Consider the following 72,089-nt stretch of genomic DNA (forward strand, 5'->3'; position numbering starts at 1 on the left):
CGAATGGCACAGAGACTCAAGGAAGTGTTGTTTCACTGTGTTATTACTTTATATTGGGGTTGGAATGCAGGACATAGCTTTCTGGCACCAGATCCCAGGCTGCAAAACACAATTTGTTAGCACACTCTACTGTCTATTAGCCCACACTACACGACTGTTGTTCAATAAAACAACATCACTACTGTAAATTACTCGTATCATTAGTCTGTGTGTGCAGTGTGTTCCTCAGACAGGGCTAGTCTCTTCTAGGGTCACTGTCCTGATAGAGATGTGTCTGGCCCTCCATCGCCCTCTAGTGTTGGCCCTCTGCTCTTACAGACACAGCAGAACAGGGACTAACATCACAATAGCACACAAAAACACGGTGCTCAAACTCACTCTGAAGAGTTCCAAACCATCAGGTCACACACTCCTAAACTCTTCTTAACACGCTCACACACACAGACGGCAGTGTCTCACACACACAGACGGCAGTGTCTCACACACACAGACGGCAGTGTTTCTAACACCCAGACGGCAGTGTTTCTAACACCCAGACGGCAGTGTCTCAAACACACAGACGGCAGTGTCTCAAACACACAGACGGCAGTGTCTCTAACACACAGACGGCAGTGTCTCTAACACACAGACGGCAGTGTCTCTAACACACAGACGGCAGTGTTTCTAACACCCAGACGGCAGTGTCTCACACACACAGACGGCAGTGTCTCAAACACACAGACGGCAGTGTCTCACACACACAGACGGCAGTGTTTCTAATACCCAGACGGCAGTGTCTCAAACACACAGACGGCAGTGTCTCACACACACAGACGGCAGTGTCTCAAACACACAGACGGCAGTGTTTCTAACACACAGACGGCAGTGTCTCTAACACACAGACGGCAGTGTCTCTAACACACAGACGGCAGTGTTTCTAACACACATACGGCAGTGTTTCTAACACACAGACGGCAGTGTCTCAAACACACAGACGGCAGTGTCTCTAACACAAAGACGGCAGTGTCTCAAACACACAGACGGCAGTGTCTCTAACACACAGACGGCAGTGTCTCAAACACACAGACGGCAGTGTCTCTAACACACAGACGGCAGTGTTTCTAACACACAGACGGCAGTGTCTCAAACACACAGACGGCAGTGTCTCAAACACACAGACGGCAGTGTTTCTTACACACAGACGGCAGAGTTTCTCTGCAGAAAAGTGCCCATTATTTTATCCGCTGGCATTTGACCAATAAAGTCGCAGGTGCAGAGTTTGAGGGGACAGAAAGGGCCTGGGGTTAGGGTGAGAGGGGGGTACAGAGGTGTCCATGTGGTAACATTAACATTTAGGATACCAGCCTTTGTGCCTGTGTGTATGTCCCGAGAGGAACATTTCACTCACAGGCGTCACTCTGAAGTGTTACTAAACACAAGTGACCTTCTTTACGCACTGATGGCCATTGGCCACTCACACACACGTACGTATGAGAGAGATGGAGAGAAAGAGAGCGAGTGACAGAGAATGGCTTAGAGCTTCATCAGAAATGAACTACTACAGGACTAACTACTTTATGCATTAAGACCTCATATTTTCCATATACTGCTCGCTGGCCTAGACATTATCCTCCTCACCTAGACACCATTATCCTCATCACCTAGACGTCATTATCTTCCTCCTCACCTAGACATTATCCTCCTCCTCACCTAGACATGATTAACTCCTCCTCTCCTAGACATCATTATCCTCCTCCTCTCCTAGACATCATTATCCTCCTCTCCTAGACATCATTATCTCCTCCTCAACCTTCCTTGTCCTCCATCAGTCAGTCCTGTTTAACTGCTACCTTTAAAAAGCCTCTTCCTTCCAGTTGGATACTTTATCACTTCTGGGATGTCAGTCTTTAAAGGCTGAAAACTCATGTCAACACAGCTGACATTTGTGATGCTCTAAGGCCCTTTACTGTGTTAATGTGGCCTTTACTGTGGCTCACACCTTTCCCCACCATGGTACAGAGCTCAGGAGGCATGTCCCCAGGCGGGGTGGTCTGGGTTAGCGTTGGGTCACAGGTTTCAGCACTGGACGTGTGAAAGACTTCACTTAACACAGCCTCTGGCAGGGCCGGCCAGGGTGGACGGTCTGGGGTCACTTCATCTCACCTCTAGGAGCGAGGTAGGAATAAGAGAAGAGGAGAGAGAAGCGGAGAGGAGAGAAGAGGAGGAGATACAATAGGAGAGAGAAAAATAGTATTTCTGTCTGTCTTTTTCTCACACCATCTGTTAAGTTCTTTGTGTTGCTTGTATCCAGCGCACCAGTGACACTATCAGATCACAGGATGACAAGCAGTTACTATTATAACAGGACTGAGTGGGTCATACACTCACTTCACATCAAAAGTACTGGCCAAAACTAGATTAGTTTCAAATCAGACAACTTTACAACAGAACTAAAAAGCTTTTGTCTTATTTAATGCACTTGCTTACAAGTAAAAAAACAACAACACCATTATGATCAGGTAGGTGAGTGGACACCAGGTACGAGGTAGAAGGCAGTCCATTACATCTGAAATACTGTACCACAGGAATTAATCAGAGAAAACAGTAACCAGAAGAGCAAAATACATGAAATTGAATTAGAAATAGCAGACGTTAGCATTTAACCATTCTCTTTCTGGAATGACAGTACTGTAAAATGCTAAAAGAGCATATACAGAAATCAAAGATGCCTTAACTTAAAAACAAACATTATCCTGTCTCTAAAATGTTTGACCAGCCAGTCAACCATGATGAACTCAACACACACAGATAGACACACACTCTCTGGATTCAAATACATGTGTACTTGAGCATTTGTTATTTAAAACTTTTTTTCTGTGTATTTCAGTATTTTCAAATACAGCCCAAAACAGGTACTTTTATTTGAGTATTTGTAAAAAAAACAAATAGTCGACCAAATTGTATTTTAAAAGTATATTTAAATACTTATTTCAAATACTATTTTCAAATACCTGGGTTAAATGTATGGGAGTGTATTTGAGTATTTTCAAATACTTTCCAAGTGTATGTCCAAATACATTCCAATATTCAACTACTTGTTTTTTTCAAATAAAGGTTATCTGAATACATGTTTCAAATGTATTGAACATTAAAATGTTTGAACCGATGTCTGACACACACACGCACACAAAGCAGATATTGATGTTTGTGATTTATAACAGGAGTCTATGTAAAGAATCAGAAACATGACAGGTTAAGTTTAAAGAGAAGGGAAAAGCACACCTGGACCTGGGTCGGTGAGGTGCAGGCAGGCAAAACACAACATGTGACATGACACATTACCATAGTAGATCATTTGCATTTGAGCAAGAGAATCCCATTTGTGGAAGAACATGCAGAAATACGCTAAAAGCGTATATACAAAATGTGCTGCTGATGTAGCGATTTGACGCAATTGGATGAAGTCTAACAAGGGAACAGGACTGTCTACCGACAGGCAGAGCCACGGACACTAACATGTTCCATGACCAGGTTATTGATGGAATGGGACCCTTGGGTTCGGTCCCAATTGGCAGTGGCACCATATTCATTATATAGTGTACTACTTTTGACCAGGACCCATAGTGGGTGCCAATTGGGACATAACCTTGGTTAATACAAGCAAAAGACCAGCTGACTTATACTAGTGGAGGGTGTTCGGTAGACAGACCAGGCTCCACCACAGCATCCACCTTCCTTCATCTCAGTACCTGGGTGGACTACATTCAAGTTTAAAGAGGAAATCGTACAATAAAATATAACATATCCTTCACATTCCACCAGACACTCTAATACTGATAACCCCTCCCAGTCTGCCCAACACTGCTCTCTCTGAGTCACCCTCTATACAAAAAGCCCACAGCCACTACTGACACACCCCTCAGTGAGAGAACGCATCCAGGAACCCCAGTTTACATCACTACCCTCCCCCACCAGGGCTACTTCAGCAAGCAGACCCACAGCAGACGTAGCTTCAGCAGCAGGCCTGTGAAACTCTTAGAGCAGAGGAGAAGGGGGTGGGGGAGGGAGGTTCAGTCTTTCAACGGTAGAAAGCACTCAAACAAGTGTCATTGTTTGTCTACACATTGGTTCTAGATGGTGGTTCTATATATTGTTGGATGCAGAGTTTTGTTGATTCTAGAAGTGGTTGATTTTAGACGTGGTTGGTTCTAGACGTCGGTGGTGCGGATACCATCATCGTCCAGGCTGAAAGGGAAGCTGCGGTCTTTGGGGGGCTGAGGCTGAGAGCGGTGTCTCCTCCGGCTGCTGGAGGGGTCTGGAGCTATGGGGCCAGGGCAGGCTGGGACCCCCACACCACTGGCTAGGGCTGGAGCTGGGACCCCCTGTGGGATGAGAGTGGGAGTGGAGGGGGAGGATGAAGATGAGGAGGTGGAGGAAGAGGTGGAGCGAGAGGAAAGACTGGAGGGCAGATTGCTAAAGGGACTGTCCTTGTCCAGTGTGCCCAGAGCGGGAGCCTCTCTTTGGGGTACAGGGGTCCAGGGCTGCCACCCCGGGGCCACGGAACACGACTTCACTAGTGGGGGTCTCCTGTCATCTCCCTGGCGACCACGGAACACAGAGGGTGGGTGGGAGGAGTTACCATGGCGATACAGAGAGGAGGCAAACGTAAATGCAGAACCCTGAGAGAGAGAGAGAGAGAGAGAGAGAGAGAGAGAGTGTGAGAGAGAGAGAGAGATTCCATTTTTCCAATTCCCCCACTGAATCAAGCTTGCATTTGGGCATGCCATAAGGACCACTAATAGTACTGGTCTGAATTGCTAGTCGGCCTGTCGGGTCATGTGGGGCAAATTCTGAGGAGTTGTGATATGAGGCTTTCGTATGTATCTGAATCTACCTTTACCTTGGCAGGGCCTCTGAAGTCCTGTATCTTCAACTCAATGTCTCTGATCCAGCCCTGCATGTCCTCTGGAGTGTCTGTCTGCAACAAAACCAGCACATGCTTACACATCACGCTTAAACAACTCAGTAAGCACACACACACCTCTCTGTGATCTGAGGCCCCTGCCCCTAGTCAGCTGTTCTCCCATGGGGGGACAAGGGATGTTATTGTTCTTACAGTTAAGTGTTGGGAAAGTTCTCCTCCAATTCACAAAAAACATCCTGTCCATTTCTCCAAAAACAGAAGTAAGGCCACACATGAGCAACAGAGCATCAAGCCAGAGAGGAGTCAACACAGATGGAAGCCCAACTGACAACACACACACACCCCCCCCCCCCTCCTACCTGGACGTAGAAGACCCTGGAGCTGGTGATGATCTCAAACAGGTTATCTCTCATCAGCAGGTCCCTGACAGAGAGGAGTGGGTAAGACATTGAGCTTCTGTGTTTGTGTGTGTTTGGGTCTGGTGTCGAGAGAAAGAGAGGTGTGTGACTCTCACCCAGATTTCACCAGACACTCATGGACCTTCTGAATGTCTCTCAGAGGAACAGCTCTCAGAGGCTCCTTATCCTGAAATACATATCAAATGTAGGTTACACGCACGCGCACCACTTTACTCTATTCCACTGACATATCTGTCACACAGAACACTAAACACACAAAAGCAGAACCAAAGACTTAAACGTGGAGGACACATGTATTTTCCTACAATGTATTGGCTTGGTTTGTATTTCCTATCCCAAATCCATTTGAGGACATCTGTAATTACACCCCACTGAGGTCTAAACAGCAACAGCGTTACCACCCAGAGCCACACACAGAGGAGAGAAGAGGGACAGGATATGACCTCACCATCTCACACTTGTAGTAACTGACAGCGTTGTGGTCCAGTGTGAAGAAACGTCTCTTCCAGCTTTTCCTCTGAAACACACAACAGATTAGTTCAAAAGTGTGTGTGTGTGTACGAGCTTGTGTGTGTGTGTGTGTGTGTGTGTGTGTACTCACCACGTTACCCTGTTTGACACAATAGCCACACCTCAGTACACCTGGTCTACTGCCTACAGAGGAGACCCTCCTGTCCCCTACCTCCATTTCCTCCCCCTCATTCTGCAACACACACACAATCATCATCATCATCACGTCATCATTACCGCCATCTTCATTGTCATCATGGCAATAGTGTATTTGGTCTAGACCATAGTACCTGGTAGATGGGTGTGTGCACCACCACTCCCCCGATGATCTCAGTCTTGTAGGCCAGCCTCTTACCCCCTGCCTCACCGGTTACTGTAGAAACCTCTGATCTGCGCTGAAGAGGCCCTGCTTTAGGGACCTACAGAAAACAACAGTTTGAGCAATAAGTCAAACATACAGCTAGCAGTTGGCATTTAGCCAACAACACATTACCATTCAGGTTTACTTATTGATATCCTATGAAACTATACATGCATTATAACATATTTATGGAGTGATAAACAAGAAATGTGAGATAAACAAGGCCCATAAGGCATACAGGGTTTCTTCAACGGGAATACAGGGCAGTTAAAGAGGAAGTGGAAGAGCGAGAGTTGTGTGAGGGCAGGTGACAATAGAGAAGAAACAGAGCAGCACCACACTTCAACCTCACAGAGCCACAGACAGTGGTGACCTTTCTGACACAGGTTCCAATAATCTCTCCTTCCTCCCGAAGTGTGACACTTCCCTTCATGGATTGGAAAGAAAATGACTGCTACAGTGCCCTTACGAAAGTATTCGCACCCATTGACTTTTTCCACATTTTGTTGTGTTACAGCCTGAATATAAATTTGATTAAATTGAAATTTTGTGTCACTGGCCTACACATAATATCCCATAATGTCAAAGTGGAATGATGTTTTCAGACATTTTTACAAATTCGTTTTAAAAAATTGAGTCAATAAATATTCAAACCCTTTGTTATGGCAAGCCTAAATAAGATCAGGAGTAAAAATTTGCTTAACAAGTCACATAAGAAGTTGCATGGACTCACTGTGTGAAATAATAATGTTTAACATGATTTTTTAATGACTACCTCACCCACCACATACAATTATCATCTGTAAGGTCCCTCAGTCGAGCAGTGAATTTCAAACACAGATTCAACCACAAAGACCAGGTAGGTTTTCCAATGCCTCACAAAGAAGGGCACCTATTTGTAGGTGGATAAAAAAAAAAGCAGGCATTGAATATCCCTTTGAGCATGGTTAAGTTATTAATTCGACTTTGGATGGTGTATCAATACACCCAGTCACTACAAAGATGCAGGAGTCCTTCCTAACTCAGTTGCTGGAGAGGAAAGAAGCCGCTCAGGGATTTCACCATGAGGCCAACGGTGATTTCACAGAGTAAAATGGCTGTGATAGAAGAAAACTGAGGATGGATCAACAACAGTGTAGTTACTCCACAATACTAATCTAAATGACAGAGTGAAAAGAAGCAAGCCTGTACAGAACAAAAATATTCTAAAACATGCATTCTGTTTGCAATAAGGCACTAAAGTAAAAAAGAAAATACATTGACTTTATGTCCTGAATACAAAACGTTACGATTGAGGCAAATTCAACACATCACTGAGTACCACACTATAGATTTAAAAGCATGGTGGTGGCTACATCATGTTATGAGTATGCTTGTCATCAGCAAGGACTCTGGAGTTTTTTAGAATAAAAATAAACGGAATAGAGCTAAGCACAGGCAAAATCCGAGAGGAAAACCTGGTGTTCAGTCTGCTTTCCAAAAAACACCGTGAGACAAATTCACCTGTCAGCAGGACAATAACCTAAAACAAGGCCAAATATACTGTTTACATATCTGGCATTGCTCATCTCATGTGTATATACTGTTTTCTATACTATTCTACGGTATCTCGTTGACTTAATAATGCTTACATACTGTATCTTGCATTACTCATCTCATATGTACAGTGGGGAGAACAAGAATTTGATACACTGCCGATTTTGCAGGTTTTCCTACTTACAAAGCACGTAGAGGTCTGTAATTGTTATCATAGGTATACTTCAACTGTGAGAGATGGAATCTAAAACAAAAATCCAGAAAATCACATTGTATGATTTTTAAGTAATTAATTTGCATTTTATTGCATGACATAAGTATTTGATCACCTACCAACCAGTAAGAATTCCGGCTCTCACAGACCTGTTAGTTTTTCTTTAAGAAGCCCTCCTGTTCTCCACTCATTACCTGTATTACCTGCACCTGTTTGAACTCGTTACCTGTATAAAAGACACCTGTCCACACATTCAATCAAACAGACTCCAACCTCTCCACAATGGCCAAGACCAGAGAGCTGTGTAAGGACATCAGGGATAGAATTGTAGACCTGCACAAGGCTGGGATGGGCTACAGGACAATAGGCAAGCAGCTTGGTGAGAAGGCAACAACTGTTGGCGCAATTATTAGAAAATGGAAGAAGTTCAAGATGACGGTCAATCACCCTCAGTCTGGGGCTCCATGCAAGATCTCACCTCGTGGGGCATCAATGATCATGAGGAAGGTGAGGGATCAGCCCAGATCTACACGGCAGGACCTGGTCAATGACCTGAAGAGAGCTGGGACCACGGTCTCAAAGAAAACCATTAGTAACACACTACGCCGTCATGGATTAAAATCCTGCAGTGCACGCAAGGTCCCCCTGCTCAAGCCAGCGCATGTCCAGGCCCGTCTGAAGTTTGCCAATGACCATCTGGATGATCCAGAGGAGGAATGGGAGAAGGTCATGTGGTCTGATGAGACAAAAATAGAGCTTTTTGGTCTAAACTCCACTCGCCGTGTTTGGAGGAAGAAGAAGGATGAGTACAACCCCAAGAACACCATCCCAACCGTGAAGCATGGAGGTGGAAACATCATTCTTTGGGGATGCTTTTCTGCAAAGGGGACAGGACGACTGCACCGTATTGAGGGGAGGATGGATGGGGCCATGTATCGCGAGATCTTCCCTCAGTAAGAGCATTGAAGATGGGTCGTGGCTGGGTCTTCCAGCATGACAACGACCCAAAACACACATCCAGGGCAACTAAGGAGTGGCTCCGTAAGACGCATCTCAAGGTCCTGGAGTGGCCTAGCCAGTCTCCATACCTGAACCCAATAGAAAATCTTTGGAGGGAGCTGAAAGTCCGTATTGCCCAGCGACAGCCCCGAAACCTGAAGGATCTGGAGAAGGTCTGTATGGAGGAGTGAGCCAAAATCCCCGCTGCAGTGTATGCAAACCTGGTCAAGAACTACAGGAAACGTATGATCTCTGTAATTGCAAACAAAGGTTTCTGTACCAAATATTAAGTTCTGCTTTTCTGATGTATCAAATACTTATGTCATGCAATAAAATGCAAATGAATTACTTAAAAATCATACAATGTGATTTTCTGGATTTTTGTTTTAGATTCCATCTCTCACAGTTGAAGTATACCTATGATAAAAATTACAGACCTCTACGTGCTTTGTAAGTAGGAAAACCTGCAAAATCGGCAGTGTATCAAATACTTCTTCTCCCCACTGTATATACTGTTGTTTCTATACTATTCTACTGTATCTTAGTCCGTTCCGCTGACGTCGCTTGTCCATATGTATAGAGTCTTAATTAATTTCTACTTAGATTTGTTGGGAACTGGGTATATGTTGTGTAATTTGTTAGATATTACTTGTTAGATATTACTGCACTGTCGGAGCTAGAAGCACAAGCATTTCAATACCCCTGCAATAACATCTGCTAATCACGTGTATGTGATATACACCGGAGTAGCTTACCAAGACGACATGAATGTTCCTGAGTGGCCTAGTTATAGTTTTTAATTAAAATCAGCTCGAAAATCTATGGCAGGATTTGAAAATGGCTGTCTAGCAATGATAAACAACCAACTTGACAGAGCTTGAAGATTCTAACATGTATTGACTCAGGGGTGTGAATATTTAAGTAAATGAGATATTTCCGAATTTAATTTTCAATACATTTGCAAACATTTCTAAAAACATGTTTTCACTTTGTCATTATGCGGTATTGTGTGTAGATACGTGAGAAAAAAAAAACTAAATTCAGGCTGTAACACAGCAAAATGTGGAATAAGTCAAGGGGTATGAATACTTTCTCAAGGCACTGTATATGGAAACTCCCTCTAGGCCTACACCAATCCAATGTTTTCAAATTTATGTGGAGTGGTGAACGAGTGCACACTTCAGGAGAAAAAAGACAGATAAAATAAAGATTATTGGGACATAACCACTAACTGCTGCTCTCAGCCTTCTGTAGAAGTGTGGAGGGAGGAGTTACAGGCCTTCAGCATTAAACTCTCTGGTCAAGAAGTGTGTGTGTGTGTCAGATCTTTACTGCAGCTCCACAGCACAAACAGCAGATGTGTGTGGTCCTGGTAGAGCATGGCACTTGCAACCAGAGGCCTTCACGGGTCCAAAAAGTTGGACCCGTTCCGAAATGGACCTGAGGCATTCCCATCCGGAACAGATATGCATGAATTCACTTTTTTAATATAGAGACCCGTTCCAAATGGACACAAGGACAACTAGACCAGTTCCGTATAGACCTGGTCAGATCCAGACCCGGTCCGATCCGAGTGAGGGAAGCAGCAGAAAAGTATATTTTTAAGGTAATTTATTAACCGGAGCTGATAAAGCGTGAGGGGGAGGTGACGCTCTAGCAGGGGCCGTGCTGTGTGTGTGAGTGTGTGACACGGGAACAGGGAGGGAGAGACCGCAACCAAACAAGCCGACTCGCACTATAGTAGACTAATAGCTGCCATACTGTAGCTAGGTTATTTATCATCCAATATGATCACGTAGTACCAGTCTTGACTGCATCAAACCAGGAGAACCTGGTTAACTAACCATCTAGGCTAATAGAAGCTGCATGCGCTTTCTCATCCTACAGTTACAAACAACAACAACTCCATTCAGAATATAAAGTAGCAGCCTAGCTGTTGGCTCTTGGTGGTTGTAGCCCGTCCTTCTCCTTTAACTTTCCTTCATTTTAATTCCATCTTCCATTGATTAGATATGTCCTAACTTTTGCCACACACGGAGGCTCTGACTGTTGCCTATTGCCGCTTTGATGACTTATGATTGGCCAACAACAAGCTTCACGTGCCACTCTTGTGAAAAGTAAAGAGCAGCAGCATAAATTATACGATTTCTCTCTCGCTCTACTGCAGCAGTCGCGTTCTGATCTGTATGGGTCCTTCTGGACAAGTCAGTTGAAACTACACATACCTGAGACCCGTGAAAATCCAATCAGATCCGGCCCAGACACGTGACATTATTTAGAATTCTGGATCCGGACTTGCTCACGTCCCGGATCGGGTCTCGGGTATTCAGGTACAAGTGGCTCCGTGAAGACCTCTACTTGCAAAGCCAAGATAGGGTTTGATTCCCGGGACCACATGTACATAAAATGTATGCACACATGAATGTAAGTCACTTTGGATAAAAGCATCTGCTAAATGGTATATACAGTATTATATTATAAACAGTGTATGTGTGGAAAGCCCCCCCCACAGGCTGAATATAGGATTCAACACACACTGTGCTGGAATGTGCTCTGTGAAACCTCAAAACACAAATCATGCTGTTCTGTTTCACCATTTCCTCATATTCTAGATGAGAGATTGTGAGAGTATGTGCGCGTGCCAAACCAAAAGCATAATTAGCGGTGTGTGTGTGGGGTGGGGGGGGGGGGGTCCAATCGTAAAATGAGGAAAGGAGTAGCACTGTGTTGTGTCAAGACACAGAAACCAAGTAGCTGCCTGGCGTTTTATGGTGGGAATTTATTTCCCCTATCAATCAAATTTGTACATTTTGTAATTCACCTCAGTTGAGAACAAGTTCTCATTTACAACTGCGACCTCCCTATCAATCAAATTTGTACATTTTGTAATTCACCTCAGTTGAGAACAAGTTCTCATTTACAACTGCGACCTGGCCAAGATAATGCAAAGCAGTGCGACAAAAACAACACAGAGTTACACATGGGATAAACAAATGTACAGTCAATAACACAATAGAAATATCTATATACAGTGTGTGCAAATGTAGTAAGATTAGGGAGGTAAGGCAATAAATAGGCCATAGTGGCGAAATAATAAAACATTGGAGTGATAGATGTGCAGATGATGATGTGCAAGTAGAGATACTGGGGTGCAAAAGAGCAAAAATAAATAACAATATGGGGAGGTAGTTGGGTGGGCTATTTACAGATGGGCTGTGTACAGGTGCAGTGATCGGTAAGCTGCTCTGACAGCTGATGCTTAAAGTTAGAGAGGGAGATATAAGTCTCCAGCTTCAGTGATTTTTGCAATTCGTTCCAGTCATTGGCAGCAGAGAACTGGAAGGAAAAGCGGCCAAAGAAGGAGTTGGCTTTGGGGATGACCAGTGAAATATACCTGCTGGAGCATGTGCAATGGGTGGGTGTTGCTATGGTGACTAGTGATCTGAGATAAGGCGGAGCTTTACCTAGCAAAGACTTATAGATGACCTGGAGCCAGTGGGTTTGGCGACGAATATGAAGCGAGGGCCTGGCATACAGGTCGCAGTGGTGGGTAGTATATGGGGCTTTGGTGACAAAACGGATGGCACTGTGATAGACTGCATCCAATTTGCTGAGTAGTGTTGGAGGCTATTTTGTAAATGACATCGCCAAAGTCAAGGATCGGTAGGATAGTCAGTTTTACGATGGTATTTTTAGCAGCATGAGTGAAGGAGGCTTTGTTTGCGAAATAGGACGCCGATTCTAGATGTAATTTGGATTGCAGATGCTTAATGTGAGTCTGGAAGGAGAGTTTACAGTCTAACCAGAACCCTAGGTATTTGTAGTTGTCCACATATTCTAAGTCAGAACCGTCCAGAGTAGTGATGCGAGTCAGGCGGGTGGGTGCGGGCAGCGATCGGTTGAAGAGCATGCATTTGGTTTTACTAGCATTTAAGAGCAGTTGGAGGCCACAGAAGGAGTGTTGTATGGCATTGAAGCTCGTCTGGAGGTAAGTTAACACAGTGCTCAAAGGGCCAGAAGTATACAGAATGGTGTCATCTGCGTAGAGGTGGATCAGAGAATCACCAGCAGCAAGAGCGACATCATTGATATATACAGAGAAAAGAGTCGGCCCGAGAATTGAACCCTGTGGCACCCCCATAGAGACTGCCAGAGGTCCGGACAACAGTCCCTCCGATTTGACACACTGAATATCTGAGAAGTAGTTGGTGAACCAGGCGAGGCAGTTATTTGAGAAACCAAGGCTGTTAATTAATTTTTACAAGGGCAAATTGACCTGTCTCTCATATGGGGTGGGGGGGGGGTCATGACCGCAAGTTACACACCTGGTTATACGTGTAATGATTAGATGAATCATATGTTATGTTAATGTTACCATATGTTAATGGTAACGTTAGCTACAGGAGTTGGGGTACTCACAGTGATCTTGGTAGCTTTGTTCAGAGCAAGGACCCAGTCTTTCAGGTCAGAAGCATCGTTGGCATGGAGGAAATAACGCCGAGACACTGCATTGATCACTGCAGACATAGTGATATACAGAAATACAGAACAGAAATACAGAGGTTATAATAGCACTGATCACTGCAAGGAGGACAGAACAGGTATGGGTTGTTCCATCTCAAAAAGCACCAGAAAGAGGGTTGACACCCACCATCTTAGATTGTTCTTAGCAACCGATACGATTAGCATTTCTGAAACATTATTTTGTTGAAATATCATTTAATCCATGAGAAATTAAGCTAACTGATTGCACCCAAATTGGCCATTTTAATGTATAGGATTCTGATAATATTCAATTAATATAGTACCCAACATCCGATTCGGACCAAACGTCTTCCTACCAATTAGTAAGACATGAGGAATTGTGTATATATATATATATATATATATATATATATATATATATATATATATATATATATATACACAGTATATATATATATATTTTTAAAGCCACCCACGGAAGCCTCACACTCCATGCCAATCCCACCCCAACAACCAGTATACAGTATCAGTTTTCTATTTTTGACAAGTAGTATGAAGCTGTGGCTTGCTTCTCCATACCATGTAATGTATTCCATGTGAATCTGGTCATGTTTCTTTTCCCCTGTTCAAAGAAATTTGTCATTGAAGTAGCTTGCATTATTTACCATAAAGTAGTGTCAATGGTTTATAGAGAGGGTCTTCTAAGTGGGAGCGGACCAATGGGTGGGCGTCCCTGTGGTTCCTGCTTTTTATTTTACATCCATGGGCTAATCAACATTAAAGATAACAATTACATTTTAGTAAAACAATGACAACACTAGCTATTCTCTTGTGGAATTTGAAAGGCCTTAATAGTTCTATCAAACAGTCCAACTATCTTGATAGTCTAAAACCACATTGATAGAGCAATGCTCCGAGGAACACACATGAAATTGTATTGAACAAATTCATAATTATTAACAAAAATTCAGTTGATGATTCTCTGATTTTATGGGACAAAGGTTTTATTAAAAACAATGCAACTACATTTGCATCTGGGCTGAATAAATCACATTTTTAAAAAGATATCAGAATTGGAAAAGTTGTTAACAAAGTTAGAGCGTTCTCAACAAATACTTTTTTCAGTGCAACTACTCTCTCCAACGTCAAGACAGAACTAAATCTATTGATAAGAGAGAGAGCAGAATATTCCATCCATCGAGATAAACTTAAGCATTAGTTTCATGGTAATCGACACAGTTGTCTTCTGGCTAACAAGCTTCGCAGTAATTAGCGGATATTGTAACCATTGAAACTGAATCAGGTGAATTACTATCAGAATCCAAATTATATCAACTAAAGTGTAACGATGTGCGCTGAGAGTCGGGAAGCAAGTTCAGGGAGTCAGTGTTTTAATAAATAAACACGACATAATACAAAATTAGAAACACGAACAACGCATAGACATGACACAGGAACAGAAACTATAATGCCTGGGGAAGGAACCAAAGGGAGTGACATATATAGGGAAGGTAAATCAGGGAAGTGATGGACTCCAGGTGAGTCTGAAGATGCGCAGGTGCGCGTAACGATGGTAACAGGTGTGCACCATAACGAGCAGCCTGGTGACCTAGAGGCCAGAGAGGGAGCACACATGACATAAAGATTCCCCCGTTTCTATAAAGAATTGTACCCCTCTGATTGTAAATCCACTCCAAGCCAGACAGAGTCCTTTTTAAAGGTGTAAGAACTCTTCTTCTCTCAACTGAGGAAGCCAGCTTGATGGGAGACCAAATCTCTCTCCATGAACTTAAAAAGTGCATTGGATAACATGAATAAAGACAAATGACCTGGTTGGGACAGCATTCCTTCTGAGGTCTTTTTAATATTTTGGAACCAATTAAGTCAACTATTACTCGAAATGACTAACACAGCCAATCACAAAGGGTCATTTGGAAGGGACGTAAATAAAAGATTTGGCATGGGTTGGCGCCCCCCTTGGGTTGTGCCGTGGCGGAGATCTTTGTGGGCTATACTCTGCCTTGTCTCGGGATGGTCAGTTGGTGGTTGGAGATATCTCTCTAGTGGTGTGGGGGCTGTGCTTTGGCAAAGTGGGTGGGGTTAAATCCTGCCTGTTTGGCCCTGTCCGGGGGTATCGTCGGATGGGGCCACAGTGTCTCCCGACCCCTCCTGTCTCAGCCTCCAGTATTTATGCTGCAGTAGTTTGTGTGTCAGGGGGCTAGGGTCAGTCTGTTATATCTGGAATATTTCTCCTGTCTTATCCGGTGTCCTGTGTGAATTTAAGTATGCTCCCTCTAATTCTCTCTCTCTCTTCTCTCCTTCTCGGAGGACCTGAGCCCTAGGACCATGCCTCAGGACTACCTGGCCTGATGACTCCTTGCTGTCCCCAGTCCACCTGGCCGTGCTGCTGCTCCAGTTTCAACTGTTCTGCCTGCGGCTATGGAACCCTGACCTGTTCACCGGATGTGCTACCTGTCCCAGACCTGCTGTTTTCAACTCTCTAGAGACAGCAGGAGCGGTAGAGATACTCTGAATGATCGGCTATGAAAAGCCAACTGACATTTACTCCTGAGGTGCGGACCTGTCGCACCCTTGACAACTACTGTGATTATTATTATTTGACCCTGCTGGTCATTTATGAACATTTGAACATCTTGGCCATGTTCTGTTATAATCTCCACCCGGCACAGCCAGAAGAGACTGGCCACCCCTCATAGCCTGGTTCCTCTCTAGGTTTCTTCCTAGGTTCTGGCCTTTCTAGGGAGTTTTTCCTAGCCACCGTGCTTCTACACTTGCATTGCTTGCTGTTTGGGGTTTTAGGCTGGGTTTCTGTACAGCACTTTGTGACATCAGCTGATGTAAGAAGGGCTTTATAAATACATTTGTTTGATTGATTGATGGGTCCTTAGATCCTCAAAAGGTTTTACAGCTCCCCAACGAGAGCATCCTGACTGGTTGCATCACTGCCTGGTATGGCAACTGCTCAGCCTCCGACCGCAAGGCACTACAGAGGGTAGTGCGTACGGCCCAGTACATCACCGGGGCCAAGCTTCCTGCCATCCAGGACCTCTATACCAGGCGGAGTCAGAGGAAGGCCCTAAAAATTGTCAAAGACTCCTGCCACCCTAGTCATAGACTGTTCTCTTTGCTACCGCATGGCAAGCAGTACCGGAGCGCCATGTCTAGGTCCAAGAGGTTTCCAAACAGCTTCTACCCCCAAGCCATAAGACTCCCGGAACAGCTAATGACTACCCAGACTATTTGCAACCCCCCATTATGCTGCTGCTACTCTGTTATTACCACTTTTATAAGCCTATCTGCATGTACATAATTACCTCAATTACCTCGACACCGGTGCCCCTGCACATTGACACATTGACTCTGTACCGGTACACCCTGTATATAGCCCCGCTATTGTTATTTACTGCTGCTCCTTAAGTATTTGTTTTTCTTATCTCTTACTATTTTTTAAAAGGTATTTTCTTAACTGCATTGTTGGTTAAGGGCTTATAAGTAAGGTCTGTAAGGTCTACACCTGTTGTATTCGGCGCATGTAAAATTTGATTTGAAATAAGGCACTAATTTTGGTTTTATTCAATAAAAGGTAAAGATGCCACACAGTGCTCTCACCATCTTTGATAAACACAGATATACAGCTATTTTCAAACATTCTGTCATTCCATCTCAAAACTTACTTAACCAAAATGGTACATCTAGACCAAAGCGGGTTTGTTAAATTATTATCCTCAGATAACCTTTGTCGTCTATTACATATCTTACATCAGGAACTCTTTTTTAGTTTTTATAATTTTATTGTTGGACATAAGACTAAAAAAAAACAGAAAATCAGCACCAACTGATATTAATTTTGGAAATCTGTTCCAAAGTATTTCCACATATAATAGAGAGATATACACTGTGTATACAAAACGTTTCAAACATCTGCTCCTTCCATGATATAGGCTGACCAGGTGAAAGCTATGATCCCTTGTTGATGTCACTTGTTAAATCCACTTCAAATCAGTGTAGATGAAGGGGAGGAGACAGGTTAAAGAAGGATTTTTAAACCTTGAGACAATTGAGACATGGATTGTGTATGTGTGCCATTCAGAGGGTGAATGGGAAAGACAAAATATTTAAGTGCCTCTGAACAGGGTATAGTAGTTTGTGTCAAGAACTGCAACAATGCTGTTTTTTCACATTCAACAGTTTCCCGTGTGTATCGAAGAATGGTCCACCACCCAAAGGACATCCAGCCAACTTGACACAACTGTGGGAAGCATTGGAGTCCACATGGGCCAGCATCCCTGTGGAACACTTGACACCTTGTAGAGTCCATGACCCGACCAATTGAGGCTGTTCTGAGGGCAAAAGGGAAGAAGGGGCATGGGGGGTGTAACTCAATATTAGGAAGATGTTCTTAATGTTTTGTATACTCAGTGTACGTGATCGCTGTTTTCTGCATAGAAAAGTATTGGGTGGGCCGCCTGATTGTTTTTTCGGGATGTCTATGTCCCCAAAAATGATTTGTTGGAAATCATTTTCAGGTTGGAAAAACATTTTCAGTGTAAACGACTAAAACCAGATATAAAGTATGTAGAAAAGGGACCTATATATTTTTTAAAAAGATCGTGTTTGAGAACTAACAATCAAGAAAAATAAAAGCTAGATAGTCAAGAGAGAATCTAAAAAAAAAAATATTGATGCATTCAGGAGTATTTGTGCCATGGCATGGGCCCCCCATTGATTTTGCTATAATGTCACTTATATAGCATAAATGTGTAGAATTGCAGAAAATGTGCTTTAAAACTGCTAATTTCTCTCTCAGCCTCATAGCAGAATGTGTAGAATTGCAGGAAATTAGCTTTAAAATCGCAACATTTTATCTATGCCACCTGGCAAAATGTGCAGAATTGCAAGAAATTAGCTTTAAAACAGCAAAATGTTGTCACTGCGGCCAACTCGAGGGATTTTTAAATTTTCAGTTGGCGACAGCACCGTTGGCCACACCACCACCACGCCCACCACCGAAGCCCTATTTTGATCCAGAAAAAAACCTGCAAATGTAAACAAGGGTTGAAATTCTGCTTCTTGCAGTCAATTGCAGTCTACAAAAGATTTGTAATTATGTTCCAGCCCCCTGACCATCCACTTAAGAAGAAAATTGTCCCGATGCTGAATTTAGTTGATGATCCCCGTCTTACATGCTTCATCAGAAACCAAAGCTGCTTGTGCAGTTCTCTCACTCTCTCGACACAAAAAAACTTTTGATAGACTAAAATGGTCATATCGTTGGTCGGTTTTGGAACATATGGGACTTGGCACCAATTTCATTAATATGACTAAAATACTGAAAATGGCTTACCAAGAAAAACTTGCAAAACGACTAATTTGAGGTAAAAAGAAGTTGGAGCACTCAACAAAAATAGACAGAGATGGATTATATTGAGCAATAAGAAATCAATTGTACAGGATGCGAACAGGTGACTTGACGTTTTGACGTCAAGCTGACGTCTTCCTCAGAGTGACCTGACCATTGCACATAGCTTCTATTTATAGCCTAGTAGCCAATTGAGACACATGAATGTAAAAATAAATAAATAAAAAAATCTAGGTAAATGGTAAATTATAGCATAACATAATAAAGATAGATATTGTGTCTCGTTAATCAATAAGCCATGTCAAAATATACATAAGTGATATTTGGGTGTCTGGGAATCCAGAGACACAGAGACCAAAATAATCAAGCCAAGTTTTTCTTAGTAAGCCATTCATGATTTTTGTCATTGTTGTTGAGCACCCCTGTTCCTTTGTTTGCTGAAGCGCGAAGGCCCACCTTAACACATGATTAAAATACTATATACCAATCCCTCAGCCATAGTAATAACAGGCAATACCTGCTCTGCTCCGTTCAGAATAACCAGAAGTAGCAGGCAAGGTGATCCCATCTCACCTCTGCTATTTTCATTGTCTACAGATGGGTTAGCTGATATCGTCACAAAAACGATGTGCGCGGTTCCAGTGTTGTTGTGTGTCTGGATGGCCAGATTGCTAGCAAGAATGACAAGAAACTGTCATGTGGGGAATCGTAAGTGGCTCATTTCATCTTGTTCTTGATACCATGTCTTGTTTTGAGGTGTTTTGACTGATTTCATGTCATTGCTAATATGGCAAAACATGTTCTTGCTAGCTAACCAACAACTGTAATGATGTATTTGAGAGACAACAAGTGCTCATTGTGCAAATGCATTTATTTATTCAATAAACATTGGAGATGAAATATCGCTTACATGGGTCCCATATGGCTCAGTTGATAGAGGATGGCGCTTGCAACACAAGGGTTGTGGGTTCAATTCCCATGGGGGACCAGTAAGAAAAAAGACTCACTACTGTAAGTCGCTCTGGATAAGATACATATACAGTTGAAGTCGGAAGTTTACATACACTTAGGTTGGAGTCATTAAAACTCATCACAAATTTCTTGTTAACAAACTATAGTTTTGGCAAGTCGGTTAGGACATCTACTTTTTCCAACAAATGTTTACAGATTATTTAACTGTATCACAATTCGAGTGGGTCAGAATTTTACATACACTAAGTTGACTGTGCCTTTAAATAGCTTGGAAAATTCCATAAAATGATGACATAGCCTATCAGAAGCTTCTAAAGCCAATTGACATAATTTGAGTCAATTGGAGGTGTACCTGTGGATGTATTTCAAGGCCTACCTTCAAACTCAGTGCCTCTTTGCTTGACATCATGGTAAAATCAAAAGAAATCAGCCAAGACCTCAGAAAAAAAAATTGTAGACCTCCACAAGTCTGGTTCATCCTTGGGAGCAATTTCCAAACGCCTGAAGGTACCACATTCATCTGTACAAACAATAGTACGCAAGTATAAACACCATGGGACCGCTCAGGAAGGAGACGTGTTCTGTCTCCTAGAGATGAACGTACTTTGGTGCGAAAAGTGCAAATCAATCCCAGAACAACAGCAAAGGACCTTGTGAAGATGCTGGAGGAAACAGGTACAAAAGTATCTACACTGCTCAAAAAAATAAAGGGAACACTTAAACAACACAATGTAACTCCAAGTCAATCACACAGGAAGCAACACTGATTGACAATACATTTCATATGCTTTTGTGCAAATGGAATAGACAACAGGTGGAAATTATAGGCAATTAGCAAGACACCCCCAATAAAGGAGTGGTTCTGCAGGTGGTGACCACAGACCACTTCTCAGTTCCTATGCTTCCTGGCTGATGTTTTGGTCACTTTTGAATGCTGGCGGTGCTTTCACTCTAGTGGTAGCATGAGACGGAGTCTACAACCCACACAAGTGGCTCAGGTAGTGCAGCTCATCCAAGATGGCACATCAATGCGAGCTGTGGCAAGAAGGTTTGCTGTGTCTGTCAGCGTAGTGTCCAGAGCATGGAGGCGCTACCAGGAGACAGGCCAGTACATCAGGAGACGTGGAGGAGGCCGTAAGAGGGCAACAACCCAGCAGCAGGACCGCTACCTCCGTCTTTGTGCAAGGAGGAGCAGGAGGAGCACTGCCAGAGCCCTGCAAAATTACCTCCAGCAGGCCACAAATGTGCATGTGTCTGCTCAAACGGTCAGAAACAGACTCCATGAGGGTGGTATAAGGGCCCGACGTCCACAGGTGGGGGTTGTGCTTACAGCCCAACACCGTGCAGGACGTTTGGGATTTGCCAGAGAACACCAAGATTGGCAAATTCGCCACTGGCGCCCTGTGCTCTTCACAGATGAAAGCAGGTTCACACTGAGCACATGTGACAGACGTGACAGAGTCTGGAGACGCCGTGGAGAACGTTCTGCTGCCTGCAACATCCTCCAGCATGACCGGTTTGGCGGTGGATCAGTCATGGTGTGGGGTGGCATTTCTTTGGGGGGCCGCACAGCCCTCCATGTGCTCGCCAGTGGTAGCCTGACTGCCATTAGGTACCGAGATGAGATCCTCAGACCCCTTGTGAGACCATATGCTGGTGCGGTTGGCCCTGGGTTCCTCCTAATGCAAGACAATGCTAGACCTCATGTGGCTGGAGTGTGTCAGCAGTTCCTGCAAGAGGAAGGCATTGATGCTATGGACTGGCCCGCCCGTTCCCCAGACCTGAATCCAATTGAGCACATCTGGGACATCATGTCTCGCTCCATCCACCAACGCCACGTTGCACCACAGACTGTCCAGGAGTTGGCGGATGCTTTAGTCCAGGTCTGGGAGGAGATCCCTCAGGAGACCATCCGCCACCTCATCAGGAGCATGCCCAGGCATTGTAGGGAGGTCATACAGGCACGTGGAGGCCACACACACTACTGAGCCTCATTTTGACTTGTTTTAAGGACATTACATCAAAGTTGGATCAGCCTGTAGTGTGGTTTTCCACTTTTCCACAGTGTGACTCCAAATCCAGACCTCCATGGGTTGATAAATTTGATTTCCATTGATAATTTGTGTGATTTTGTTGTCAGCACATTCAACTATGTAAAGAAAAAAGTATTTAATAAGAATATTTCATTCATTCAGATCTAGGATGTGTTATTTTAGTGTTCCCTTTATTTTTTTGAGCAGTGTATATCCACAGTAAAACAAGTCCGATATCGACATAACCTGAAAGGCTTCTCAGCAAGGAAGAACCCACTGCTCCAAAAGCGCCATAAAAAAATCCAGACTACGGTTTGCAACTGCACATGGGGACAAAGATCGTACTTTTTGGAGAATTATCCTCTGGTCTGATGAAACAAAAATAGAACTGTTTGGCCATAATGACCATTGTTATGTTTGGAGGAAAAATGGGGATGCTTGCAAGCCGAAGAACACCATCCCAACTGTGAAGCACGGGGGTGGCAGCATCATGTTTTGGGGGTGCTTTGCTGCAGGAGGGACTGGTGCACTTCACAAAATAGATGGCATCATGAGGCAGGAAAATGATGAGATGTTGCTTCAATATATCCACAAGACATCAGTCAGGAAGTTAAAGCTTGGTCGCAAATGGGTCTTCCAAACGGACAATGACCCCAAGCATACTTCCAAAGTTGTGGCAAAATAGATTAAGGACAACAAAGTCAAGGTATTGGAGTGGCCATCACAAAGCCCTGACATAAATCCCATTGAAAATTTGGAAGCTTGTGGAAGGCTACCCAAAACATTTGCCCCAAGTTAAACAATTTAAAGGCAATGCTACCAAATACTAATTGAGTGCATGTAAACTTCTGACCCACTGAGAATGTGATGAAATAAATAAAAGCTGAAATAAATCATTCTCTACTATTATTCTGACATTTCACATTATTAAAATAAAGTGGTGATCCTAACGGACCTAAGACAGGGAATTTTTACTAGGAATAAATGTCTGGAATTGTGAAAAACGGAGTTTAAATGTATTTGGCTAAGGTGTATGTAATCTTCCGACTTCAACTGTATATTGTCAACAATCGAAACGAACCCTGTCTGTTTTGCCCCATAGTTGCACACACATCGGTTTTGTTGCTAAACAACCAACCTGTCTATGGAGCCACTGGCCCAGGCAGTTCGGCAATCAAAATAAATTACACCAATCTCTCTCAATTCTACGGAAAACATCATATCATTATACGCTGACAATATCTTACTTTATCTAGACAATGTATCTCAATCTCTCCCAAACACTTTGAAGAATGCCGATGTTTCAAACTACAGAAACAATTTCAGAACAATCTGAGATGGTGGGTGTCATGGCTTGTTGAAAATGACATGGAACGATTCATATGTCACACAACTGAACCCATTTTACTGTACGTGTTTCACCAGGGCCATGAGAAGACCTTACACTCTCATACTCAAGCAAACAAAAGCACTCAAACAAACACTTTGACTCACCAAAGCAGAACTCAGTCTTGGACTTCTGTTTCCCCGTGGCCTCGCTCACCTAACCCCCGAACAGAGGAGCAGATGAGATGAGAGAGAAGATGAGAGTCTGGAATCAGTCAAAAACATTGCCCTTACTAAGTAGTCTGTTTACGGGTGTTGTTACCTTGGAGATGTATGTCAGCTGCAGAATCCCAACTGCGTTCGCTCCACTAGGCAGGTTCTAGAGGCAGACATACAGTGTAATAAACACAGTAACACAACTGCGTTCGCTCCACTAGGCAGGTTCTAGAGGCAGACATACAGTGTAATAAACACAGAATCCCAACTGCGTTCGCTCCACTAGGCAGGTTCTAGAGGCAGACATACAGTGTAATAAACACAGAATCCCAACTGCGTTCGCTCCACTAGGCAGGTTCTAGAGGCAGACATACAGTGTAATAAACACAGAATCCCAACTGCGTTCGCTCCACTAGGCAGGTTCTAGAGGCAGACATACAGTGTAATAAACACAGAATCCCAACTGCGTTCGCTCCACTAGGCAGGTTCTAGAGGCAGACATACAGTGTAATAAACACAGTAACACAACAAGTAGGGTGGGGCGGCAACCAGATTTTCATACCGTCAAACTGTTTCTGTACCATACCAGGGTATACGGTATTACCGAATGTGCACACAAGGGCTGCTATAAATAATAAAATAAAAATATATACCTGTGTATATACTTTTTTTGAGGGGACGCAGAACAATTTAGGCAACAGGGATCTTGATCCAGGAGGGGATTGAATGTCTCTGATGTAACCAAGAAGCTTGACCTTCATATCTAGCCACTTAGCTAGCAAGTTACCAAAGCAAATGCATAGCTGTAGCCCTGAGCTGGATATATATATTTATTATAGTTATACATAACTTAGTTAGTTATAAGCAGTTATAAGCAGTTATAATAAGCCACCCTTTGCCTTGATGACAGCTTTGCACACTATTGGCATTCTGCTTTTCCTTCACTTTGCAGTCCAACTCATCCCAAACCATCTCAATTGGGTTGCGGCCAGGTGATTGTGGAGGCCAGGTTATCTGATACAGCACTCCATCACTCTCTGCATTGGTCGAATAGCCCTTACACAGCCTGGAGGTGTGTTTTGGGTAATTTTCCTGTTGAAAAACAAATGATAGTCCCACTAAGCGTAAACCAGATGGGATGGCGTATTACTGCAAAATGCTCTGTTAGCCATGCTGGTTAAGTGTGCCTTGAATTTTTATTAAATCATCAAAAGTGTCACTAGCAAAGCAACCCCACACCTCCTCCTCCAAGCCACAAATTCGGAAATTATCCGTTCACCTATTCTGCGTCTCACAAAGAGGCGGCGGTTGGAACCAAAAATCAAAAATTTGGACTCCAGACCAAAGGGCAGATTTCCACCAGTCTAATCTCCATTTCTCGTGTTTCTTGGCCCAAGCAAGTCTCTTCTAATTATTAGTGTCCTGTAGTAGTGGTTTCTTTGCAGCAATTCAACCATGAAGGCCTGATTCACACAGTCTCCTCTGAACTGTTGATGTTGAGATGTGTCTGTTACTTGAACTCCGAAGCATTTATTTGGGATGCATTTTCTGAGGTTGGTAACTCTAATGAACTTATCCTCTGCAGCAGAGGGAACTCTGGGTCTTCCTTTTATGTGGCGGTCCTCATGAGAGCCAGTTTCATCATAGCACTTGATGGTTTTTGCGACTGCACTTGAAGTTCTTGAAATTTTCCGGATTGACTGACCTTCATGTCTTAAAGTGAAGGAAAAGCAGCCAACAAGTGCTCAGCACATGTGGGAACTCCTTCAAGACTGTTGGAAAAGCATTCCAGGTGAAGCTGATTGAGAAAATGCCAAGAGCGTGCAAAGCTGTCATCAAGGCAAAGGGTGGCTACTTTGAAGAATCTCAAATATATTTTGATTAGTTTAACACTTTTTTGATTACTACATGATTCCATATGTGTTATTTCAAATATTTGGTGTCTTCAATACTATTATACAATGTAGAAAACAGTAAAACTAAGGAAAACCCTTGAATGAGTAGGTGTCCAAACTTTTGACTGGTACAGTATATCACACACACGGAACGTTTTCAGACCCCTTTACATTTTGTTACGCTACAGCCTTATTTTAAAATTGGTTAAATAGTTGTCCCCCCCTCATCGATCTACACACAATACCCATAATGACAAAGCAAATAGAGGTTTAGAAATGTTTGCAAATTTATAAAAAATAAAAATGGAAAAATCACATTTACATAAGTATTCAGACCCTATACTCAGTACTTTGTTGAAGCACCTTTGGCAGCGATTACAGCCTCGAGTCTTCTTGGGCATGACGCTACAGACTTGGCACACCTGTATTTGGGGAGTTTCTCCCATTCTTCTCTGCAGATGCTCTCAAACTCTGTCAGGTTGGATGGGGAGCGTCGCTGCAAAGCTTTTTTCAGGTCTCTCCAGAGATGTTCGACTGGGTTCAAGTCCGGGCTCTGGCTGGGCCACTCAAGGACATTCAGAGACTTGTCCTGAAGCCACTCCTGCGTTGTCTTGGCTATGTGCTTAGGGTTGTTGTCCTGTTAGAAGGTGAACCTTTGCCCCATTCTGAGGTCCTGAGCGCTCTGGAGCAGGTTTTCATCAAGGATCTCTCTGTACTTTGCTCCGTTCATCTTTCCCTCGATCATGACTAGTCCCTGCCGCTGAAAAACCTCCCAACAGCATGATGCTGCCGCCACCATGCTTCACCATAGAGATGGTGCCAGGTTTCTTCCAGACGCGACAGTTGGCATTCAGGCCAAAGAGTTTAATCTTGTATTCATCAGACCATAGAACCTTGTATCCCATGGTCTGAGAGTCCTTTATGTGCCTTTTGGCAAACTCCAAGCGGGCTGTCATGTGCCTTTTACTGAGGAGTGGCTTCCGTCTGGCGACTCTACCATAAAGGAATGATTGGTGTAGTGCTGCAGAGATGGTTTCCCTTCTGGAAGTTTCTCCCATCCCCACAGAGAAACTCTGGAGCTCTGTCAGAGTGACCTTCGGGTTCTTGGTCACCTCCCTGACCAAGGCCCTTCTCCCCTGATTGCTCAGTATGGCCGGGCGGACAGCTCTAGGAAGGGTGATGGAGGAGGCAACTGTGTTCTTGGTGACCTTCAATGCTGCAGACAATTTTTGGTACCCTTCCCCAGATCTGTGCCGACACAATCCTGTCTCTGAGCTCTACGGACAATTCCTTCGACCTCATGGCTTTGTTTTTGTTCGGACATGCACTGTCAACTGTGGGACCTTATATAGACAGGTGTTTGCCTTTCCAAATCATGTCCAATCAATTGAATTTACCACAGGTGTACTCCAAACAAGTTGTAGAAACAGCTGCTCAAGGCTGATCAATGAAAACAGGATGCACCCAAGCTCAATTTCAAGTCTCATAGCAAAGGGTGTGAATACTTATATAAATAAGGTATTTCTGTTTTTAATTTATTTGCAAACATTTCTAAAAACCTGTTTTCGCTTTGTCATTACAGGGTATTGTGTGTAGATTGATGAGGGAAAAAATGTAATTTAATACATTTTAGAATAAGTCTGTAATGTAACAAAATGTGGAAAAAGTCAAGGGGTCTGAATACTTTCTGAATGCACCGTATATATTTATTTATTTAAACAGTATTGAAAATCATACCATCGCTATTTCGAAATATACCGTTTATACCGTATACCGGGGTATCGCCCAAGCCTAACAACAAGCACTTATGCAGGCAGAGAGAGAGATAAAAACCTTCAACTCCCAGTCTCACTTCCTCTACCCTGCTAGCGGCGGAACACACACACTATTTGAACACACTCTGCCTCAGACACATCAGAGGTCATGTGTGTTTGTACAGGTACTATAATGACTGTGTGTGTGTGTACCTGGGGGTTGTCCATGTACCACTGCAGTGTGTTGCCCTGTGTGTCCAGTATGAAGTAGCGTCTCTGGAAGCGACTGCTGCCCTCCTTTTCCTCAATGTCCAGGAAGCCACACACACGGTTCTGCCTGTCCACGTATGGCATACTGCTGCCTGCTACCACATATCACTGAGAGATGGAGAGCGGGAGGAGTCTATTTGTAAGGCATTTTGAAATAAATCTTGCACAGTAATGACACAGGCTTCCAATTCTTCAGAAAACCCAAATCCTCTTTTAGAGCAACAGTAACAGTTGGCAGTGAATTTGCCCAAAAGAGAGGAAGAGAGCGAGCAGTCATGTCACACACACACAGCAGTTTTTCATGTGACGTTATTGAGGCAGCCTAGCTAAGCATAAGGCCTCAGGCTGTGCTGCTAACCAGAGGATTCACCACAGCTGTAAATTATAGACTACTAAACAGATCTGCATACAGGCACATTTCATCTGGTCAGATAGATAGGGGGGGGCAGAGAAAGAGAGGAAGGGAGAGATAGAGATGAGAAAAAGGGGGGAGAGAGAGAGAGTGGGGGGGGGCAGGTCAGAGAGTGACAAGGGAATGAACATTAGAGGACAACCTAACCTAACTCTTGTCAGAGAGACTGACTGACATGCTGAGGACATGACATCATCCTGACTGATGCCTGTCTGTACAGTAGATGCACCTACCTGGTCACATACGCATGCTAACACAACTTCTCCTCTGGAACAGCAATATGAAGAACATTTCGTGTTCATGGTGTTGTTTAAGGAAATAAAGAAATTCACACACACACACACACACACACACACACACACACACACACACACACACACACACACACACACACACACACACACACACACACACACACACACACACACACACACACACACACACACACACACACACACACACACACACAGCCAGTGCTTTGACATCAGAAAAAGCATCTGTTTCGGGCATTTAGCATAGCAGGAGTGACCAAGTCTGAAATTATATATTGGCATCTATGGCAAACTTTAAGTAGTTCTCAATCTTTACAAGACATGGGACATTTGATGCATTTAAACTTAGCATTACATTATTATTGGGATAAAAGGGATTCGTGTTTGACCATGCTGTCTATGTAGGCCTTATTCGCAGGGCTGGCAAAGTTATCCTATAATTGTTTAACCGACACTTAATGACAATAACCCTGAACAACAACAACAAAAATTGTCTTAATACATGTATTTTTAGGAGAAGGGGAGGTTCAACTTTATATTCTAGTAGATATAGTTTACCCAATAGCAGTTTTTCATTTTTACATGAATTTGGTAAAGTTGGTAGTCATTTTACGAGCAGAACGGCATGGTCAGGAGGAGAAGCTTCATTTCCAAAAGTTCAATGCGGTCAAAACCAGTTTTGAGACAGGGGTGTCACCAAGCTGTGATATTCATTAGGCAAGTAGTAGGTCATTTTCCAAAGATGCATCACAAGCTCAAAACAATTAAGACAACAGTGTCCTTTTGCATGACAATTAATTGTTACCCCAAATTCCATAATCGTCACAACCCTACTGATTAGTGTGAATCATAAAGTTTTGTTTATTAATGCACAGCTATTATTCCCCAAACAGAATGAGGAGCAGATACAGAGATAGAGGCTACATATGAATACTATAGGACGGTAATTCCACGGTGCATTCCAACAGTGCAGATGTAATGTTTGTTAACAGAATGACAGCACAAAACATAATTCTGTTTCCAGACTTTGCATCTGCACTGTTCTTCAAGTAAATGTGTTTTTGTAAAATTTTATGTGGAAAAAAATAAATAAAAATAGTCATTGTGCATAGAGTTGTATGGTTTGTTTAGCTTTGCAATCATTGTTTTTTATTTGACAAGTGAAAAATCTGAGTATTAGTGTCACTATTACCGTGTATCTGATCCAGGAGGATCAGATCCACGTGGAACCCATCCTGTATCATAGATATGCCTACATTATTATTTGATCAGGTGCTCTGTGGGCTATGTTCTGTAGGCGAGATACTCTGTCAGTTATTTCACTAGTTGTCGACTTGTATGGAGAATAACTATTCCGCCCAATAAAGCATGATTTAGCATCATGTTGAGATGGCATGAAAGTTTAACGCTGAAACGATCTGCCAACCACAACTCTAGGTATGTCTGCCACACCTAGGCTACTCCGCCCAACACACACATACAGACACACAAAACTTACCCGTTTTACTGTTCGGTGTGCGTGCGTCCCAAGTGTCGCAAAGAGTAAAACACGTCTCGTTTAAATCTGTTGTTACTCTTAGTTGACATTTGTCTACTATCTGAAATGTATGCGGCACCCGAACACCGCTGTCAACTGAGACTTCTTTCCTGGTAGGGCTCGCGATTAGAATGAACCAATCCCGGAAATGATCTAGTCTCTTGTCGTTTTTTGCTGTAGCTACAGTATGAGGAACTGCGTTGACATGAACTCTTGAATTTGTCTGGCAGAAGCAAGGAGTTTGAGTAGCCAGACTCTTGACTGGCGCTGCCGCTGATCTCTCTGTTGTTGACTTTAGGTTTTAACTGTTTTCTTGGCTGTCATTGTGCCGGGTCATCAAACATTAATAGCCGTGGTGTAAAGTACCTAAGTAAAAATACTATCAAGTACTATTTAAGTGTTTTTGGGGGGTATCTGTACTTTACTTTACTATTTATATTTGTTACTACTTTTACTTCACTACATTCCTAAAGAAAATAAACTTTTAACTCCATACATTTTCCCTGACACCCAAAAATACTCGTTACATTTTGAATGCTTAGCAGGACAGGAAAAGGGTCCAATTCACACTCTTATCAAGGCGCCATCCCTACTGCCTCTGATCTGGCGGCCTCACTAAACACATGCTTCGTTTGTAAATTATGTCTGAGTGTTGGAGTGTGCCCCCTGGCTTTCTGTAAATTAAAAAAACAATAATATGGCGCCATCTGGTTTGCTTAATATAAGGAATTTGAAATGATTTGTACTTTTACTTTTGGTACTTAGTATATTTTAGCAATTACATTTACTTTTGATACTTAAGTATATTTAAATCCAAATACTTTTAGACTTTTACTCAAGTAGTATTTTACTGGGTGACTTTCACTTTTACTTGAGTCATTTTCTATTAAGGTATCTTTACTTTTACTCAAGTATGACAACTGGGTACTTTTTACACAACTGATTAATAATAGGTGTACCACTCACTTCATAATACACAGGTATGCTTCCTATACGTCTGATATACAGTCAAATAGATTGTGTACTGACCTATACTTTATTTAGATAACCTATAGGCTATTACCAGTACTTGACTTGGACTGAAATAGGTGCAGGTACTCATGTTGGGTGCCGGTACTGTTTGTATTTAGGTGCAGGAGCTCCACAATGCTTTTGAGCTAATATTCTATAAGAGGAAAAGGAGTTCAAGCTGCTCAAGTCAAGCACAGCTATTACATACAGTTGAAGTCGGAAGTTTACATACACTTAGGTTGGAGTCATTAAAACTCGTTTTTCAACCACTCTACACATTTCTTGTTAACAAACTATAGTTTTGGCAAGTCGGTTAGGACATCTACTTTGTGCATGACTGTCACGCCCTGACCTTAGAGATCCTTTTTATGTCTCTATTTTGGTTTGGTCAGGGCGTGAGTTGGGGTGGGTATTCTATGTTCTATGTTTTGTAGTTCTATGTTTGGGCCGGTTAGGGTTCTCAATCAGGGACAGCTGTCTATCGTTGTCTCTGATTGAGAACCATACTTATGTAACGGATGTGAAATGGCTAGCGGGTACGTGCTAGTAGCGTTTCAATCAGTTACGTCACTTGCGCTGAAACCTAGATGTAGTGTTGCCCCTTGCTCTGCAAGGGCCGTGGCCTTTGTGGAGCGATGGGTAACGATGCTTCGTGGGCGACCGTTGTTGATGTGTGCAGAAGGTCCCGAGGTCGGGGCGAGGGGACGGTTTAAAGTTATACTGTTACATTGATGCTGTTGACCCGGATCACTGGTTGCTGCGGAAAAGGAGGAGGTTGAAAGGGGGGTGAGTGTAACGGATGTGAAATGGCTAGCTAGTTAGCGGGTACGCGCTAGTAGCGTTTCAATCAGTTACGTCACTTGCTCTGAAACCTATTAGTAGTGTTGCCCCTTGCTCTGCAAGGGCCGTGGCTTTTGTGGAGCGATGGGTAACGACGCTTCGTGGGTGTCAGTTGTTGATGTGTGCAGAGGGTCCCTGGTTCGCGCCCGTGTCGGGGACGTACTAAAGTTATACTGTTACACTTAGGCTGCCCTTTTTCCCACCCGTGTTTGTGGGAAGTTGACTTTGTTTAGGGCACATAGCCTTTAGCTTCACGGTTTGTTTTTGTAGTGTTTGTTGTTTTGTTTGGCGTCATTTTTATTAATAAAAAGGAAAATGTACGCTCACCACGATGCACCTTGGTCCTCTTCTTTTAACGTCCGTGACAATGACAACAATTGTTTTCAGACAGATTATTTCACTGTATCACAATTCCAGTGGGTCAGAATTTTACATACACTAAGTTGACTGCCTTTAAAAAGATTGGAAAATCCCAGAAAATGATGACATGCCTTTACAAGTTTCTGATAGGCTAATTGAAATAATTTTAGTCAATTGGAGGTTTACCTGTGGATGTATTTCAAGGCCTACCTTCAAACTCAGTGCCTCTTTGCTTGACATCATGGGAAAATGAAAGAAATCAGCCAAGACCTCAGAAAAAAAATTGTAGACCTCCACAAGTCTGGTTCATCCTTGGGAACAATTTCCAAACGCCTGAAGGTACCACATTCATCTGTACAAACAATAGTACGCAAGTATAAACACCATGGGACCGCGCAGCCGTCATACCGCTCAGGAAGGAGACGCATTCTGTCTCCTAGAGATGAACGTACTTTGGTGCGTAAAGTGCAAATCAATCCCAGAACAACAGCAAAGGACCTTGTGAAGATGCTGGAGGAAACAGGTACAAAAGTATCTATATCCACAGTAAAATCCACAGAGTCCAAATCGACATAACTTGAAAGGCCACTCAGCAAGGAAGAAGCCACTTCTCCAAAAGCACCATAGAAAAGCCAGACTACGGTTTGCAACTGCACATGGGGACAAAGATTGTACTTTTTGGAGAAATGTCCTCTGGTCTGATGAAACAAAAATAGAACCGTTTGGCCATAATGACCATCGTTATGTTTGGAGGAAAAAGGGGGAGGCTTGCAAGCCGAAGAACACCATCCCAACAGTGAAGGACGCGGGTGGCAGCATCATGTTGTGAGGGTGCTTTGCTGCAGAAGGGTCTTGTGCACTTCACAAAATAGATGGCATCATGAGGCAGGAAAAGTATGTGGATATATTGAAGCAATATCTCAAGACATCAGTCAGGAAGTTAAAGCTTGGTCGCAAATGGGTCTTCCAAACGGACAATGATCCCAAGTATACTTCCAAAGTTGTGGCAAAATGGCTTAAGGACAACAAAGTCAAGGAATTGGAGTGGCCATCACAAAGCCCTGACCTCAATCCTATAGAAAATGTGTGGACAGAACTGAAAAAGCATGTGGAGCAAGGAGGCCTCCAAACCTGACTCAGTTACACCAGCTCTGTCAGGAGGAATGGGCCAAAATTCACCCAACTTATTGTGGGAAGCTTGTCGAAGGCTACCCGAAACATTTGACCCAAGTTAAACAATTTAAAGGCAATGCTACCAAATACTAATTGAGTGTATGTAAACTTCTGACCCACTGGGAATGTGATGAAAGAAATAAAAGCTGAAATAAATAATTCTCTCTACTATTATTCTGACATTCCACATTCTTAAAATAAAGTGGTGATCCTAACTGACCTAAAATGGGGAATTTTTACTAGGATTAAATGTCAGGAATTGTGAAAAACTGAGTTTAAATGTATTTGGCTAAGGTGTATGTACACTTCCGACTTCAACTGTAGGTTAGTTTTACTTGTTCAATACATTTTTAACCATGCATTTATGATAAATTCTCAAACAGAGCGATATTCTAACCATTTCCTTTTCCTTCTCCATCTCTCAGCTGGCAACATCGCTATGGGAACTGGGTCAAAGTCACATCATATGATTCAGAATTTCACCCCCCCTCTCTCTGTCTCTCTCTGCTCAGCTGACTTGTATTTATGACAGAGGAGGGAGAGAGACATGGCCTCAGATGGAGGAGAGACTAAGCTAACAGGGAAATAGAAATTACAGTAACAGTATTCTACGGTGCGCAGAGCTACTGTGACTAGCCTAAATGGGGTAGATATTCTGTCTGAATGGGGTGATTAGCGGGTGCGATCTGTATCCTTGTCTAGACCAGTTGTTCTCTCTGCCTCGTCCAACTGTCCTTATATGAGCCTTCCCTGCACCGAGTGATTATACAGTCTGAGACAGAGACAGAGAAGAAGTCAGCGTTCACTAGACAGACTGGAGGTGTGAGGAGGAAATGTGTGTGTGTGTGTGTGTGTGTTCGTGTGTGTGTGTGTGTGTTCGTGCGTGTGTGTGTGTGTGTGTGTGACCTCACGTCCTGTCATGTGGCCTGTAACTAAGTCAGAGGTCACAGAAACGGAGGAGGGAGTCTAAACCTATGGTCTCAACATTTCCACTGATGCCACCCACTAACAGTCTCACACTGTAGCACACTACACGCACACAACAAAACCAACTGCTGAGAGATAGAAAGGAAATGTAAGGGTGTAATAGCATGTTTATTTATAAATAAGTATTGAAGCATAACAATATTAACAATGGACCAACAAGTACCAACATGTCTCTCAGTGTTGAGTTCCTGTTTAATTCATGATGATTGGAGTCTGAAGGCTGAAGAGTGCCCTAGCGTATGTGGTCACTGTGGGAACGAGCCTAACACTAGGCCTACTGGGAGCCCAGCACTAACCAACAGTATCATACATACACACAGGCTACCATGGGTGACATTTTAGATCTGTCCCAGGTATAAACATAGTATATACATCTAAAGTTCTAACCCCAGCCTGGCTCACATCCACCCAGAGTCTACTGACACTACAGGAGTTCCATCCTCTCTCTGATCATATCAAACATCTCAGTTTGTACATATGACTGGTTACGGACACACAACTGTGACAGAGCTGAGTCATGTGGAGTGATACATCAGTTCCATCTGTCTTTAAACTTGATTGAATGTGCTTTTATGACCCCCCCCCCCCCCCCCCCCCCCCCCCCCACCACAGGCATCACACATACTCTTACTAATCCCTGTATGATTCACCAAACCCTGGCCCATCAGCATTCTGTAGGCACACTCCGAGGGGATGGATGGATAAATGGTTTCGTGGTAGGACTGTATGAAATAATGAATACATGGATAGATGGATAGTAAAGGGATGAATGTATTTATGATCAGGAGTTTAGAACCTGCTGAGGGCCATGCGGAGCATCAGAGCCCCAAGTAGCAGAGCAGGGCTGGCTCCCAGGGCTCCAGCTGTGTTTTTGTGTTCCCCGTGCTGGTGGCCCTTATGAGGCCCATTGCAGTCATCAGTGAAACAACACTCCATCTTGGCTCCAGAGTTGCCACTGTGTGCCTTATCACAGAATGCTTTGTAGGAGCATGACTTCATCACCGTGTCTGAAACACAGGAGGGAGGGAGGAGAGAGGAGTGTGAGGAAAGGAGAGAGATGAGAGAGGAGTGGGGAGGAAGGGAGAGAGGAGTGGAGAGGGAGAGGGAGAGTGAGAGGAAAGATGTGAGGAATGAGATTTTTTTTATTGTCCTCTTCGGTGGACACATTTTTTGTGGGTTTTACAGCTTTTCATCTACATATACATACATTTTACATACATGGTACTTTTATATACAGCAATCACATAACTATTTTTTAAACAACATTTTTATTTAACTAGGCAAGTCAGTTAGTGGCAGGTAGCCTAGTGGTTAGCGTGTTAGGCCGGTAACCATAAAGGTTGCTGGATCGAATCCCCGAGTTGACAAGGTAAAAATTTGTCTTTCTGCCCCTGAACAACCCAGTGTTCCACGGTAAGCTGTCATTGTAAATAAGAATTTGTTCTTAACTGACTTGTCTAGTTAAATAAATTATTTACAATGACGGCCAAACCCGGACAACACTATATGACTCCCAATTGTGGTTGATAAAACTGCTGGGAATTTATCCAGAATCCTGAGAGATGATGACACAGTGATTACAGGGCATGGAGAGGGAGAGAGACTGCTGACACAAGAGAGAGAAATACGTACACATGTACTCTATTATCGAATTTCCGTGGTCATTGATTTAGTGTATGAAATAGTATAGTAGCATAAAGAATCGTGTTTATTTAGCTTTAAAATCTGTTTTGTACAAGATGTGTTCGTGTCAGTTCCACAGTAGCTAGAACACCGATAATATACAATTGAAGTCTAAAAAGTGTACCTTGCGGATCTTTGCGGAATTAAATCTTTTTGCAATCTAATAATTTCAGATCTACAGAAGTGTCTAGGGGTCGATGTGGATTTCGGCACTTGTACATCTGTGCTCTACTTTCTGCTGTGTATAGTCAAAGATAGTTAATCTGTGTTGTTTTCAATGGGAGAAAATGTATCATAGTGGCGTGTTCTAGCAGGTATTTGCATATTTCAAAAGTGCACATGTGCTTTAACTCAATTCGCCCTTGCACTCCTTGTAAACAATGCAATTTGTAGAAACGTTGGCAAAGGGTAACATCTACAAAACGTAGTGCACTCTGTTCTTAACAGATTTTAGTTTTGGGAACAGAAACCTGAATTGAGAGCTTTCCTTAGATGACAAAATCTGCAGAATGTTGGCCCAGTTCTATCTCTGCCATATTCCCCCACTGCAGGCCACTGGGCTTCCTCTTCGCACCATATTTGGTGGAGAGTGGAAATTCAACCGGATGCTTCAGATGTATACTGCCGGTGAAACATATGGCTCCTTGTTCTATCTGTGGTGTAGTGCTGATGGTGGTGCAACAGAGTTTCTAAACCCACACCAACTCAATGGGAGAAGTAAAACATTCTTCCTTAGCTGTTCATTTTCTCGAAATCTAAAGGCACAACCTATGTTTGAGCCAATTTCGTAAGTAGTCGATGTTATTTCTCCAACCTCGTGAAAGTGACAAACTGAAACGTTTACATTTTCGTCACATCAACTTTATATCGAAGGAGTGAGTGCCTTTGATTTGATGGCCTGTACAGGCGCAGTTCAGCGCGAGACAACCGTTGGACCGGGGACGTGTTTCTACGTATGAGGCTACCTAACCAACGTCGCCTTGACATCGCCTACAGGTGTGATCAGGGATTTCTAATTGGAGAAGCAGTTTCAGCCTATCTTCACACTACTCTTTGGTGGCGCTGTCCTACATTACAGTCAGGAAAATCAACTGACTCCTAGAACTAGCCTGACATCTAGTGGTAGAAGAAAATACTGCATGCTTTTGTAATAAAAGTAATTTATGGGAGTGTACTCACTCTGTCCTGTGATGGTGGAGCAGGCGTCAGCGAATTGAGGGCAGGTGGTGGATCCTTGTTTAGTACAATCATCCTCATTGGACGCTACGCATGAGTGACACTTCAGTGCGTGACCTTTACACATGGAACAGGAGAGAACATCTGAGATGAGACTAAGCAGCATGTACCAACACACACAGAAAGACTAGCAATCCCTCTGCAAGAAGGTTGGATCGAGGCTACCTCTCAACATAACCCTAACTCTCAGTCTCAACATGCACACCTTGTCTCTGAGTAACCGGGAGCCCATAAATACAAACTAATATCTGATAATGTACAGAGCAACTCCACGGCTGTGTCTGTGACCTAACCAGGAATGACCCTGTCCATATGATCTGTCCTGTCAACCCCTCTGGCTTTTATGAACAAATAAGAGCACACTGAAACCCACTGTCAGCCGGTCAGACAGAGAGACAGACACAGATAAGTAAACAGAGCCCTTCGCTAGCACTTCAAGGCACAACCCTTATCAATATGATGACTAAAACAAAATATACTAAAATCTGACCCCCTGGTACAGTTAGGGCTAGTGTTGACCTACGGTTAGTGTTAGCATCAGTTACTCTCATTGTGTCCCAGACTCTTCTGTGAATTATGTGATCCAACTAAGCTCTTGACATTTTGTTTGCCACCCACCAGATAAACACATTTCTAACCTGATTACATCATTTAACAATGACCCAGTAAAGACTATATATTCAGACCCACCGTTGAGTCAGAGCCCCCTTTAAAAAGCCCTTATAACCCCTTATGAAACCCTGAAACCCCCATACGGTCCCCCTCTAGTTGATCCAATAACCCTGCTACTACATGAACAAGGATACTTACTGTGGCAGGCCAGGCATACCAACATCAGCAGAGCCAGGACAGTCTTCATAGTGCTGGATGCACGGTGCGTATAAGTGTGCGTTTGGAAGTCCAGTGCTGGAGTGGGAGCGGAGAGGAGGTAAACGCAGAGGAGAGAAAAGAGAATGGGGGCAGGGGTGTCTTTGGGCCAATAACATCTTAGCCCTAATCCCTATCAACCCTGCACACCCAGCACCCTTTGTTATTGTGTTAATGAGCTTACCCAGGGTAGCTTTGACAGGGTCAGGTATACTCCCAATACTGTCGTCTGTACTGTATTCACTCACTCATTCACCTTTGCGGTCAGCCCCCCCCCCCCCCTGACAGTATGCTGTCTTAGTGATCAGGGAAATAATACAACCACACTGGGGTTGTCAGACCATTCACACCAACTACAGTGAAATTCAACCTAAAATGTGTCTCGCATATACTTGCCCTCTAACATCAATTTCGCACAGTATATGTGAGTCTGCGTGCATGTGTCTTTATCTCTGTGAGTGTGTCACACAGAGGACATTGTTGTGTCAGGGGATGTTAGGTCTGAGAATAAGAGGATAAAGCCGACATGGTGACGCCTTTCACACTCTGTTCGGCTGCTAGGCCAGGGCTAGACTACGGTTCTCTGGCAGAGACCGAGGATTCAGTTAAGTCAGTGCTTGTAGCTGTGATGTCAGACCCAATCTGTCTAGCCGTGATGGCAGACCATACCTGTGAAGCTGTGATGTCAGACCATACCTGTGAAGCTGTGATGGCAGACCATACCTGTGAAGCTGTGATGGCAGACCATACCTGTGAAGCTGTGATGGCAGACCATACCTGTGAAGCTGTGAACAGAGAAACTCTCCTGCACACAGAAGCCATGAGAACACACTTCTTTATTACTGCAATCTTGTTTACTCAAGACACACTGCATATACCATATGTCAACATAGTCAGTATAGCTGTACTTTTCTTATAACCACTTCACAAATAATGACAATTCAAAGAAGGGATCGTCGGTGACATACATAACGTTTAAAAAAAATATATATATTGTTTAACGAAACCGTCAGTGAAGCTGGAGGTAACGCAACTGCAGAATGGCGCAAAAATGTGCATGATTGTCACGTTCCTGACCTGTTTTCTGTTGTTTTGTATGTGTTTAGTTGGTCAGGGCGTGAGTTGGGGTGGGTAGTCTATGTTATGTGTTTTCTATGTTGGGTTAATGTGTGGCCTGGTATGGTTCTCAATTAGAGGCAGGTGTTTGTCGTTTCCTCTGATTGAGAACCATATTAAGGTAGGAGGTTCTCACTGTTTGTTTGTGGGTGATTGTTCCTGTGTCAGTGTATACCACATGGGACTGTTTCGTTTGTTCGTTCGTTTTAGGTAGTCTGTTCGTGCGTTCTTCGTCTATATGTAAGTTCGTTTGTTTCAGGTCTGTTGCCTTCGTTTATTGTTTTGTAGTTTGTTCTAGTGTTTTCGTGTTTCGTCTGTCATTTAAATAAATCGTTATGTATTCATCACCCGCTGCGCCTTGGTCCGTTCATGCACCACAAGACGAACGTAACAGAATCACCCACCAAACCCGGATCAAGCAGCGGGTTAACGGGCAGCAGCGACAGCAGCAGTGGGTCAAGGAGGAATGGACATGGGAGGAGATTCTGAACGGAGAAGGACCCTGGGCAGAGCCAGAGGAGTGTCGCCGCCCCAAAGCGGAGCTGGAGGCATCTAAAGCGGAGAGGCGGCATTATGAGGCGCTAGCAAGGCAGAGCGGCTGGAAGCCCGAGAGGCTCACCCAAAAATTTCTTGGGGGGAGGCTAAAGGGTAGTGTGGCGAAGTCAGGTAGGAGACCTGCGCCAACTTCCCGGGCTTACCGTGGAGCGCGAGAGTACGGGCAGACACCGTGTTACGCAGTAGAGCGCATGGTGTCTCCTGTACGTGTTCATAGCCCGGTGCGGGTTATTCCACCTCCCCGCACTAGCCGGGCTAGAGTGAGCATTGAGCCAAGTGCCATGAAGCCGGCTCAACATATCTGGCCTCCAGTACGTCTCCTCGGGCCGGTGTACATGGCACCAGCCTTACGCATGGTGTCCCCGGTTCGCCAACACAGCCCAGTGCGGGTTATTCCACCTCCCCGCACTGGACGGGCTACGGGGAGCATGCAACCAGGTAAGGTTGGGCAGGCTCAGTGCTCAAGGGAGCCAGTACGCCTGCACGGTCCGGTATATCCGGCGCCACCTTCCCGCCCCAGCTCAGTACCACCAGTGCCTACACTACGCACCAGGCTTCCAGTGAGTCTCCAGAGCCCTGTTCCTCCTCCACGCACTCTCCCTGTGGTGCGTGTCTCCAGCCCAGTACCTCCAGTTCCGGCATCACGCACCAAGCCTCCTGTGCGTCTCCAGAGCCCTGTACGCACTGTTCCTGCTCCCCGCACACGCCCTGAGGTGCGTGCCCTCAGCCCGGTACCACCAGTGCCGGTACCACGCACCAGGCCTATAGTGCGCATCGAGAGTCCAGTGTGCCCTGTTCCTACTCCCCGCACTAGCCTTGAGGTGCGTGTCTCCAGTCCGGTACCACCTGTTCCGGCACCACGCACCAGGCCTACTGTGCGCCTCAGCAGGTCAGAGTCGGCCGTCTGCCCAACGCCGCCTGCACTGCTCGTCTGCCCAGCATCGTCTGAGCCATCTGTCTGTCCAGCGCCGTCTGAGCCATCCGTCTGTCCAGCGCCGTCTGAGCCATCCGTCTGCCCAGCGCCTTCTGAGCCATCCGTCTGCCACGAGCCATTAGAGCCGCCCGTCTGTCCCAAGCCATTAGAGCCGTCCGTCAGTCAGGAGCCGCTAGAGCCGTCCGTCAGTCAGGAGCTGCCAGAGCCGCCAGCCAGTCAGGAGCTGCCAGAGCCGCCAGCCAGTCAGGAGCTGCCAGAGCCGCCAGCCAGTCAGGAGCTGCCAGAGCCGCCAGCCAGTCAGGAGCTGCCAGAGCCGCCAGCCAGTCAGGAGCTGCCAGAGCCGCCAGCCAGTCAGGAGCTGCCAGAGCCGCCAGCCAGTCAGGAGCTGCCAGAGCTGCCCTTCAGTCATGAGCTGCCCTTCAGTCATGAGCTGCCCTTCAGTCATGAGCTGCCTTCCAGTCATGAGCTGCCTTCCAGTCATGAGCTGCCTTCCAGTCATGAGCTGCCTTCCAGTCATGCGCTGCCTTCCAGTCATGAGCTGCCCTACAGTCATGAGCTGCCCTACAGTCATGAGCTGCCCTACAGTCATGAGCTGCCCTACAGTCATGAGCTGCCCTACAGTCATGAGCTGCCCTACAGTCATGAGCTGCCACTCAGTCCGGAGCTGCCACTCAGTCCGGAGCTGCCACTCAGTCCGGAGCTGCCACTCAGTCCAGAGTTGTCCCTCTGTCCTGAGCTACCTCTTTGTCCTGAGCTACCTCTTTGTCCTGAGCTACCTCTCTGTCCTGAGTTGTCTCCTCTATTTTAGAGGGGCGTTGGTGAAGGTTCCTGGACCATGGTCGGGGGCGAGGGTCGCCACTCAAGGGACGCTAAGGAGGGGGACAAAGACAGTGGTGGAGTGGTGTCCTCGTCCACCGCCGGAGCCTCCACCGCGGACAGATGCCCACCCAGACCCTCCCCTTGAGTTTTAGGGGTGCGCCCGGAGTTCGCACCTTGAGGGGGGGGTTCTGTCACGTTCCTGACCTGTTTTCTGTTGTTTTGTATGTGTTTAGTTGGTCAGGGCGTGAGTTGGGGTGGGTAGTCTATGTTATGTGTTTTCTATGTTGGGTTAATGTGTGGCCTGGTATGGTTCTCAATTAGAGGCAGGTGTTTGTCGTTTCCTCTGATTGAGAACCATATTAAGGTAGGAGGTTCTCACTGTTTGTGGGTGATTGTTCCTGTGTCAGTGTATACCACATGGGACTGTTTCGTTTGTTCGTTCGTTTTAGGTAGTCTGTTCCTGTTCGTGCGTTCTTCGTCTATATGTAAGTTCGTTTGTTTCAGGTCTGTTGCCTTCGTTTATTGTTTTGTAGTTTGTTCTAGTGTTTTCGTGTTTCGTCTGTCATTTAAATAAATCGTTATGTATTCATCACCCGCTGCGCCTTGGTCCGTTCATGCACCACAAGACGAACGTAACAATGATAGAGACGGCTGTCAACGAATCAGCATTCAGGGCTGGAACCACCCAGTTTATAATGCATCTTGTTTAACTATGGCGTCCACAGAGCGGTATGGCGGAGAGGGAACTAGTACTGTGAGGCGGTGTGACTCCACAGGGGTGAAGAAGAGTATTTAGCAGAACCAGTTCAGCAGTGAATAAGAGAAACGTTATCTTTCTATGCCACTAAATAGGTGCTGCAGTAAAACACACTGGGTGCGTCCCAAAGGGCACCCTATTCCCTATATAGTGCACTACATTGGACCGGGGTCAATGGGAGCTCAAGTAATCCTGGAACAGTTCTCTCTACCTCCATGTCATAACGTTTCACACCTGGTCACTACAGTGCATGTCAGTGGCCAGAGGGGAACATGAGCAGGATATTCTGAGCATTTTTTATTCTGAACCAAAGATAACAGCCACAGTCATTAAAACACTCTTCCAGTTTACAGTATGTTTGTACATAAACAAAATATATAGTCTTGGTATTAAATTAACCATTTCCAGATTGAGTATTCTACCTCTGCTCCAACATGCTGGCCTGAGACAAACACTAACCAGGTGGAGTTTAGGACCGTGAGAAATCCTCCCCTGTGCAGTTATGCTGGAGGTTATCTAAACCTGTCCAAGACCACACAGAGCAGACTATACAGTAGACCTACAGCTCCTCTTCCACTGCCAACACAAGGCCTCATATTAGGGACAGGAGAAAAGCTTTATATACTTTCCAGGACAACCCCCCACACGACCCCTATCAATAGCAGTGCATCCTAACCCTATGTCCATATCCCCCCTCCCTGTAATAGTGCAGTCATACAGAAGGGTCAAACACAGCTCACCCCTGACCTCTAACTGTCCTAGAGCCTAGATAGTGTCTACCTGGTCCCACCCTAGTCTCCTAGTGTTCAGAATAAATATGTACAGTACATCTCAGCCAGGGTGTTTATATACACAATCTATTAATAAACGCTCTACAAAATGGTATCGTCAGGTAAATAAGCCCAAATCTATGCACTGCCTAGACAGCACATTATATTTGTGTTACAGGACAGACAGATGGAGGGAGTAAGGGATTTGGTCTTGCATGGCGAAAATGACCAAAACAAAAACATTCCACATGTAACAATCTCTGGCTCAAATGACACCCTATTCTCCATAGGGTGCACTACTCAAGAGAAAATGGGTTATCATATGACATCGGACCTGTACAGCAGCATTAGGGGCAGGCGCCCCAAGGGAAAACAGAACTGCTCATTGGCTGGACGCATGCACAGGCCAGAGTATGCCATAGGTTGTAGGCAGGGATTTCTCGGCGGATCAAGATTGAATGATTTGGACGTATGGAATCTGTCTCAGTCTGTTCTACCCATCTTGGCGATGAGCTCGTCACAGATCTTGGTGAGCTCCTCGATTTCCTCGGCCTGTGAAAAGATGGAAGATCACATCAGGGAGATTCAAGACTAAGATCTGGTTAGCAAAAACACTTATGTAGGGCAAGCAACCTTCTGTTAACATGTAGAGTTTGTGTTGTGCGTTACTTTATGCTATGGGGCTAGCAAAAGGCATTAGCATGTAGAGTTTGTGTTGTGCGTTACCTTCTGCTGCAGGGCTCTCTCCAGAGAGTCCACCCTCATCTGCTCCTTCCTCAGGCTGGCGGTCAGAGCAACACTCTCAGAGCTGGCCTTGCTGCGTACCTGGGCTATGTCCTGATTAGCCCTGGGGGGGAGGAATAGGGTAGATGTTTCATTGGTTGGTACGTAGTCACAGACCACTGTGTGTGTGTAGTGTGCGTGCTTGCGTGATCATACTTGTCTAGTTTTTCCTCAGCGTGGAGTTTGAGCGTCTGGTATCTCTGCTCCTCCTGCTTGACTCTGGCCAGATACTCCTGAGCACACTTCTTCAACACCTCCTCATTCTACACGCACACAAATGGTAGAACGACCACATTCCACATAAAGAACATACGTCAAATGTGCTTAAAGTATATGATACTCAGGTCAGACTATTCTTGACCCTTGAACTCTGACCTTCTTGAAGCCGTCCAGGGTGCTCTTCATGTTCTCGTAGCGGCGGAACATGTCGGACAGCGAGCGCTCTACCGAGTTCAGGTCGGCTAGCGCCAACTCCTTCTCCATGGTTACAGCCTGCAAAGACTTCTGGGCGCTCATGGTGTTGCGCTGTTCATCCTCTGAACGAGAGAGAGTTCACACGGACGGGTCATTTTATGATTCCGTGCATCAACGCCACCACTACACTGGGTATACCTGTCATTTTACGGAGAGGAATGTTTGAAGAGGTTGGTTGACCGAGCCACTCACCAATCATCTGGGCGATGGTCTTCTCATACTCTGCCACAATCTTCCTATGAGAGAGGAGGAACGGCTACTGATGAGTCTATACTAGCTGACCCTCAGTCTGTTCACTGCTCAGCACACATCACATGATTACTAGCCTCACAGTACAGTTCAGGTGAATGGTACATGCGAGTAGGGTTGCAAAATTCCTGTAACTTTCAATAACCAGGATTTCTGGAAAACCAGGGAATTTATTGAAAGTTCCAGGAATTTTGTAACCTTATGTGTGAGTTACCTCATCTCCATGACTTCCTGTCTGCTGTCCTCGTACTTTCTCCTCCAGTCACTGGCCTCCGTCTCCTTAGTGATGATCTGACACAGGAAACAGTTATTACTGTGTTACCCTGTGTGAGTGTGTGCGGTCTATTTTTTAACCTACCTCCTCTCTGATAAGGGTGAGAACAGCCATTTTCTCCTCCTCGCTGATGCAAATGGAGTCTAGAACCTCACTTCCTGTCTTCTTCTGCGTGTTACTTCCTCCCAGCTTGGCGTTCTTCAGCTGGCAGGGGTCCTCATACTGCGGAGGAATGGGTGTCAGTGTAGGAGAGGAGTTCCATAAGTACCTGACTAGATGTTACAATCAATTGACCCAAACCCTGATTTAGTCACAATGTCAACTGTGGCCTGTAGCATTGGATACACTCTCTGTGAATGTTTCTGGGTGTGGCAGACTGGTTTAAACAGTTTGTTTATAGGTCATTTCCATCTGTGTGTTTCACTCAATAATAAACAGCTTATAGTACAGTGTTTGTCAGAGCCGTATACAGACACAATCACATCTGTATTGGCTCTGCCTTCATCAGCATGCCTACCCTGGTGCTCTGAGAGGGGGGCTAGAAGTTTAGGTCTTGTTCCTCAGTGCCGGAGCTAAGGGTAGTTATTTCCATCTCTTTCGCTAGACCTCCCCTCGCCCTCAACCCTCGTCCTCCTCTTATCCTTCCCTGGATTGTAACTCACACTCATATCCTAATCCTAATCATCTCAAGCCCTCTATCACCTGACAAGCTGGAGATGACAGACAGGCAGGCTGAGGAGCCTGTGGTCAGTTCATGTTCAGACAGTGTGGGAGTAAAGCTACCATGGTAGTGTAATGTGCTACTGTAGTAGGCACCGGGTAGACTAGAAGACTAATCAAGCCAGTCACCATTACAGCGGGCCAGATAGCTCCTCAACGCCACTGTGAACACAGCTGTAATCCACTACAACTACTAAAACATGATGATGACAATGATTGTTAACGCTCTACAGTAGCATCATGGCCATAATCTGTTTTCAGAGAAAAGTGTTCCATACAGCTGGCTCACTGGTGGCGCCATCTAGTGGTCACCAGGGGGAGCACATGATTCTGACAGAACCGTCATCTCTAGATCCGGATCGGAAGTGGACCAAACTCTCACTGGGCTATTAACAGGGCATGTTAGTGTACTCACCATAGAACAGCAGTCTGACTCTGGTCTGGCTGACACATTCAGCTCTGGAAGAGAACATCACATCAAACCTTTGTACCCTTGAATGACAATTCTATAAAAGTATCTTTGTCATATTCCTTTATTTAACAAGGCAAGTCAGTTAAGAACAAATTCTTATTTACAATGACTGCCTACCCGGCCTTCCCCGGACAATGCTGGGCCAATTGTGCGCCACCCTTTGGGACTTCCCAACACAGCCGGTTGTGATGCAGCCTGGTATCGAACCAGGGTCTGTAGTGACACCTCTAGCACTAAGATGCAGTGCCTTAGACCCCTGCGCCATTCGGGAGCAGCGGTCTATCCCACCTTCTATTCTCAAAAGGAACTATTATATTTTGTTCTGTTATTTTTCTATTGTTTTATTTTCTGTCATTTTATTTTTTTATTCTTATCTGACTCCAACCACTGGGAGCTCCATGTACTGCTGCTGTGTAACCAGGAGGGTGCAGTGTATACCGGCAGCTCAGAGGGCATGAAACACTTCTGTATCATAATAAACTCCTAAAATGACAGACAAAATCTACCATGTACTTCTCCCCAGACTAGACAGAACTAAAAAGAGAACAGAGCAAAACAGACAATATAAGGCCAACTCAGCTCCGGAGAAAAGAACACAGCTACAGTAGAAGTGTCACATGCAGCCTGAGGGACTATTGATCGGGTACATTCTGTCTGCTTCCTGTCACACTAATGGGGTTCTGCTTATTGGCTCATACACACAGACCTACCAGTCATACACAACAACAAGCTGCATGAGTCATATAGAGTATGTCTAGTGGTCGAGTCAGCTAAGGGATGGAGGGAGCCCAAATCAGAGCATAGGAACACGCAGCTTCAAATGAAACAATTGTGGATGTGGACAATTCGAGTTACTAATTCAAATCAAACTGTCACATGCCCCGAATACAACAAGTGTAGACCTTACTGTGAAATGGTTACTTACAAGCCCTTAACCAACAGTGCAGTTCAAGAAAGAGCAAATAAAATATTTACCAAATAAACTAAAGTAAAAAATAATAAAAAGTAACAATAAAATAACAATAACGAGGCTATATACAGGGGGTACCGGTACTGAGTCAATGTACGGGGGTACAGGTTAGTCAAGGTAATTTGTACATGTACAGTTGAAGTCTGAAGTTTACATACACTTAGGTTGGAGTCATTAAAACTAGTTTTTCAACCACTCCACAAATTTCTTGTTAACAAACTATAGTTTTGGCAAGTCGATAAGGACATCTACTTTGTGCATGACACAAGTAATTTTTCCAACAATTGTTTACGGAGATTATTTCACTTATAATTCACTGTATTACAATTCCAGTGGGTCAGAAGTTTAAATACACTAAATTGACTATTATTTTAAACAGCTTGGATAGGCTAATTGACATAATTTGAGTCAATCGGAGGTGTACCTGTGGATGTATTTCAAGGTCTACCTTCAAACTCAGTGCCTCTTTGCTTGACATCATGGGAAAATCAAAAGAAATCAGCCAAGACCTCAGAAAAAAAAATTGTAGACCTTCACAAGTCTGGTTCATCCTTGGGAGCAATTTCCAAACGCCTGAAGGCTCCACGTTCATCTATACAAACAATAGTACGCAAGTATAGACACCATCGGACCACGCAGCCGTCATACCGCTCAGGAAGGAGACGCGTTCTGTCTCCTCGAGATGAACGTACTTTGGTGCGAAAAGTGTAAATCAATCCCAGAACAACAGCAAAGGACCTTGTGAAGATGCTGGAGGAAACAGGTGCATAAGTATCTATGTCCACAGTAAAACGAGTCCTATATTGACATAGCTTGAAAGGCCGCTCAACAAGGTCGAAGCCACTTCTCCAAAAGCCAGTCTACGGTTTGCAACTGCACATGGGGACAAAGATCATACTTTTTGAAAAATGTCCTCTTGGCTGATGAAACAAAAATAGAACTGTTTGGCCATAATGACCATCGTTACGTTTGGAGGAAAAAAGGGGGAAGCTTGCAAGCCGAAGAACACCATCCCAACCGTGAAGCACAGGGGTGGCAGCATCATGTTGTGGGAGTACTTTGCTGCAGGAGAGACTGGTGCACTTCACAAAACAGATGGCATCATGAGGCAGGACAATTATGTGGGTATATTGAAGCAACATCTCAAGACATCAGTCAGGAAGTTAAAGCTTGGTCGCAAATGGGTCTTCCAAATGGACAATGACCCCAAGCAAACTTCCAAAGTTGTGGCAAAATGGCTTAAGGACAACAAAGTCAAGGTATTGGAGTGGCCATCACAAAGCTCTGACCCCAATCCCATAGGAAATTTGTGGGCAGAACTGAAAAAGCGTGTGCGAGCAAGGAGGCCTCCAAACCTGACTCAGTTACACCAGCTTTGTCAGGAGGAATGGGCCAAAGTTCACCCAACTTATTGTGGGAAGCTTGTGGAAGGCTACCCAAAACGTTTGACCCAAGTTAAACAATTTAAAGGCAATGCTACCAAATACTAATTGAGTGAATGTAAACTTCTGACCCACTGGGAATGTGATGAAATAAATAAATCATTCTCTACTATTATTCTGACATTTCACATTCTTAAAATAAAGTGGTGATCCTAACTGACAGGGAATTTTTACTAGGATTAAATGTCAGGAATTGTGAAAAACTGAGTTTAAATGTATTTGGCCAAGGTGTACTTGACTTCAACTGTAGGTAGGGGTGAAGTGACTATGCCGTCAGGATGCTCTCGATGGTGCAGCTGTAGAACTTTTGAGGATCTGGGGACGCATGCCAAATCTTTTCAGTCTCCTGAGGGGGCAAGGGTGTTGTCGTGCCCTCTAGAAAGACTGTCTTGGTGCATCTGAATCATGATAGTTCGTTGGTGATATGGACACTAAGGAACTTGAAACTCTCGACCCGCTCCAGTACAGCCCCGTCGATGTTAATGGGGACCTGTTCGGCCCGCCTTTTCCTGTAGTCCACGATCAGCTCCTTTGTCTTGCTCACATTGAGGGAGAAGTTGTTGTCCTGGCACCACACTGCCAGGTCTCTGATTACTGTTCTTGGGGGGGTGTATAGGGGACAACAATGACCTTCCCTGTGATATTGATTTACCAACACATGGGTTCACATACACAATAATGTTGGGTGTGTCTGATCCCCTTATTCCTCACTCACCGTTGTGGTCTCTATCTGCTCTGAGTCCTGTCGTGCTGGCTAGTTTCTCCTCGTCTGTAGCATGACCTTTGCGATGGTCGTTGTCCTACAGACAGGGAGGGAGGGACAGACGGTCAGAGACATTTTCATCTGTCTAATTGGACAGGCTCCCTTCTCGCCCTGTTGCCGTGCCAGAGCAGGCCTGACATATACCGAGGGCTGCGGTAAAGTAAATTAGAGGACAGGGCTCTCAGAGAGAAATGTGTACGGTTACCACAGTCATGGTCAGGCACACAGAGGAAAGGTACCAGCGTGAGAAACACTACACTCACACGCATACAGACACACACAAAATGTGATACAATGACCAAGGACAGCAATACACACACACACACTTTTATCTGGAGTATTCAAAATCATTCTTTTAAAAGAGGTAAATAAAGTTTGTTGTCTTTATGAGTAAGGTGTGAAGAAGAGTACAGCATTTCCTGTTTGAGAAGCTGGTAAGAAAATTAACCATTACCTCTCCGCTGGTGTTCTGTAACGGAGTCTGGTTGTCCAGCTTCTTCACTTTACAGGACTTCCTGAAGACAAAGAGCACTGAGGTTAGAGCTACTGAGACCTACCCTTATGCGAACCCTAACCAGATCATCGCTGACCCACCGAACATGTGTGTCTGGGACAGCAGCCAGACCCAAAGGTAGCAGAGTCCTATTGTCACGTGTGCTCCCTCTCCGGCCTCTAGGTCACCAGGCTGCTCATTATGGCGCACACCTGCGCGTCATCAGACTCACCTGGACTCCATCACTTCCCTGATTACCTTCTCTATATATTTCACTCCCTTTGGTTCCTTCCCCAGGTGTTATTGTTTCTGTGTCATGTCTGTGTGGTGGTGGTGGTGGTGGTGGTGGTGGTGGTGGTGGTGGTGGTGGTGGTGGTGGTGGTGGTGGTGGTTGTGTTTGGTTTGTATTTAGTTGTGTTTGGTTTGTATTTAGTTGTGTTTGGTTTGTATTTAGTTGTGTTTGGTTTGTATTTAGTTGTGTTTGGTTTGTATTTAGTTGTTTGTTTATTAAAACACTCACTCCCTGAACTTTCTCCCCGACGCTCAGCGCACACGTTACACCTATGATATTAGGTGAGACTGAAACGATGTTGCTTTTCCTGAGTATGACCCAGACCAGTCTTCCTAGTACAGTAGGAAGAATGGAGAGAAAGTAGAGGAGAAAGCAGACTGTAATCGGACCACATTCTGTGTGTTCTCTGTTGAGTTGCTTTGTACATATGTGCTGCTAAATGACTAAATGAAAGCAGAAAGCAGATTAATGAAACAGGCTGTTGCCTCACCAGACTACTGCACAGAGCATAATTACGCTTGAACAGAGAGTATTGTTAAGTTTCTGTAGACTAGAGTATTGTGAGGTTCTCTTTCTCTCTGAGGTGAGGTAGTGATAATGAAACAGGCTCTGAGATCGACTAGCCCTGCCTGAGAGAATCTGATGACCAAATGGTTATATCGTTAAATCTATCTCCATGCGTCAACCTGACACCGCACTAAAGTCTAGCCAGGGCTGCTCTGACTGCAGTGAGTCGTGGTGTAGGAGAACATGTATGGAGGGGAGACACAGAGGCAGGGGATGTGGTCAAGGTTTAGTGGCGGGCCAACAGAGACAGTACAGTATTCTATACTTACAGCATCATACATAGTAAACAGACCTGGTCAGCAGTCCTGATGCCACACAGAAATGGACTCAGAGACAGGTGGAGGACAGAGAGACAGTGGAGTGTGGGGGAGACATGAGAGGGGTGGAGGGGAGAGGAGGGGGGATGATTGGTTGAGGAAGGGAGAGATAAGATCATGTGATTGTATGCTAAGTGGTCAGGGATGTGTAAGAAAAGATGTCTTATGTGAGTGTTACTCACATGATGTCCGTGCTCATCCTAGGTGACTGTCTGTCTGAGTCCGGTCTGTCCAGTTCAGGGGTCAGGCTGTTGGGGTCAGAGTTCATGTTGCCGTTGGGGTCATAGGTGATAGGAGAAAGGTCATCAACCTCGGCGGGGTCAGGGAAGTTGTGGACAGGGAGCGAGGCAGGGCGTAGGGCGCGGGGCTGGGGCAGAGGGGACGGGGAGAGACCTTCTCCAGGTCTTGAGATCAACCTCAGGTTCAGGTTCTGGTCTAAACCTGCTCCACTCAGAGAAGGGGAGGAGCTATTGAGGTTGTTTAGGGCATCTTGGACTTCCTGTAGGGACGCGGGATAAACATCCTGATCGGAGTTTCTGTCCAGGACGAGGCGGGGCGTCAGCTGTCCGACATCTCTGGTGAGGACTGAAGAGAGGTGGAGTTAGTATCACGCTGGAGAGAAGCAAGACAACAACCTTTGTTTAAAAGTGGCACCAATAATGATGCTATGTCAACAACAACAAAAACAACAACAGACATTTTAGCAGCAAATACATCTTGGATTTATCTTTGTATGGTTTTCCTGTTTCAGATAATACACTACAGGAAATGCACATCTCTCTCTATAGCTCTTTTCTCTTTAGGATATTCTCTCTGTGGGAGCTCAGTTCCCAGTGCATCAGGGTGAAAAACATCTCTGGAATCGTACGGAGTGTCGTAACTCTAAGTCCTATAGCGGCTCAAAACACAGGGAACACTTAAAGCACTGCAGGTCAGCCTCAGTCCGTGCCTAGTTAAAAGCGTGACTAGCTGAGCTGCAGCTTGTGGACTGAGCTATGTTTGAATGGCCTCTCACTTCCTGTCAGAACAATCAGAATGGCTCCTAACTTCCTGCTAGAATGCTAAAAATGATCCCTTACAATGGTCCCTGCGTCAACAAAAACCTTGTCAACAGCAAACACACACACACACACACACACACACACACAATGGTCCTTTCCCTAAGAGCACAGTAATGCTTTGAGTGTATGTTTAGCCCAGGATCCTGGCGGCGATGCTCTTAACATGCTTCTGTTCTCTGGGGTCTGGGGCTGCTCAATTCAGTCTGGGCTGACACTGAGAGAGGAGAGGCTCTAGCCCAGTGTGTGTGTGCGTGTATGTGTGTGTGTTTAAGTCAGGGTTGCTGACTCATACTGCTGTACGGTGAGCTCTCTGTTATAGAGAAATCCAGCACAAAGCCCAGGAACGCAGAACAATGTCACTACACTGCAATTCACACACACACACACACACACACACACACACACACACACACACACACACACACACACACACACACACACACACACACACACACACACACACACACACACACACACTTGTGATATTGCTCAATGCTCTCTCTTTCTCTAGGGTGTGTCAGATATGTTGTGTTCATCACTTATAACATCCATGATTTGTATGATTGATTGCACAGTCTGTTTTGTTGATAGGTTGTTATCGAAAATCACTAGGTGATTTGGTTGTTCTTTTTCTGTTGTATGTGAGATGCTACCACAGATTATCCATTACATTGACCAGATACTCTAATGGCCACTCTAACAATGAAAATAAATGTCTTACAAAATGGAAGGCAGTCAGGAGGAGGCAAGATCAGGTGGGACCATTCTAGCCAATGAGAAGACAGATACGTGTGTGAACAACAGGCAAAATGGTTTCCACTAGTTTCCATAGCATCAAAGGCAAAATTGGCTATATCATAAACATTTTGAAAAACAAATGAGCTTTTTTGGTTTTAAATTAAGGTTAGGGTTAGGCATAAGGTTAGCAGTGTGGTTAAAGTTAGGTTTAAAATCATATTTTAAGAAAAATAAATAGGTGGGGTTTATGACTTTGTGGCTGTTGTAACTAGTGACGAAGAGGCACAACTCCGATATAAAATGTTTTTTCTCAAAATTGCCGGGATATCACTTGTTCTACTTATATCATTAAACCCGTAACAACCTAAGCATTGCAAAATCTCTATTAGATCAAATAAACCCATTAAATGTTCAACAATCTCTCATTGTTAGCCAGCAGCACACCACCCTGCATCCCACTGCTGGCTTGCTTCTGAAGCTAAGCAGGGTTGGTCCTGGTCAGTCCCTGGATGGGAGACCAGATGGTGTTGGAGGGCCAGTAGGAGGCACCCTTTCCTCTGGTCTATAAATAAATAATATCCCAATACCCTAGGGCAGTGATTGGGGACATTGCCTTGTGTAGGGTGCTGGGATGTTAAATGGGTGTCCTGACTCTCTGTGGTCACTAAAGATCCCATGGCACTTATTGTAAGAGTAGGGGTGTTAACCCTGGTGTCCTGGCTAACTTCCCAATTTGACTGTTATTGCCACCTGATCATCACCAGTTTACAATTGGCACATTCATCTCCCTGTAACTATTCCCCAGGTTGTTGCTGTAAATGAGAATGTGTTCTCTGTCAACTTACTGGTTAAAATAAAAAAATTGTTCTCCATACAAAAACTTTTCGTTTAGTGAGTTGGAAAAATGCCACCTCCTGTAGACGACAGATCTTGGGCCCAGTTATCCCTCTCGCTTTGTCTCTTCCTTAAAAATAACATTTGGCGAACAGAGGATGGCTGAAAGTATTTCTACAATATCCCTACCTCCACCGAAGCCGTGGCCTCACAGGGGAGAACCAACAATCCCATGGGACAGATGGAAGTCGTCGTTTGTGACGTACATGCTAGCTATCGGACTGGATGTGGTTAGCCCTGAGAGGAAAAGAGCCATTTTTTTCTCCACTGTCTCAGTGCCGAGGGCCTGCGCATCTTCCAAACGCTCAGGGAAGCGTACACATATGATGCAGCTGTTGAACTTTTGGATGGGCATTTTGCAAAGAAACAGAGTGTGCTTCTGAAGAGTCTGCGTTTTCGACAGCGAGCGGGTGAGTCAGTGACGCAGTACATTGCTGATCTGAAAGGGCTAGCGCAGTCATGTCAGTTTGGATATCTTCGAGATTAAATTATCAGGGACCAGTTCATTGAGCAAACCTCATGTTCACTCGTGCGGGAGAGGCTTCTTCTACAGCAAAAGCTGTAGCCATAGCTTCCCAAATTGAATCAGCAGCTCACTGTGCAACTAAGATCTATGAGGCACAAACACATGCTTCCAGTGCTTTTCAAGCTGTGCAGTAAGCAAGCCCCACAGACACACCCTTTCCTGTCACTCGCCTGGTTGGCTCAAACCCAGCTGGATCACATCCCACAGACACACCCCCTCCTGTCGTTCACGCAGTTGTCTCAAACTGGTCTGGGTCATGCCCCACAGCCACACCCCCTCCTGTCACTTGCACTGTAGGCTCAAACCCGACTGGGTTTTCCACTTGTACTGTATACCCGGGTGACTCCTGTGTTCCTCTCGTGCTAGACACAGGAAAAAAAGTGTCGCTCCTCAGCATGGCCTCCTATGAGCAGTTCATGTCTCACCTGCCCCTCCAGCTGCCCAGCTTTAGCCTGTATGGATATGGGCGCTCAGTGATTGATGTCATTGGCTTTATACACTCACCTGTGCAGTATGGCAACAAGGCCTTCACTCAGTACCCCTTCCACATCACAGGGCAGGGCACTAATATCTTAGATCTGGACCTGTTCACCAGCCAGGGGTTCTCTCTGTTGAACTCGGCCCTATGGTGACTCCAGTCATTCAGCCTCTACGCCATATCCCGCTGGCTTTATGCCAGGAGGTCACTAAGGATCTACACAAGCAGCTGGAGGATGGATTCATCTAGCCGGTGGATGCCTTCCCATGGGTGTCCAACTTGGTCAACACAGTTGTTTCAAACTGTGCACTGACCACCAGGCCACACAGCCTTGATGTCTACCTCCGGGTCGGGACACAAGCTCCTCCGCATGTACTGCTGGTCAGACCAATTCCAGCAGTATAACTTTAAGCTGCAGTTCACGCCGGGCAGGGACAATGTGTTGGCCGACCTCCTTTCGCACTCAGTTCCTTCAGACTCCACCTGTTTCCAGGTTGACTCAGATGAGGACCTCATCCAGCTCCTACACTCACCTCTCCAAGACACAGTGTCGCACAAGGAGCTGACCCAATATTCAACCAACGACCCCTTCTTCACGACCTTGCGGGAATACGTAGCCAATGGCTGGCCGGCACAGCGACACCAACAATATGCCAGGTTCAAACATGAGCTGTCATGCTGGAATGACACGTCTGGCCTGTGGAAACTGCACCAGCATACCAAGCAGCCTCAGAGGACGAGTGTTGGCCATGGCTCATGAGGGCCACCTTGCTGAAGCAGTGCTGCTGGGATCTGTTGTGGTGGCCTGGCATCGGTCATGATATTGAAGGACTAGTATGCGACTGTGCTCCATGTCTTCTCTGTGGAAAGACAGGACATCCGCCACTACCACTGCAACCACTGGCCTGGACCTCCCGTCCATGGCAACATATCCAACTGGACATCTGCAGTGAACTCTACAATGTGCCACATCACCAACACTTCCTATTGGTTGAGTATGACCTACATTCAAAATGGCCAGAGGTCACACCCATGAGTTCTATCACATCAGGGGCCATCATAAACTTCCTGGATATGCTCTTTGCTCGCTGGAGACTGCCTGCAATTCTGACCATGGACAATGACCCTTGGCTGGTCTCGGCTGAGTTCAGCTCTTACATCCAAAGCAAAGGGATCAAGGACATCAGAACAACCTACCCACCACCCCCAGGTCAACAGGGGGCGGGTGGAGAGGTTCAATCAGAGCTCACCTAGCTCAGGGTTGCTCCTTCACTGACTCCTTGTTGCAAACTCTGCTGCACTACAGAGCTGCTCAGCACTCCACCACCAGAGTCTCTCCTGCCAAGCTGATGCTAGGATGTGAACTAGAGCTGCCCTTACACAGGCTGCGTCCCTCAGCCTCGACAGTCAAAGCAGCAGTGCATAGCCAACAGCGTAAAAGTCAGGAGCGCTACAACAAAGGAAAGAGAGCACGGTTTCCTGGAATCCAAGTGAGGGATTGGGTCAGGGTGCAACGACCACAGCGCGCAGACAAGCTCTGCACCTTCTGGTCAACACCGTGTCAAGTTCAACGTCAGCTGGGCCCAGCAACGTTTCAACTGCCTGACGGCTCTCGCTGGCAGCCGACTGATGAAGGTGCCACCTCCTGCATGTCCCCACTCTGCCATTGATGCCACCCTGAGTAGTTCACTACCGGTGTCACACGCTCCCTTGGCCCCACCTGAAGTACAAGTGCCAGTCCCACGAACACCTGTTGTTGTCTCTGCAGCAGCCGTCCTGCGACCTGTAAGGGTGCGCTCCCGCCCTGCTCACCTTCAAGACTTTATCACCTCCTTTCATGCCTAGTTTAAAGGGGAGGGGGGGGTGTTCAGCACCGATTAGCATCCATTCATGATTCGTATCATCGGTTGCACAGTCTGTTTTGTTGATATGTTATCGAAAATCACTAGGTGATTTGGTTGTTCTATTTCCCTTGTATGTGAGACGCTACTCGTTTAGATAAACATCTGACTCAACTAAGAACAAGGGTTTGTTTTCAAACATAACAAGATCATCTTTCAATTGTCTTTTCTCAGAGATATGAGTAAGATGTTACAGTCAAATTAGCCCTCTGTGGATGTGTAGTATGGAGAGATCATGACAATCCCATATGTCTACTGTCTGAACAGGAGAGGAAACCTTCCCTAACCTCAACTCTAACCAGAATCATCTGGGAGTAGAGCAGGACAACCTCGCCCCTGGCCTTTAGGTCTCACCCTGTAGCCTAGCAACCGATAAATAACAGCCTCTACACAGTTTAACAGGGTAACACACTGACCAGAGAGAGAGAGAGAGAGAGAGAGAGAGAGAGAGATGCGAGGGGGAAATGGGAGGGTCTATTTGATTTCTCTAAACAATCAAGCACAATAACAAGAAAGGCCTTCAATTCTTCAGAAACCCTCAATTCCAACTCTGCTCAGACATCTAACCCAGTAAATAGACTATGTATATCTAATATCTAGTATTGTGTTGTTGTTACCGTGTAGTTTCTCCCTTCGGTGCTGTAATCGAGTAGACTATTATTATTCCTATTATATCTCTCAGTCAATGTTTTATTTATGTCAGTAACCCATAAGAGGTTATAAGAGGAGGGGTCGTTATTGTCTACAGAAACAAAGGAGATTCAGTACATTACGATCATAGAATCCCATTTCTAAATTGCATTGTGTCCAGATCTAGGATTATGAATCCCAAACAATTGAACTAATCCAGTCCAAGACGCCACAGAGCAGTTTAATAGGATAACATTGTTAGTCTATAAAAGTCAATGGTCGACAACACATGATCTGTGTGTGCTGTTGGTTTGGGATGTCAGCGGTGTGCGTGTGTATGTGTGTGTTGGAGGGGCGCACTTATCTTAAGCCAGTCTTTATTGGTGAAGAAGCACCTGTACTTCAGGTCTCTGTGGCTTTACAGAGCGATGCTAGAGTAGCTTGTGCCCACCTGCCATCCACTACTCCTGTCTCATTGTTCCTACTGACACACAGGTAGAGAGGACAGAATCTCACCAGTGTGGGCAGAGTTATCCAGCTGGGTCAGGTCATTCAGCAGACCAGGAGACTCCGCCTCTGGGGTCTCAAAGTTCCCTTCTGAGTCCGAACTAGAGAGAGAGAGAGAGAGAGAGAGAGACAGAGAGAGGGAGAGGGAGAGGGATAGAGAGAGAGAGAGAGAGAAAGAGAGAGAGGGAGAGGGAGAGGGAGAGAGAGAGAGAGAGGGGGGGTGGGGGGGGGGGGGGGGGAGAAATTGATTACAAGTTTATATAGCACCTCCATGGTTCCAGAGTTGTGTTTGTGTCCCAGACTGAGCCAGACTAAAGCCAGAGCAGACACAAAACATCCAGTTCTGTAACACACTGATCTTCTGCTACATGTTCAAAGGGCACTTCTCCTGGTTGTCTAGAGGGGGAACTTTCAGGCCAGTGGCTCGCTAATGGCTCCTTCAACAGCCACCAAAGGAGTTTATAAGAAGTGTCACTGTAAGAGAAGCAAATGGGAGGAAAGGGAAAGAGGGGAAGAAGGGAGGAGGGGAGGAGGGGAGGAGGGGAGGAGGGGAGGAGGGGAGGAGGGGAGGAGGGGAGGAGGGGAAGAGGGGAGGAGGGGAGGAGGGGAGGAGGGGAGGGGGGGAGGAGGGGAGGAGGGGAGGAGGGGAGGAGGGGAGGAGGGGAGGAGGGGAGGAGGGGAGGAGGGGAAGAAGGGAGGAGGGGAGGAGGGGAGGAGGGGAAGAAGGGAGGAGGGGAGGAGGGGAAGAAGGGAGGGGAAGAAGGGAGGAGGGGAGGAGGGGAGGAGGGGAAGAAGGGAGGAGGGGAGGAGGGGAAGAAGGGAGGGGAAGAAGGGAGGAGGGGAGGAGGGGAAGAAGGGAGGAGGGGAGGAGGGGAAGAAGGGAGGAGGGGAGGAGGGGAGGAGGGGAAGAAGGGAGGAGGGGAGGAGGGGAAGAAGGGAGGAGGGGAGGAGGGGAAGAAGGGAGGAGGGGAGGAGGGGAGGAGGGGAGGAGGGGAAGAAGGGAGGAGGGGAGGAGGGGAAGAAGGGAGGAGGGGAGGAGGGGAAGAGGGGAGGAGGGGAGGAGGGGAAGAAGGGAGGAGGGGAGGAGGGGAGGAGGGGAAGAAGGGAGGAGGGGAGGAGGGGAGGAGGGGAAGAAGGGAGGAGGGGAGGAGGGGAGGAGGGGAGGAGGGGAGGAGGGGAGGAGGGTAGGAGGGGAGGAGGGTAGTAGGGAGGAGGGGAGGAGGGGAGGAGGGGAGGAGGGGAGGAGGGGAGGAGGGGAGGAGGGGAGGAGGGGAGGAGGGGAGGAGGGGAGGAGGGGAGGAGGGGAGGAGGGGAGGAGGGGAGGAGGGGAGGAGGGGAAGAAGGGAGGAGGGGAAGAAGGGAGGAGGGGAGGAGGGGAGGAGGGGAAGAAGGGAGGAGGGGAAGAAGGGAGGAGGGGAGGAGGGGAGCTTAACCCTGCCTGGCCACCTGCATCCACTAGCCTCCTCATCCTGCCCTCGTGTCCCCAATACAAGGACAGACTGTGTTTCAGTTTCTCGCTCCCTCTCTGTCTCTCTCTCTGTCTCTCTCTCTATCTATCTCTCTCTCTCTCTCTCTCTATCTCTCTCTCTCTCTCTCTCTCTCTCTCTCTCTCTCTCACATACATGTACACGAACGCACGCGCACGCACGCATACACACACACACACACACACACACATACAGTCTTAGGGTCTGCTGCCTCAGATGCCCGGCCCAGATTTATTTCCATGCTTTGCTCCAGTGTGTGATTGTGTTCCCATGCACCTAAATGCACATCAAACTGTCCACACACTAATGAAAAACAGCTCAGGAGAACAAAGACACAGGCTCCCAGAATACAGACAGCTCTCTCTCTCTCTCTCTCCCACACACACACACACACCTACTCACAAACACACACACACACACACACACAAAGCAGAGCAAGACAATCAGAAATAAAGTCCCAGTGATGACCTCTACACGGCGATCTTGGACAGTTACTTGGAAACTAGAAACTAGCACAAAAAATCCACATCTTTAGAAAACTCAACCTGCCTTCCCCCAAACTTCCCAAACCTGCCGCCATCCCTTTCCTGCCCTTCTCTCACACAGACACACATGAAGGAAGACATATTCTCCTAAGTATCTGTGGTCCACAGGAGGCTGCTGATGGGAGGATGGCTCATAATAATGGCTGGAATGGAGTAATGGTAAATGCCTGGGTGTGTAATGGAGTAAAATATCTATCTCTCTCTCTCTCTCTCCCTCTCTCTCTCTCTCTCTCTCTCTCTCTCTCTCTCTCTCTCTCTCTCTATATATATATATATATATATATGATTAATAACAGCAAATTCCCCCAAGTCATTCTGACAGGTGGATCCAGACACACTGCTGCCATCCACCATGCACAGTGATCTCCCAGCACAATCTCTCTTTATCGATCTCACACACACACACACACACACACACACACACACACACACACACACACACACACACACACACACACACACACACACACACACCTGTAGCCCACTTACTTTTCTCCATCATTGGTTCCGGGCGCTCCCTCCTCCCCCTCATCCTCCCCTCCCCCCCGTACAGCTGACCAAGTCCCTTTGGCCCACTGGACCGGAGACAGCAAAGACCCCCAGGACATCTCTACAGAGACACACCAGCTCCTCTATACAGTATACAACCCTCTGGGTCTGGTTGCACCCCACTGGGTCTGATGATACTCCTGGTTGTAATGGTCTGGTCCCTTACAGGTTCTACAGTTCCACTCTCGGTTCTGTTACTCCCACACAGTCTGGTTCTCCTCCTCTGGCTCTAGATTGAACTCCTCCCGTAGTTCTGCTGCTCCTCTGTGCATAAGCAACAACACACCAGAGGAGAGTAGAAGAGAGGAGGAGTGACTCACCACAGAGTCTGTTTACTTCTATCTCTCTCTCTCTCTCTCTCTCTCTCTCTCTCTCTCTCTCTCTCTCTCTCTCTCTCTCTCTCTCTCTCTCTCTCTCTCTCTCTCTCTCTCTCTCACTCTCTGTCTTGGAGCTGATCCGTGTGTTCTCTCTCTCTCTTTTTGAAAGGATGTTGATTTTTTGGCATCTCTTGTTTCTCTCTTCACTTCCTCCTTTTGCTTTCGTTTCCCAGACTGCTCTTCTGCATTGTTGATCCCGGAACAAACCGTGACAAGAGGCTGACAGAGCTGAGATGACGCTGTTGGTTTCTTACTCTCTGTTAGATCACAGATTACTGTAGCATCAGTTGCCTCTTCTCCCTCAGCCTCTCTCTCTCTCCATCCTCCGCTTCGACTCTGAATGCCAGAGCAGTGATCAGCTGGCTGCCAGACTGCTCCCTCCTCCCTCCTTCTTCCTCTCTCTCTCCCTCCCTCCCTCGCTCTCTCTCACTCGCACCCAAAAAGAGTTTGCCTAGCCCTCCACCCTCCCCCTACCCCAACTCTCTCAGGCTGCTCTATTGCAATAGAGGAGAGACTCAAGGCGTGTTGTGAGAGGAGGTAGAAGAGAGGGGGGGGTAGAGGGAGGGTAGAGGGAGGGTAGAGGGAGGGAGGGAGGGGGGTTAGAGAAGTAAGGGTGAACGTTTCCTGTTTCAAAAGAGCTGTTGTCTGAGAGTTGTCTGACTGTTTACACCGAGTGGTAGATCACTAGTGTCCATGAGTGAGGGAGAGAGGGAGGAAGAGGGGACAGGAGGAGGAGGAGGAGGACACCTAACACAGCTAACACAACAAGTAGTACACATTTCTGTCAGACCTGACCAGACATACTCTAATAGAGGATAGGAGATCTAAGAGACCGACAGATAGAAAGAGGTGTGTGCAGAGGATCAGAGTGAATCAGGCTGGGTGGACAGACAGAAACTCGGAGATGCATCTAGTCTATCTATCTCGACAAGAATAACAACATTTAGTTTGCTATTGGGCTGTATCTGTTCCACTGTCTCTTCCGTCCTCTGTCATTACAGTCTAATAGATTTGTTACATCAAAACAAATCAAATGTGAACATTTAGTTCCTCCTATGTGTATACAACCATCCTCCAGAGCTCTTCTTACTCTTCTCTCTATGGAACGTGCCGGTAACTCTGCGACCATGGCAGGCTGTAGTTAGTCAACCATGTGGAAACTCTCTCTTTCCCATCTCTGCAGACACACACACACACGCACACACACACAAAAGTGTGCATGTACAACCACACGCCTGGAGGCTGTTCATGATGGCTTACATAACTTCCAAAACGCACACACAGACACACTCTCACACAGACACACTCTCACACTGACACACAGCACTGACACAACTCTGATTAACATGCATCCCACTCATGCTCGCACGCACACACACACACACACACACAGACACACACACACACACACACACACACACACACACACACACACACACACACACACACACACACACACACACACACACACACACACACACACACACACACACACACACACACACACACACTCTCTAACTAGGCCAAGCCAAATGAGATGTGTTGTATGAGAAACATCAACCATGACTAATCTAATAACCATTTGCTTCTGTGGAGGAGAGGAACGAGGTATGGATAAAGAGAGGTGACAGAGGAAAGAGTCTCTCTCCTCTCCTCTTTAATTTCCCCTTTACTCTGCTCTCTTCTGCTCAGACGTGATCAGCAAGCTGGAGAACCCACAAAGACACACAGAGGGTACCCTGTCTCTCCCTCTCTGTCACTCTCTCTCTCTCTCTCTCTTGCTCTCTCTCTCTCTCTCTCTCTCTCTCTCTTTCAGACTGAACCCCATTTAGCACAGCTATCTGTAACCCTTTGACAGAGAGAGAGGGAAGGCAGAAGAGAAAGTGAGTGAGTGTGTATATATTTTGTTAGGATTTATCTGTTGTCATAGCTGTCATGGATGACTGGCATTGCTTTCCCTCCCCTTTCTATTGTCTGTTGTCTGTAGCAGGCAGGACAGACCTGTTAGGGGAGCTGTTTGACCTTATCACCTCTCGCTACACCTGTATAGAGTAGGGTCCACCCACATTAGCCTGGTAAACTAGCTAAACCGATACCCTCACATTTAGTTTCAGAATGTGAGCCATCTTGAGACCAGGCTGGTTTCACGAGGCTACACCCACACTACAGTTGGGATAAACAGTCCACCTCAAACACAAGCACACATGTACGCACTCACACACAAACACAGGAAGGTCTTAGTCACCTTGACTCACGGGCTGGAAAATGTGCAGAGGAGAGGAAAGAGAGGGAGATGAAGAGAAAGAGAGACTAATCAGGTCTTATGTAACTCTTTTCCTTGGACACAGAAATAGCTGGCCGACCCACAGACACACAGCCATGCTCTAGTCTGGAACCCATGCAGTCGGGAACACACTGAGACTTCTAGAACCACACCAAAGATCTCACTCCAGGAAGCTTCAGAGAGCTTAAGTGGAACAGAGGTGGTTTCTGAAGAGTAAATAAGGATATTATCATTTCTAACAGACACACAGGCCCAGTCACATTTGTGACTATAGACGACTTCAGCTTCCCTGAGTAAAGACAGAGGGTCACGTGTGGTCCCGTGTGGCTCAGTTGGTAGAGCATGGCGCTTGCAACGCCAGGGTTGTGGGTTCATTCCCCACGGGGGGACCAGGATGAATATGTATGAACTTTCCAATTTGTAAGTCGCTCTGGATAAGAGCGTCTGCTAAATGACTTAAATGTAAAATGTCACATTCCCGGTGTCTGGAATCTTTGTCTCCATCTGAACCCAGACCCCATTCTAACCCAGACCACTGTGTGTGCGAATGTGTGAGTGGTGTTTGTGCATGTGTCTATGTTGTGAGTGTACGTACGTGCAGGCAGCCTAACCTATCATCCTTTTAATTAAACTAAGAGTTGACTGGAAGTGGTTAGGAGCTAAATATAACCAGTGTAAACATGTATAGTAGCCACATAGCCACATGGGGAGTGGTGTGATACCGTATGAGATAATTGAGCATGCTGGAACACACATATGTGGATTACCAAAAGCAGTCCTCCAATGATTCTGAATAATGATCTGAACAGTAAGTTTAACTTTCCTATAATAGCACGGCTGCCTGGTGAAGCTGTGGCACTGAGATAAAAACAAGCTCAACAGTGTCATCTGGTGGTAAACAGAAGTCAACACATCTCTCTGTCTGTACTGGGCAAATACATACTGTAATGTAGTAGTGAACCGCAGTATTGGTTTAGTTTATTAGGATCCCGTTAGCTACTGCACATGCAGCAGTTACTCTTCCTGGGGTCCACATAAAACGTAAAAATACATGACAAAGTACAGAACAGTTATAGACAAGAGCAACATAAGACATTAAATAAAAAAATAAAAAATAAAAAAATAAGAGTTATGTATAGAAGAGACACCAAGTGACAACAAAAATACTATTTACACACTATTCAGATACACATGTTCATATTCTTATAAACAGTACATTTAAATTAGATATTTTGAAATGTTTATAGAAAGAGGAGAGGTGCTGTGATACTAATTATGTTTTTCATCTGTTTTTTTAAGCTGAACTTGCATTAAATCTGTTTTAGGTTTGGGTACTGTGAAGAAACACATAGTGGAGTGGCTGGTGAGGTACGCATGTCTGTTTGAAGTGTATGCAAATAGATTATACAAGTGGTCAGACATTGTCAACGCAAACGTTTCTTAAAAAGACTAGAAGAGAAGTAGTACATTTCTCCTCAACAGTGAAAGACTATCATGTGTGTTGTTGATGTTAGTTCTGTGTGTGCAGTTAAGGGCAAGGAGTGCTGCTTTGTTTTGAGCCAGCTGCCAATTTTCTAGGTCTTTCTTTGCTGCACCTGACCATATTACCAGACGGTAATCGAGATGGGACAAGATCAGAGCCTGAATTATATTGATGATACAGTCCCCTCTAGTCTAAGGCCATACATACCTACACCCTTAGCCTCGTTCAGCACCCTAACAGTTTCATTCAAGGTTTGATCACAAACCACAACACTCAAACTGTCCATGTAAACTCATGGTGTATACAGTACACACTTCTCTGCCTTGTGCGGGAAAGAGAGCTCCACCTTGTGGCGATCAGTGGTCTCTGACCAGATCCAGTCTCTCTCACTGTCAAACTGGAGGCTCGTGTTGACTGGGATCCTCAGTCTTAGGCAGGCAGGAACACACAGGAACAAGAGAGAAACCCTGCTTAGAGTGCTGAGTACACTCACCCTCTCAGTCTCTCTCAGTCTCTCTTAGTCCCTCTGTCTCTCTCAGGCAGTAAAAGCCATGTTTGAATATAGTTCTACAACTCTGTCCTGAATGGAGTAATGCTTTAGCCTAGTTTCTCCCATGCTTTTGTGTGTGCGTGCATGTGTAGAGCATCATCATGACAGTGTTTAAATTAAACAGAGGAGAATTGTGGTACAGCGCCGGTCGGCACGGTTACAGTAACCAGGCCAGCTGTCATTACTGCATCATCCTGGGGATGTAGTCTGAAGTGCATTACATCATCTTGTACTGCTACAACAGACCTTGTAATTGTGCTAGCTGAGATTGAGAGAGAGAGGGGGATGAGGAGAGAGAGGGGGATAAGGAGAGAGAGGGGGATGAGGAGAGAGAGGGAGATGAGGAGAGAGAGGGGGATGAGGAGAGAGAGGGGGATAAGGAGAGAGAGGGAGATAAGGAGAGAGAGGGGGATGAGGAGAGAGAGGGAGATGAGAAGAGAGAGGGAGATGAGGAGAGAGAGGGAGATGAGGAGAGAGAGGGAGATAAGGAGAGAGAGGGGGGTGAGGAGAGAGAGGGAGATGAGAAGAGAGAGGGAGATGAGGAGAGAGAGGGGGATGAGGAGAGAGAGGGGGATAAGGAGAGAGAGGGGGATAAGGAGAGAGAGGGGGATGAGGAGAGAGAGGGAGATGAGGAGAGAGATAAGTGCAGATAATGCTACAATAAAACTTTTGATGGTGAATTTGGGAAGCGTGACTGAGATAGTTTGCCTATATAGCTAACAACCGAAAACTTGGATGTCAATTAAGGCAGCCCTCCGCACCTCTCTGATTCAGAGGGGTTGGGTTAAAAGCGGAAGACACATTTCAGTTGAATGCATTCAGTTTTACAACTGACTAGGTATCCCCCTTTCCCTTAAAACAGTATCTGCATATTTAATCTAAGCCCAACTTGGGGCGGCAGGTAGCCTGGCGGGTAGGAGCGTTGGGCCAGTAAATGAAAGGTTGCTGAATCGAATACCCGAGCTGACAAGGTACAAATCTGTTGTTCTGCCCCTGAGCAAGGCAGTTAACCCACTGTTCCCTGAGCGCTGATGACGTGGATGTTGATTAAGGCAGCCCCCAGCACCTCTCTGATTCAGAAGGGTTGGGTTGAATGCAGAAGACACATTTCAGTTGAACGCATTCAGTTGTACAACTGACTAGGTAAACCCCTTTCCCTTTCTTGTAATCAGAGCGGAAAACACACACAGACACACAAATTATAGATGAGAGGACCAGTAGAACCTTTACTACATGGAGGTCTAGAGATGTTATGTTGGGATATGTCAAATCAAATCAAATATGTTGTGCTCAATGTAGGCCTACAGGTAACTGCCAAAATAAAGGAAACAAAAACATAAAGTGTCTTAATAGTGTGCTGGGCCACCCTATTCTACAAGTGTCTGGAACTCTATTGTAGAAATGCAACAGCATTCTTCAACAAGATATTCCATCATTTGGTGTTATGTTGATGGTGGTGGAAAATACTGTCTCAGTTGCTGCTCCAACTGGGAATTTTTACACATGATGGGATGCTAATTGCTTAATTAACTCAGGAACCACACCTGTGTGGAAGCACCTGCTTTCAATATATTTTGTATCACTCATTTACTCAAGTGTTTCCTTTACCTGTATGATGGAATATTTTAGAATATATTGGGTCTTTCCACCTCAAAAAGCAAAAGGAAGAGGATTTCGACACCCACCATCGCAGATTATTCTAAAATCGTTTCTGTAGTTAGTAACAGATATGATTAGCATTCCTGAAATATTTAAATATAATTTTATCTCTGAGAAATTCTGCAAATTAATTGCATGCAAATTTCCCATTTTAATTTATATGATTCAGATAATATTCAATAAATATAGTACCTAACACCCGATTTGGACCAAACTTCTTCTTTCTAATAAGACAGACATGAGGAATCCCAAAAAAATCTAAAACGCCACCCACAAACCCCCCACAACCCTTGCCAATCCCACCCAAACAACCAATATACAGTATGACAAGTAGTATGAAGCTGTGGCTTTGATTATTGCTTCTCTATTCAGTGTAGTGTATTCCCTGTGACTCTGGGGATGTTTTTTCCCCCTGTTCAGAGAAATTTGTAATTGAAGTCGCTTGCATTATTTACCATAAAGTAGTGTGAAAATACCAGGTTTTGACCAGTAGATAATGCTGTTCCTGCTATACCGCCAGACTCTTTTATCCATTTTGCTGGTCTCTTGTGTTATATAGATCACAAAAAAAAAAATTCAACTTTTGGTAGAAAAACCAATAGATTTTGCTCATGATGAAAATAAATTGTGTAGCCATCCTCACAATTCAAGCCAGTCCTTCATGAAAGCAAACAAAACATAGTGTTACGCTCGTTGTTTGAATGAGGAGACCAAAGTGCAGCGTGGTAGTCGAACATCTTACTTTTATTAAAATGAACACCGAAAAACAACAAAATACAGAAAGAAACGTAAAGTTCTGCAGGCTACACAGCAACTATACAAAATCAAGATCCCACAAACTAAGGTGGGAAAAAAGGCTGCCTAAATATGATCCTCAATCAGAGACAACGATAGACAGCTGCCTCTGATTGGGAACCATACCAGGCCAAACAAAGAAATAGGAAAACTAGATTGCCCACCCTAGTCACACCCTGACCTAACCAAAATAGAGAATTAAAAGGATCTCTAAGGTCAGGGCGTGACACATAGCCAGATTCACAGGGAATATATTACAAAGTATAAAGAAGCAACACTCCAAGCCGCAGCTTCATACTACTTGTCAAACATAGAGAACTGATACTGTGTGTCACACCCTGATCGGTTTCACATGTCTTTGTGATTGTCTTCACCTCCCTACAGATGTCGCTCATCTTCCCCATTATCCCCTGTGTATCTATACCTGTGTTCTCTGTTTGTCTGTTGCCAGTTCGTTTTGTTTCGTCAAGCGTACCAGCGTTTTTCCCAGCGTTTTTCCATTTCTGCCTGCCCTGACCCTGAGCCTGCCTGCCATCCTGTGCCTTTGCCCCACCTATCTGGATTACTGACCTCTGCCTACCTTGACCCTGACCCTGCCTGCCGTCCTGTACCTTTGCCCCACCTATCTGGACTACTGACCCCTGCCTGCCCTTGACCGGTCTTTTTCCTGCCCCTAAATTATTATTCATTATTACAATAAATTATTGTTACTTTGTTGTTGTCTGCATCTGGGTCTTACCTTGAAACGTGATAGTACAAACTGGCCATGACTAACCCAGTAGACCAGGGCCAGCTGCGCAACGCCATCTCCTCCCAAGGAGCCACCATCGGTAGGCACAAGGAATTGCTTCGAGGTTTTATGGAAGGGGTCCAAATGTTGGCTGAATGCCATAACTGGGCGTTGGACATTTTGCTGGAGCAATTCCGCGGGTTATCTGGGAGGCCACAGTGGTAACCCCACAGCCCCTCAGTAACTCAGCTGTTAGCAGCACCGTCTCATCGGTCACTCAACCTTCTCGGGAGCCCCGCTTACCTCCTCTGGAACGCTTCAATGGTGAGCCGAGCACCTGTCGGGCGTTTCTAGCTCAGTGTGCCCTTATCTTCGAGCTTCAGCCCTCTTCTTTCCCCTTGGATCGCTACAAGATAGCCAGATAGCCTACCTCATCACGCTGATGTCAGGGAGGGCTCTCACCTGGGCTACTGCTGTATGGAAACAACAGTCGGCCATATGCGTTAGTCTGAAGGGGTTCGTGAGAGAGGTGAAGAAGGTTTTTGATGCCCCGTTCTCCAGGAGAGAAGCTGCCCGGAAGCTAATCCAGCTTCGGCAGGACTCCTGCGGTGTGGCAGACCATGCGGTGGATTTCCACAATTTGGCAGCGGAGAGTGCTTGGAACCAGGAAGCGCTGTTCGATACGGCGTCTCGGAGGAGGTCAAGGACGAGCTTGCAGCTCGGGAGTTACCTACGGATCTCGATTCCCTTATCGCGTTGACAATCCGTATCGATGGGCGATTACGGGAACGATGGAGGAAGAGGAACTTTGATTTCGCACGCACGTCCACCTTGCCTCCGAGTCATCCCGAAAGTCCCCGACGGTCCTGTTGCCGAGAGAACCCGAGGCTTCCCGACCTTCACCGAGAGTCTCCGCAGACGGCCGAGTCACCGCTTCCCGATTCTATGCAACTAGGCAGAGCTGGGCTGTCACCAGTGGAATGGCAATACAAGGTCAACACGAAGAGTTGTCTGTATTGTGGGACTCTTGGTCATTCTGTGTACTCTTGTCCTTTAAAAGACCAGGCTCACCAGTAGGAGCGAGTACTCTGGAGGGCCATTTGGATAACTTTTCTGCTTCCCTTGCAGGCACCCCTTTTCATGCCCTTCTGCTGTGGGGAAAGCAGGCTAAATCTCTTTGGGTCCTCATTGACACTGGGGCTTTTTGGACGCTACCCTGGCTTCGGAGCTGAACATCCCCACTCAGCCCCTCTCCATTCCCATGGATATTAGAGCGCTGGATGGGCGCTCTATAGGCCGGGTCACTCATAATACCACTCCCATAAACCTACAGGTGTCAGGAAATCACAGTGAAACTATTCAATTTCTGCTCATCAAGTCTCCACCAATTCCTGCGATTTTGGGATTCTCCTGGCTCCAGCGACACAATCCTCTCATCAACTGGTCTGCTGGTGCCATCATGGGCTGGAGTCCGTTCTGCCATGCCCATCTGAAGTCAGCGCAACCTGCCTCAGGACTTCTTCCTGGGGGCTCGGAAGGTGCTCCGGATCTCTCCGCCATCCCCACGGAGTACTAGGACCTCCGGGAGGTGTTCAGCAAGGCCCGGGCCACTTCATTTCTGTCGCACCGACCCTGCGGGATTGACCTTCTCCCTAGCACCACGCCGCCCCGGGGACGCCTGTACTCTCTGTCGGGACCGGAGACCAAGGCTATGGAGACCTACATTGGAGACTCCCTAGCTGCAGGATTTATCCGTCCCTCTTCCTCTCCCGCCGGCGCAGGGTTCTTCTTCTCTCTTCCTGTCTTTTGAGTGTTCCTGTTTCCTAGTTTTCCTTGGTTGACCATTTCTGCCTGCCCTGACCCCAAGCTTGCCTGCCGTCCTGTACCTTTGCCCCACCTATCTGGATTACTGACCTCTGCCTACCCTGATCCTGAGCCTGACTGCTGTCCTGCATCTTTGCCCCGCCTATCTGGATTACTGACCCCTGCCTGCCCTTGACCTGTCTTTACCTGCCCCTGTTGGATTAATAAACTGTTGTTACTTCGACATTGTCTGCATCTGGGTCTTACCTTGAAATGTGATACTGTATACTGGTTGTTGGGGTGGGATTGGCATGGGGTGTGGGGAGGTCTTTGCGTGGCTTTTTACTCATTGGTAGGAAGAGGTTTGGTCCAAATTGGATGTCCGGTTCTATATTTATTGAATATTATCTGAATCTATATATAAATTAAAATGTCAAATTTGGGTGCAATCAATTATCTTAAATTTCTCAGATATCAAATCAAATTTCGACCAAATAATATTTCAGGAATGCCAATATTACCTACAGAAACAATTTCAGAATGGCTTAACAAGAAAAACTTCCAAAAATACTAATTTGAGGTAAAAAGGAGTTGGAGCACTCAACCAAAAAAAGGCAGAGATTGATTTCTTTTTGCTCACTTTAACTTCTTATGGCTGAGATCCCGTTAACGGGATTGACTTGACAACAGCCAGTGAAAGTGCAGGGCGCCAAATTCAAACAACAGAAATCTCATAATTAAAATTCCTCAAACATACAAGTATTTTACACCATTTTAAAGATACACTTGTTGTAAATCCAGCCACAGTGTCCGATTTCAAAAAGGCTTTACGACGAAAGCACACCAAACGATTATGTTAGGTCAGTACCTAGTCACAGAAAAACACAGCCATTTTTCCAGCCAAAGAGAGGAGTCACAAAAAGCAGAAATAGAGATAAAATGAATCACTAACCTTTGATGATCTTCATCAGATTACACAATACATGTTACACAATACATGTATGTTTTGTTCGATGAAGTTCATATTTATATCCAAAAATCTTAGTTTACATTGGCGCGTTATGTTCAGTAATGTTTTGCCTCCAAAACATCCGGTGATTTTGCAGAGAGCCACATAAATTTACAGAAATACTCATAATAAACATTGATAAACGATACAAGTATTATACATGGAACTTTAGATAAACGTCTCCTTAATACAACCGCTGTGTCAGATTTCCAAATAACTTTACGGAAAAAGCACACCATGCTATAATCTGAGTACAGCGCTCAGAGCCCAAACAAGCCATACAGATATCCGCCATGTTGTGGAGTCAACAGAAGTTAGAAGTAGTATTATAAATATTCACTTACCTTTGATGATCTTCATCAGAATGCACTCCCAAGAATCCCAGTTCCACAATAAATGTTTGTTTTGTTCGATAACGTCCAAAATGTATGTCCAAATACCTCCTTTTTGTTCGCGCGTTTAGTTCCAAAATTCAAATTGATGACTCGCAGGTCAGACGAAAAGTCAAGAAATTCCATTATAGTTTGTAGAAACATGTCAAACGATGTATAGAATAAATCTTTAGGATGTTTTTAACATAAATCTTCAATAATGTTTCAACCGGAGAATTCCTTTGTCTTCAGAAATGCGATGGAACGCAGGTTGCTATCACGTGAGTGCGCATGGTCAGCTCATGCCAGACACCTGACTCAAAGAGCTCTCCTTCCCTCATTCTTCACAGTAGAAGCATCAAACAAGGTTCTAAAGCCTGTTGACATCTAGTGGAAGCCTTAGGAAGTACAATATGACCCCAAAGACACTGTATATTGGATAGGCAAACCTACAAACCTCAGATTTCCCACTTCCTGGTTGGATTTTTTATCAGGTTTTTGCCTGGCATATGAGTTCTGTTATACTCACAGACATCATTCAAACAGTTTTAGAAACTTCAAAGTGTTTTCTATCCAAATCTACTAATAATATGCATATCTTAGCTTCTGGGACTGAGTAGTAGGCAGTTTACTCTGGGCACCTTATTCATCCAAGCTACTCAATACTGCCCCCAGCCATAAGAAGTTTTAATCCATTGTACAGGATGTGAACAGGTGACTGACATTTGATGGTCAAACTGACGTCTTCCTCAGAGTGACCTGACCATTGGACATAACTTATATTTATAGCCTAGTGGCCAATTGAGACACAACAACGTAAAACAGTTATAATTATATTATGTTTCAAGGTAAATGAAAAATTATTGCATAAAATGATAAGAGAAATAGTGTGTCTCGTTAATCAATAGTCCATGTTAAAATATACATAGGTGATATTTGGGTGTCTGTGAATCAGACAAAGAGATCCAAAAAATCAAGGCAGAAGCAAGTTTTTCTTGGTAAGCCATTCTCGCGATTTTGTCATTATTGTTGAGCACCCCTCCTTTTTCTTTGTTTACTGATGCACGAAAGCCCACCTGAACTCATGATTAAAATACTATATGCCAATCCCTCAGCCATAGTAATAACAGGCAATACCTGCTCTGCTCCGTTCAAAATGACTGGAAGTAGCAGGCAAAGTGATCCCATCCCACCTCTGCTATTTTTATTGTCTATCGATGGGTTAGCTGACAAAGTCACAAAAACGATGTGCGCTTCCATGGGGCAGAATTCAGAGTGTTTCTGGATGGCCAGA

At 45.3% G+C, this 72,089-nt stretch overlaps 2 protein-coding genes across 2 annotated transcripts; both read right to left on the minus strand.

Moving 5' to 3' along the window:
• Positions 1 to 2,995: 2,995 nt before the first annotated feature.
• LOC120054847 (pleckstrin homology domain-containing family A member 2-like) lies at positions 2,996 to 29,601 on the minus strand. Its single transcript, XM_039002514.1, has 12 exons — positions 29,456 to 29,601; positions 27,217 to 27,381; positions 23,461 to 23,517; positions 23,307 to 23,355; positions 13,362 to 13,459; positions 6,123 to 6,251; positions 5,924 to 6,025; positions 5,771 to 5,839; positions 5,418 to 5,488; positions 5,263 to 5,326; positions 4,880 to 4,957; positions 2,996 to 4,658 (listed from the first exon to the last, which is right to left on the minus strand). Exons 2-12 carry the CDS (start codon positions 27,355 to 27,357, stop codon positions 4,188 to 4,190), a joined length of 1,329 nt encoding a protein of 442 aa, XP_038858442.1. The 5' UTR covers positions 27,358 to 27,381; positions 29,456 to 29,601; the 3' UTR covers positions 2,996 to 4,187.
• Positions 29,602 to 42,116: 12,515 nt separating this feature from the next.
• Positions 42,117 to 60,487, minus strand: LOC120028650 (transforming acidic coiled-coil-containing protein 1-like). The gene is made up of 13 exons (XM_038973898.1): positions 59,675 to 60,487; positions 57,163 to 57,254; positions 50,601 to 51,003; positions 49,204 to 49,264; positions 48,702 to 48,786; positions 45,518 to 45,561; positions 44,467 to 44,604; positions 44,323 to 44,399; positions 44,052 to 44,095; positions 43,761 to 43,921; positions 43,542 to 43,648; positions 43,329 to 43,449; positions 42,117 to 43,154 (listed from the first exon to the last, which is right to left on the minus strand). The coding sequence occupies exons 1-13, from the start codon at positions 59,791 to 59,793 to the stop codon at positions 43,086 to 43,088; spliced, it is 1,521 nt and encodes a 506-aa protein (XP_038829826.1). The 5' UTR covers positions 59,794 to 60,487; the 3' UTR covers positions 42,117 to 43,085.
• Between the last annotated feature and the right edge of the window lie 11,602 nt (positions 60,488 to 72,089).

This window comes from Salvelinus namaycush, chromosome 1 (assembly GCF_016432855.1).
Source record: "Salvelinus namaycush isolate Seneca chromosome 1, SaNama_1.0, whole genome shotgun sequence".
Taxonomy (NCBI): domain Eukaryota; kingdom Metazoa; phylum Chordata; class Actinopteri; order Salmoniformes; family Salmonidae; genus Salvelinus; species Salvelinus namaycush.

Bases quoted from the DNA above. Each gene is read 5' to 3' on its own strand.
- LOC120054847 (XM_039002514.1), bottom strand. From the start codon at position 27,357: ATGCCATACGTGGACAGGCAGAACCGTGTGTGTGGCTTCCTGGACATT. The intron at 23,518-27,216 runs GTACACACACAC...GTCTGCCTCTAG, and splicing joins GGTACATGGACAACCCCCAG to AACCTGCCTAGTGGAGCGAA. The intron at 4,958-5,262 runs GTAGGAGGGGGG...GTTTTGTTGCAG, and splicing joins CCAGGGTCTTCTACGTCCAG to ACAGACACTCCAGAGGACAT.
- LOC120028650 (XM_038973898.1), bottom strand. From the start codon at position 59,793: ATGTCCTGGGGGTCTTTGCTGTCTCCGGTCCAGTGGGCCAAAGGGACT. The intron at 45,562-48,701 runs GTGAGTGAGGAA...GTTCTCTTCCAG, and splicing joins AGCAGATAGAGACCACAACG to AGCTGAATGTGTCAGCCAGA. The intron at 43,450-43,541 runs GTATGATCACGC...CCTCCCCCCCAG, and splicing joins GCTGAGGAAAAACTAGACAA to GGCTAATCAGGACATAGCCC.